The sequence below is a fragment of the Panicum virgatum genome, chromosome 8N (genome assembly GCF_016808335.1).
Source record: "Panicum virgatum strain AP13 chromosome 8N, P.virgatum_v5, whole genome shotgun sequence".
NCBI lineage: Eukaryota > Viridiplantae > Streptophyta > Magnoliopsida > Poales > Poaceae > Panicum > Panicum virgatum.
The window spans coordinates 45,769,398-45,841,486 of NC_053152.1; the positions used below are offsets into that span (position 1 = coordinate 45,769,398).

Here is a 72,089-nt window from a genome sequence, read left to right on the forward strand (position 1 = left end):
TTTTCTGTAATTTAGTCGACCTCCGCATCAACTTCGTTGAGCCAGTCAAAAGGGAGACACCGGCCAACCAGGAAAATAGAGGGAAGACAGGTCATCACAGAAGTGGACGCAGAGGGCTGTCCAAGTGCTCCAGAGGATGCTAGCACAAAATTTGTCAACCAATGTGGGGTTATTGTTCTGGCAAGAATTCCGATCACCACAAGACTATGGAAAACGACCAAACCCGAAGAACAGCAACACACCGTGCTTGCACATCAGAAGGAAATGCTATGGGCAGAACTCAAGGATATGTTCACTCTTTCTGAAGGAGTTGACCAAGAATTTGTGAAGAAATGTGCCTTGAGAAAGATGGCCCTTGCCTTTGCAACTTTCAAGAAGAAGTTGTACACCAATTACATCAAGAAGGACAAGGAGCCGAACTGGGACGATCTTCCTCAGGTTAAACCATACTGGGAGGAGTTCAAACAATACAAACTATCAGAGGAAGCCCAAAAAAAATCCGAACAAGCCAAGATGAATGCAGCAAATAAGAAGTACAGCCACCACCTTGGGGCTGCCGGGTACAAGAAGTCAGTTAAAAAATGGCAGAAGATGGAGCAGGACCTTATGGATAGAGGCATCAGGCCGATAAGTTGGGATTGGCCGGATAGATCCAAGTGGTGGTTATTTGCTAATGGCGTGACACTAAACCAGTTGGATGGAAGTTTGGTCGTACCCGAGCATATGCAAGAAGTGTCCCGCGATCTAGTCGCTGCAATATATGAGACTCAACAAGGAACATTCCATCCTCAAAGGGAGAATGATGAGCTAACAAGGGCACTAAAGAATCCGGAACACCCTGGACGAGCCCGCGACATCAGCGTGGTCCCATGGAAAGTTGCTTGGGCTGGAGATTCCTCTTACAAGACTCACCGAAAGAGCAAAGCCGAACAGGAAGAGAAACTTCGTGCCATAGAAGAAAAGATGAACAAGAAGGTTGCGTCCTTGGAATATCAGATGGACGCCAGGGGTCAATGAGGCGGTGTAGCTAGCTCTGAGCCAAAGGGGGCACTGCTGGGTCGCACCCGGATGTTGTGATAAGCCCGACCTCTCAGCGACGCAGCAGCTGTGCATCCACGGCAGCGTCCGACGTACAAGGGGAACAGCAACCCCAGATTGAGCCTACGGCGGTAGATGACCAGAGGTATCCAGTGGATGATGTCACCATGCCAACAACGTGCGAGCTTCATGTGCGAGCAAGAAATATATCCATTCATGTCGCATACGGGTCAGCCCTACCCCTGAATCCTTCTACTACAATTCATGGAAGGCCGATACCCCCTGGCTACACCTCCGTCATAGTCGAGCAAATAGTTGGAAACAATGATGATCTTGAGCTCGACTTCGTTGGAGGGGATGGAGAGAAGACATTGGGAGACGCACTGCACTGGGTCGTTCTATGGCGCAAGGCCGACATCAAACTTACTGCAAGCACAACGGCTCCCGTGTAGACCAATCGCCCGTCTCCGCAGCCTACCTCACCGCCGTCCCCACTACCACCTCCTTCACCACCGTCTCCGCCGGCGCAAAGGGCCACAAGTACTCCAACTCCTCCTGCACCAAAAAAGGGAAAGAAAAAGACAGCATCCCTCCCAGCGGCTGGACCCTCCAAGAAGAAGCAGAAAACGGTCGAAAGATAATTAACCTACGAGAAAACCGCTAAGGAGTTGGAAGAGGAGACTGCTCGATATATAAAAGAATAATTGAAGCCTAAAGTCCCCCCGCCGAGGGAAAAGGTACCTCTAGAACTAGGGAAAAAGCTTCTCGCAAACCTAGACAACTCACCAAAACCGAAAAGCTTACCCTCGGACTATGATCGTACTCTGACAAAGACACACAAGGTGAGAAATCTGAAGAAAAAATGTGGCAAGACCATTCCTCAGCTTGGCACATAACAAAAAGAACTCGAGCCCCTCCGGGTGCCAGGGTTGCCACTCCTACACCCGACGGGCGTACAACTCCAGGCGGATCTACAGGCCGCAATATTTCTTTCTGAAACTGGATTAACGCTAGAGGAGGCAACGGGGCATGTGGAGGCAGAAATCCCTGTCGCTCCCGTTATTACTCCATTCCAGCATGGAAAACCTTTAAGGAGAAATGTCTAGGCACGCAGATGTTCAATTTGCATAGATGGTACCTGCGAATGGCGAATGACGAAGGGAAAATGTTTGGAATCAAGTATCGTAACCATGATTTCTTCCGCGGGGAGGACGACTTCTGGGTGTACTTCCAAAATTTATATCACATTTACCATCGACAAGCCCTCGACGCCTCTATCATCACCATTTGAGTTTTGTAAGTATCACTTACCTCTACATTAATACTTTTTGTTAATAAAAACATAATTATATGTGTACATTATAAAATTTCTATTGCATCATTTAGACAGGAGACCCAAAGAAGCCGAAAACATGGATGGCACCATTAGATCGGCTTCATGTCTCCTTTGCTAGTCAACCAGAAATTGATCAACGAAAGTTACAAGTAAACGTGCCAAAACATGTACGATTCGTTGACTAGGCAAAATTACAAATTTTATATATTCATACCATACAACTTTGGGTAAGTCTTGGTCGACTCAATCCTTTGTTATATTACTAAATATATACTAAGTTGTCTAATACATTTATGTATAATCCTATCTATATCTACAGTTATCATTGGATTTTACTCATACTTTCTGTAGAGACCGGCAATCGTATAGTCTTTGACTCAATGAGAAATCCAAAGTCCGCAATCCAACATATCATAGACCCCTTGAACAGGTAAGTTCAGTTTGCACATTCAAATTCTTTTTCTGTTAATAACAATTCCTGAATATCAAATTTAACTTCGAGCGCAGGGTTTGGAAAAAAATTTGTGAAAAATAACAAAGGACGTGGTCAATGGAGGCCCGAACTGAACGTTAAAATGGATTATCCGGTATGTTGATTCATAAAGATTTGTCTAGTTAAGTATATAATCCCAAATTGTTCTAAATTGAGTAATTTATTTGTTTCTCCTTAAGTGTGCGAGACAACAACAAGGAACTGATTGGTGCGGGTACTACGTATGCGACTACTTGCACATCATGACTCCATGTGGGAAGGCTACTAATGAAGAAACGAGAGTACGTCCAAACCGTTCACTAGTATATTTTCATAATTGTACTAACGCACATGATGTTAATCCTTTTTTCCTAAATGATAGATGTCTCAAATGGGGGATGAATGTTACTCTACTGATCGGATCAACGCCGTGTGCGAGCAGCTCGCCGGATTCATTTTGAACGAGATCTTGGATCCTAGAGGCGAGTTCTACCACGACGGTCACATCTATAGAGGACTTCCATCAACCTCTTGAGGGGACTAGTAGTTGGACTGCAAATATGACTTGTACATTTGTAAATATTTTTAAACATTATGCCTTGATGTTTGTAAATTTGTAAATATATTAGTTCATCTAATTAGCTTAATTATATGCTCCCATTTCACTTTTAGTTAGTTTCAAATATTCTCTGAAAACGAACACGAACGACCAATGAACGTATAGTACTGTAGAGCTTGAGTGCGTTTAGCAATTATAAAAGAATAAATAGTAATAAATATAAAAAATAAAACTGGATTTGGAAAAAAAGAGAAAAGGTCATTGGTACCGGTTGGAAAGACCAACCGGTACCAAAGGGGCTGCCACCTTACGTCAGCGTGGCAGCCGCTTTGGCACCGATTAGTCTTTCCAACCGGTGCCAATGGATGCCTAAGGCACCGGGTTAAATACCCGGTGTCTTAGGGAGACGCCATTGGTCGCGGTTGCGGGGAACCGGTTGGGAAACCGGTTCCTAAGGGTGTTTCCAACCGGTTTCCATGGCGTGTTTTCTAGTAGTGGCGACATGCATGTGAGATGAAGAATCCTTGGCTATGACTTGCGAATTGTGAGGGATTTCTGCTGTTGTTCCTTCTCGAGGTATTTGTAGCCAAATGTTCTCATGTGCGTCTCTTAAACAACACAAACTTTACTTGAAATAAAGATTGCTCCTTGTTTTGTCCTCTCACCTACTTTCTATTTACTGGAGTGGTCTAAACCGAGAGCTGACGACGTACTCAATGATCATGTGAAACAGCACAGTTGAACTTAAGTGCATGAACATGAATAGTATTTCATAGTGAAATTAAATAGTATATGTACCACATTTTTTCCTTCAATACAACAAGCTACACTATGTCATCGGAGGAAATGCAAATAATTTTTTTTTGACAAAAGGGAGGTCCCCGCTTTATTTCCAGGGAAACAAAGCAAAGTGTTTTTGCAGCCCTCAGCTGTTTTGTAGTTTTTAGATCAGCGTATTAGAAGCATGCCCGCTAAATACGGTTACATTCTCAGTAATGAACAGACTCGGACGAACATACAGCGAAGTGGAAGGAGCAAGAGTAGATGGCCGATCATCAGTTCCCATCAGAATTGCATTTACGGAGAGCAAACCCCCATGTAAACCTCCCAAACCTGACGTGTTCTCCTCCGCCGAAGTCCAACTTAACTGTGTGAGCTAGGAAGGCACACAGGGGCATCTCCATCTTGGTTTGCAGCATAGACAGAGCTTGTAGGTTCCCTCTTTTTGTAATGTAATACGTGACACATGTAGGTTAGATTTTTGGGAAAATTCCCTCCATATATAGCCCTAGAAATAATACCACTCTCTTCTATAGCTCTCAAAAGTTGAATCTTATTTGGCCCCATTTTCAACTAGCTTGTATCACCTCTTTGGCCCTACCGTCAAATCTACCAGTTAACTCGCAAAAACATTAAGTCGTGGTTTCGATTAAAAAAAAAACTTGTGGTTTTTCACCCCTCTTTTCTTGACTAAAACAACCTTCAAATCACCTCCAAAATTTATATAACGTTTACAGGTGTACAACTGATGAAGATGAATCCATTTTGCAATATATATATATATATATATATATATATATATATATATATATATATATATAGCACTTACGATCTTAAAATTAAAATTTATCAAATTAGGCTACTTTTAAGACTATCTTCGTACTAAATTGAAAATTAATGATGCCCTAAATTCAAAGTTTTATTGCAATCGATATAAATGAAGGAACATGCATGTTGCTTCACCAAATCATCTGCGGGCCGGAGTACAACTTTATGAGCGTGGTTGATCCGTCGTGAACAAACACGTGCTCTCGCGCCCCGCATGAATCTAACCGGGCCAAGATAAGGTCGCCCCACCAGAGGCGCCAACAATGCGACGCGACGACGAGGGGATGAAAACCACAGCCCCTCTATGATTGCAAGTCCCCGATCTACCTAGCATAGGTACCTTGCAGGGGATGATCGCGCGTAGACAAGATCTCTCCAGGACGACAACGATGCGCACCGCCATTTCCGAGCTCCTGATCAGTGTCGAAGTGGCGATGGACCACGAGAGCATCCGATCCCAAACACCATTTCATTTCTTGGGCCGTTTCTCCTTGGCAGCTAGTACGAGACAGCATCATAGTGGAGGAACCCTAGTGAGGAGTCTACCTCTATCATGTCGACGTCGAGCAGCACTACCTAGTTGCTGCTATCGTGCTATACTACCTGGTAGCCTATAATTACGAAAATGACGAGAATCCAACCGAATTATTCTTTCTTCTATTGTTTCCATTTTATAAATAAAAATGTAAAATTGAAACGCCAACATCGTTCACGTGCGTGAATTCATGGATCATTCAATCAGCCTTGCTCGTTCTCGCTCTCTCCTGCATATATATAAGTGGAGCCATCTTCGTCTTCCTTGCCAATCAATCAAGGGGAGCAAATGCAAATGTACATGGCCAGCAGCAGCTCCGGCCACCGCTCTCCACGGCGCTCCGCCGCAACGGCGGCGCTGGTGCTCGCGACTGCCGGCCTCCTCCTCCTGCTGCCACCACTGGCACGCGGGTCGACGTCCACCGAGCAGCAGCAGCTGCTGCAGCAGCAGGAGGAGGACCGCATCCTGGGACTGCCGGGGCAGCCCAACGGCGTGGCGTTCGACATGTACGGCGGCTACGTCACCGTCGACGAGCAGGCCGGCCGCGCGCTCTACTACTGGTTCCAGGAGACGGCCGACCCAGGCACGGCGCCGCTCCTCCTGTGGCTAAACGGCGGGCCCGGGTGCTCCTCCATCGGCGGCGGCGCGCTGGAGGAGCTCGGCGCGTTCCGCGTCCACACCGACGGTCAGACGCTCCTACTCAACGAGTTCGCGTGGAACAAAGGTTGTTGGCGTGTGTACAATAATGATGGCTTCGTTAAGACTGAAAACACAAGCAAACTAAACCGACTTCACTATAATTAATCAGCACTAAAAACATTTCACATGTAAATAATGTGTACGTGAATGCAGCGGCGAACGTGCTCTTCTTAGAGTCGCCGGCCGGCGTGGGGTTCTCTGACACCAACACCAGCTCCGACCTCCTCGTCGGCGACGACAGAACGGGTCGGTGACATTGACATAATGTGTCCATTTTGACATGCTGGTTTACTACTAATTCTTCTTGTTTTATTTGCAGCTCAAGACGCGTACACTTTCCTGGTGAAATGGTTCGAGAGATTCCCGCAGTACAAGTACCGCGATTTCTACATTGCGGGAGAGAGCTACGGAGGTCAGTACAGTACTTGTTACTCAAAAATTATATATAAGACCCTGCAAATGATTCAAGATTCAAGATTTCCACAAATCCCCACATAAATCCTACTTCAAAAGGGCATGCAAAATGTTGATCGAATTTCCGCTTATCAGTTGATGTTTGCAGGTTTTCTTTGAAGTGTCTTTTTTTTTGAAGGGTCAAAATGTTTGCAGTTTCATCTAATGTCATAGTAATTTGTGAAGTTTTCTAATTTGCAGGTCACTATGTTCCTCAGCTGTCCCAGCTTGTGTACAGGAACAACATCGGCGTCGAGAATCCTTATATCAACTTCAAAGGATTCATGGTAGATCGTATAAATTTAGATGGGTTTTTATCATGATCAAAATCATAACAATTCAAACAATGGGTTTTTATCAGAATTTGAACCGAATGAAGAACACAATTTACGCGACCAGACGCATAAATAAATAAATAAATAAATAAATGAATAAATAAATAAATTTAGTAAATAAAAATGCACTTCTAGTTTAACTAATTTAATCAATTTAATATAAGGTCGGAAACGGCGTGACCGATGACTTTATCGACACGATCGGCATGTTTGAGTACTGGTGGCACCACGGCCTCATCTCTGACGAGACCCTGGAGAGCGGTCTGAAGGTTTGCCTGGACGGCAGCACCTTGACCAAGCCCTCGCCGGAGTGCCAGAAGATCATGGACAAGGCCACCGAGGAGCAAGGCAACATCGACGTCTACAGCATCTACACGCCGCCGTGTGAGAAGGGGACCCCATACGCGCGCAGGCGCCGCCGCGTAAGTCACTTGCCGTTCATCTCGGGCCATCATCAGTTCTACTCTAGCTCTCTCCATGAAAGTAACGTGACGATGATCTTGATGGATGGGTCGTTCACATCAGACACTGATGCTGCCTCCATACGACCCGTGCACCGCCTTCTACTCGACCAACTACCTGAACATCCCCGAGGTCCAGAGGGCCATGCATGCCAACGTCACCGGCAACAAGGGCCCATGGATTATGTGCAAGTCAGTATTACTCTGTAATCTGTATTTTTGCCACACTTCTGAGTTCTGTTTGACCCATCCGTTCATTTGTATATCATTTCATTTTTTGACTGAATTTTTTTTGTCACTTCTGAGTCTTATTTGACCCATATGAATTATTCTCATGCAGCATGGCCATATATGATAACTGGACGACAGACACACCCATTTCCATGCTGCCCATCTACAAGGAGCTCATTGCAGCTGGCCTCAAGGTCTGGGTCTTCAGGTAACACACACTTACTGTGCCTTTCTTCAGTGGTTTTCCTGTCGATTTCGCTGCAAGAAAATGCATGCTTTTGCGTTGGCAGTGGCGACACGGACACTGCAGTACCGCTGAGCTCGACCAGGCGCTCCCTTGCTGCCCTGGGCCTTCCTGTTAAGACCAGCTGGTACCCCTGGTACATTGTCAAAACTGAGGTCAGTGTTCAGAACAGGAGAACATACCAAAGCTTCAAAATAGTATCTGTATATATATCTCTGAATCCAGCAGAGTTTCTTACAGAGACAGTGTATTTACTCTATGGCAATGCATGCTGTGATGAAATATATTTAGGTTGCTGGCTGGAGCATGGAGTATGAAGGCCTGACCTTTGTCACCGTCCGCGGCGCCGGGCACGAGGTTCCCCTGCACCGTCCGGAGCAGGCGCTCATCCTGTTCCAGCACTTCCTGCAGGGCGAACCCATGCCGGCCGAGGTGAGGTCCACTTTCCGGATCAACTTTGCTCATGGATCAACTAAAATGACTGATCACGCCATCAGCTGCTGCATGTATTGGTCTCTGAAAGATGTTGATCTTAACTTGCAGGCGAAAAATGCCAGCGTCATCCTCCTTCCTAGTGAGAAGGCTACCTCTTACTGAGCATGCAAGCACCTGTCGGCTGTCGTTGTGCTTGATGACGAAGACTCCACTACGAATAAAAGATGCTGTTGATCTGCATCTTGAGAATAAAAGCTGGAGTATCTTGTTTCCTTATAATGAATAATGTATGAACCGTTGGCTTCGCGATGGATCTATTATATTGTTTTTCTTCGGAAAAGCATATATGAATAATGCATGCCGAGTTCAGCCACATGAAAATTTGAAGAATTTTCAGTCGTATTTCAATGACAAGGCCCACAAGAGCCCAGGCATATTTTAGTGTCACCGTACTAGTCATACAAGTTGCGTTCACTACTACAAAATAATGGGTCATCTCAAACGTCTCACTGCCGCCGGTTCAAAAGGAACTGGCTGTGATGGCTAGACATCAGCACTGGATTGTGATTCAACACGGCAGTGATATCAATTTTTTTTCTTCTATCTTTCCTTGTTTCGGTCCCCCTTATCCAATCGCATCCATCTCTCCATATGGTGTGTGATGAAACTCGCAACTCCATATAAAGTAGTTCCCGAGCCTTATGTTGAATCACAGAATCAGGCTAAGAGTCAAAATCAGTCTTCACTCTTTGTCTTTCAAAAAATTTGAGAAATAATCGGCCGATGACACGTGTCCCGAAGCCCCCAAGTTTTGAATCCAAAATCGACAATTTTGGAGAAAAAGAATCCAAAAATCGTGGCACATAGTGTAAAAAAATAGTGTAAGGATTTATTTTGATGGTTTAACCAGATAAATTGATTCTGAAATCTGATAACCTCTTTTTTGGAATGAAATTCCTAAAAAATAGTTAAATGAATAACAGCATCAAAAATCCCAAAAATACCACTCAAAAATAAACCTTATCTCTGCTGAGTAACTCTTGGACTTCCAAGCTATTACAAGAATGCCATCGTGCTGGTTATTTAACCCCGCAGTAACTTAGGGTTTTCACCCCTTCACTTTCACTACCCTTCTCAGCCGCCGCTGCTACAAGAATAGATTCATTCGAGCCTCGCCCTTTCATCCGCATTCAGATCTGTTTGCGCAAATCCCCCATGAGCAGATCCGCGCCTCCTATGCACACATTCACCAGCCCCCGAGCATATGCGAGTGAAGAACTTCGTGACATTCTGGATGGCACCATGGAAGTCGACTAGAAAAGGGAAGGGAAGGAGACCAAGGCCGGCGAGCCAACTAGAGAAGGCTGGAGAGCAAATAAGTGCTCCGAATCTGTCATTCACTCATTGATGAGTACCTCTTGCACACTGACGAGGTTGTGCAGTGGCGTTCTGCTGAGGGTCATGATAGGCCTTATGAAGCGACCAAGGAAATTGTCATGTTTCTTTCTTTTGTCGAGCGTGGCCTTTCTTTTCCCACCTCAGATTTCTTTTGGGGTCTTCTTTTCCACTAGGGAATCCAGCCCTATCATCTAAATCTCAATTCTATTCTTCATATTTCCATCTTTGTCCACCTTGTGAAGCATGTCTAGGCATCGAGCCCTATTTCGACTTGTTCTGTCGTCTTTTACACCTGAAGCCTCAACCCAATGCCAACAATATGTCCGAAGTTGGAGGTACTGGCATCCCGTTGCGCCAAGGGATGGAAAAGAAGTACATCCCGTACAAGCTTCCAGGGAAGGTGATTGACTGTAATTCAAATTGGTTCTATATTGGGAATCATGAGCCGTCCCTGCCTAAGAGAGTTCCTAGGCCTCCCAAGCTTCATTGGGAATGCACATACCTAGGGCACAAAAAGGACCAAGTAGCCGAATTGCTTGGGAGGATTGAACTGCTGAGGAGGAGTGGCATCACTGGAGCGTCAGTGGTGTTTTCTTGGATTGGCTGACGCATCCCGCACCTTGAGAAGCACAGCAGCTTTGGGTTCGAGTACCAGGGCATCAAGGATCCATCACGCTTTACTACGGAGAAGATGTCTGAATCAAAGACCTTGAGTCGAGTAGAAGTTTGCAATAAGCCCTTCTTCCTCCAAAGCTCTTCCATGAGAAGAATCCGCCAGGAAAGGTTGGGGTGAGTAGCTACTCTGCAACTTGAGTACTTCCTCTTCTTTTCGTTAACGACTTGTACTGACATTTTCTCTTCCTGTTGCACAGATTGATGTAAATGTATACCGGAGCATGCCTCCGATGCCTGAGATCCACCGCCCTACTCACCTGACCCCAAGTGCGCATCAGGCACCTTATGCCCACTGGCCAGCACATGATCCAGCGCCAGGCGACGACCTAAGTGATGGAAACTAATGAAACCCTCACCCTTGCAGATATAATCAAGGGGATGTAGGCAAGTTCCGGCCTAGAGGCGCAGCAGCCCTCTTAATGGTGAGCCTGCTGTCAGCACTCGAAAGGGCAGAGAACCGTTGTCCGGAAGCGGAAAGCCTCTACCACACTGGGTGGTGATGGAGAGACACCAAGGTACGTAACCAAATCCTCTTGCGAGTAGTTTTCTTGATTCTACCTCTTCTTCTGGTATCAAGTTAATCCTGTTGTGAGTAGTTTTCTTGATTCTACCTCATCTTCTGTTTTTCATCAAGTTGCTCTATCTGTTCTTCTTTTCAGTCCTTCCCATTCCTAGCAATCGAAATAAAGGGTGGAAGGTCCCATGCTTTAGTTCCGGGTGGTACATAACCGGGACTAAAGGGTCTGTGCTCCTAAAAAAATTATGCGCCCTGCGGGATTTAAACCTGAGACCTCTCGCCCTGTGTATAGCTTCCTTACGACCCCACCTACACAGCACATATGACTGTAGTAGGGATGCTATCCTTTTGACCTAAGTCGTGGAGGATCCTTAGTCCGGGCTGGTTGTTACCAACCGGGACTAATGCTTTGAACTTTTAGTACCGGTTGGAGCCACCAACCGAGACAAATGAGAGACCTTTAGTCCTGGTTGGTGGCTCTAGCAGTGACTAAATGTCCCTGCCCCCACCGGCCACCAAGGTGACCATTGGATCCAAGACTAAAGCTTTCATTAGTTCCGGGTCCAACGTCGGCTGGGACAAATATGCAGGACCAAAGACCCTTTCTGTACTAATGACATGTCTAATAGATTTACTTAGTAGCATCTAGATTATACTATGCCTAGTGGACGTGTTCCCAAAACTTGATGCTTAGAGCAAGCAAGAAGCATGGTACACTAAATCTCGACACTTGAGAGTCAGCAGCAAGACATTTGTATTCCACATGATTAATGGCAAATCAGAAGTTGAATTTAATCTTAAACAGAATCAATGGCAAATCTGAAGTTGAATTTAGTCTTAAACAGATCTGGTGCAAATGATAGAGTTGAAATGTACATTCGTTTCTATTAAATGATCATGATGGCACACGCAAAGCATTCCAGATGTTGTAATCCTTGTAAACATAAAGGATTTGAATCCATCCTGACCTATATTAGCAAATATGAACACGTACATGATCTAACATAATTAAAAGTTAGACAAAACAAAGAAAAACAATATAGGGACACAAGAAACAGGATTTGAATGACATTGGTGAAATTTATTTTATCAAATAATGTTTCACATTGTGTTGGAAAGTAATATATTTTTGTCACAAGCTTGAAAACCAATATGGAACCAATCGTTGCTCTCATGGAAAAGCATAGTTATTGCTATATTTTATAGGAACATGTGTTTAATTCTACATTGACTCTGGCTGGCTCTCCAGATTCAGCTACTGAAGCATTCATCTAAACATGGCACCATGGACAAGCACCAGCGTATGGACACTACTAGAAAACAAGCCTTAGGTCCACCCTAAAAGTACCGGTATAAAGATGGTACCGGTACCATCTTCATACCGGTATGAAGATGAACCAGTACCATCTTCATACCGGTACTTTTGGGGTGGATGGAATCTATGAATGAGCCTTAGGTACCGGTTGGTATTATCAACCGGTACCTAAGGCTCTTCATAGGTACCGGGTGGTAACTTTTACATTAGTACCGGGTGGTACCACCAACCGGTACCAATAGACAAACCTTATGTACCGGTTGATGTTTTTTTTAATAGAAATACTTTAAGGAAAACCCCTAAAGATTAATTAGGTGCGGCACCGCGGGTTTGAACCCTAGGCGGGAGCCTCCCGACCAGTGGCCTTTGCCACTGCACTGTGAGCCCCTTCGTGTACCGGTACCTTAGAAGCCTTAGGTACCGGTTTGTATTACCAACCGGTACCTTAGGCTTATACATGAGTTACTTTAAAAGGAAAATATCTCCTTCTCAATCAGAATTGCTGTGTAGTTGGGATGGTAAAGGAGCAACGCGTGAGGCTAGAGGTCGTGGGTTCAAATCCCAGCTAAAGAATATTTTGCGTGATTTTGGAGGCCTTAGGTACCGGTTATTTTACCCAGTACCAAAGGCTGAGCCTTTGATAACACTTTCGGGGTACCGGTTCAAGAAACATGTATCAAAGGGCATCTCCAACCGGTGCCTATGGCACTTTTTCTAGTAGTGGGACATGATGTACAAGGAAGCTGATGAGGGGGACGATGACGACCGCTAGGAAGACGCCCAGTGTGATCCTTATTAACGCAACCTACAACAAATGATATCATATTAAGATATATAAACACTACTGCATTGCAACACACTGGCCAAGGCACGCCGCCATTGCAACTGTACAGGTCCAAAATTGGAGGGTCTCGGGTGAGGGAATTTAATAAACTTTGGGTTTGGATTTGAAGAACACTCATCCTTCCAGTTTTCAGACAAGCAATATGAACCGTATTACCAGGGGAGGTTTCCATTTTCAAATTTTATAATTAAATATTTTAATAACAGCATATATATGTGGAACTAAATTTAAAGATATATAGTCCCCAACAAAACCCTTGACATGTTTTGTCAACTAGGTCAGCTTCCTTATTGTGTGAGGAAAGTATTATTTCGATGCACTGCCGGCCGATCTATAAGAGAGGGTGCCTTTAATTTGGATATGTCTACAATAACAATTGTCAAAGGTAACACCTTGCTATGTTTTAAATTTATGTGGGACATGCGCTAGAAATTTTGTAGAAACTCCATCAATTGCACTGATTTATTTGAGACCAGAAATCACACACTGAACAAATGCATCATGTTTATGAACGCACAGATCGTTCCTGATGTTCCAGTCCTTGTAAACATAGAGGATGGTTCTGGAATCCATCCTGACCTATATTAGCAAACATGAGCACGTACATGATATAACATAATTAAAAGTTAGACAAAATATAGAAAAACAATATAGGGGCATAAGAAATAGGATTTGAATGAGTTTCACAATGGTGAAATTTATTTTATCAAATAATGATTCACATTGTGTTGGAAAGTAATACATTTTTGTCACAGCTAAAGCTTAATTAAAGACCAATATGGAACCAATTTCGTTGCTCTCATGGAAAAGCATAGTTATTGCTATATTTTTATAGGAACATGTGTTTGATTATTCTGCATTGACTCTGGCTGGCTCTCCAGATCAGCCACTGAAACATTCATCTAAACATGGCACCATGGACAAGCACCAGCGTATGGACATGATGTACAAGGAGGCTGATGAGGGGGACGATGACGACCGCTAGGAAGGGCCGGGACAAAGCAGCCTACAACAAATGATATCAGATTAGGAGGCTAGAGCCGGACAACCAAGATTGCTCCAAATTGGTAATATATATAAACACTACTGAATTGTAACGCATCGGCCAAGGCACGCCGCCGTTGCAACTTTACAGGTCCAAATTGAAGAGTCTCAGGTCAGGGAATTTCTCTAATAAACCTCGGGTTTGGATTTCAAGAACTCATCCTTCCAGTTTTCGAACAAGCAATATGAACCGTATTATCAGGGGAGGTTTTCCATTTTCAAACTTTTAAAATTTAATATTATAATACACTACTGCATAAAAGGTTTGTAGGGGTGGACGCCACACCTGCCCCTGCTTTTTGCAAATAAAAATAGCTATTTGCAGGGGCGGGTATGTTGTCCACCTCTAAAAATATATTTTCACGGGCAGGTCATCCCATCACCCGTCACTAGAAATTGATTTCTAGGGGCGCGTTACCCCATCACCCGCCCCTAGTAATCGATTAAAAAAAGGTCCAGCACGCGACCCGCCGCCCGCCACACGCCGCTGCCCACCGCCGCTCCAGCACGCCGCCGCATGCCGCTCCCGCACCGCCAGGCGAGCAAGGCCCGCGTCCGCGCGCCGCCGCACAAAGCCGCGGTCCCAGCCCCGGCCACGCGCCGGCCGGCCCTGGCCGTCCGAGCCAGCCGCCGCGCCACTGCCGTCGCGCATTTGTGCGCCGCCGCTTGGGATCCGCGCGTCCGTGCGCCGCCGTCGCCGCCGTCGCCGCCGCCGCGCGTCCGTGCGCCGCAGCCGTTGCCCGGGATAGATCCGCGTGTCCGTGCGCTGCCGCCACCACCGTGCATCCGTGCGCCGCGGCAGCCCCGGCCCCGGCCACGCGTGGCCCGAGCTCCACGGTAGGCAGTGCGCGCCGATGTCTCCCGCCGCCGTGTCCGCTCGCGCCGCGCCGACCGACGCCAGTTCGGGGCACTTGCCATGGTTCACGGCCCGGGTCTGCAGGGGATGAGCGCCGGCTGGATCTAGGTTGGGGATGAGCGCCGACCACATCTTGCCCGACGCCGCTGTGGCTGCTGCCGCGTGCCGCCTTGCCCGCGCTGACGCTGCCGCTCGGCCACCGGCCGAATCTGGGCTGGGGATGGCCACCGGCCGGGTCTGGGAGGGGAGGGGAGGGGAGTCGAGTGGAGTGGAGAAGGGGTGCGGTTCGGGAGAGAGGAGAAGGCTAAAGAGATAAGAGAGAGAGAAGATGCCCGTGCCCAGCAAATAGAGGCCTGCGCCGCACTTTTCGATTTCGCCGCCACCGGTTTTCAAATTTTTAGAATCAGATACATTTTTAGGGGCGGATTGTGGTCTCACCCGCCCCTACAAATGATATTTTTAGGGGCGGGTCACACCCTCACCCACCCCTAAAAATAGGGGTGGGTGAGGGGGTGACCAGCCCCTACATTTTTTGGGGCGGGTCTATTGCTACAGTAGTTTCGCGCCATTTGTAGCAACGGGCCAAATTTTAGTTCGGCCCTAAAAAAAATTCGAGGCTTTGCTACAAATTGTTTTTGTAGTAGTGATAACTTCACATATGGAATTAAATTTAAAGATATATAGTGTTGACGCTAGATTGATCAACACACAAGCGCTAGAACATGCAGGATCGCAACAATCATAACCTGACGAAGAACCCTGGCGGCCGGTTAGACCGGTCGGGCCCAGAGAACTTCATGAAGACCTAAAATCACAAGCTCGAGAGGGACCCCATCGGAGCTCGCAAATCTAGGGTTGTCTTGAGATCAGTAGGCCACTCAAGACGCCCTTGAATGTCGTAGAGACGAGCAAAGAATAATACGACATTTGAAAGCTAGGGTTTGAAGAAAATAGGATAATTGTAAGTTGATTGATTCGATTTGGTAGAAGGACCTCAATCGGTCATGGCCTTTATATTTATAGGCCGGGGAGCACATATCCCTTCCAAATTGGGTTATAAATGGACTCCAAATTACAGATCTAACTCGACTCGGACTGTACAGGCCCAGACCGGTCGGCCTCGGTGTTTGCCTATTTTGGTTGCCAAAATATGCCCCTTGCCTTTTTGGTGAGCTTTGCAAGCCAAAATGCAAGTGCCAGAAACTATCCTAGTTACATGAATTTACACAGTATAAGGCTAAAAATAATGCTAAGGGTGATACTCTATACCAGCCGACTTCGTCTTCAAGCGTCTTGCCACATGCTGGGATAATATTTCTTCAAGTATCTTCCATTAACAACCCTTGGAAGACGTTCTCCTTGCATCGTCTCCACCATATAAGAATTGCCAAAGATAACCTTGACGATCTTGTACGGTCCTTCCCAACTTGGCGACCACTTGCCGAACTTATTGCTCTTTGCCCCAAGAGGCAATATTATCTTCCAAACCAGCTCACGAACCTGAAAAGATTTTGCTCTTACCTTCTTATTGTAAGCTCTAGCCACCCGAAGCTTGTCCTTTTCAATTCCTTCAAAGCTTGCAACCGTTTGTCGCTTACTTCATCAATATTATCCATCTTCAAGTCAAAGTAATCAACAGCGATGAGATCATTTTTTTAGGCAATCTACAAGAGTCCAGATTCACCTCAACGGGCAAAACGGCCTCTTGACCATATACAAGTTCAAAAGGAGTAACTTTAGTAGCACCATGTCTATATATACAATGAGCCCACAATGCTTCAGATAATACCTCATGCCACCTTCTGGGATTTTCCTCTATCTTTTTCTTGATAAGCTTTATCAAGATCTTATTACTAGACTCGGTCTGACCATTGGCCTGAGCATAGAATGAGATGAATTGAGTATCTTGATCTTATAAGATTCGGCAAAATCACGTACCTCCATTGAAATAAATGATGAACCTTGATCCATTGTCAAAGTTTGTGGAATACCAAATCTATGAATAATATGCTCTATAATAAACTCAATTACCTCCCGATGTGTCATATTTTTCAAAGGAACTGCTCCGGTCCACTTAGTGATGTAATTCGTTGCAACCAACATGACGCGATGTCCCTTTGAAGAAGGGGGATTAATCTGACCAATGAAATACAACTCCCAACCTCTGAACGGCCATGGCTTGATAATAAGATGTAATAACACAACAGGCACCAATTGAACATTACCAAGCCGCTGACATTCTCCACATCCCTTGTAATATCTGAACAAACCGCCATCATAGTTGGCCAATAAAACCGGCTCTTCTAAGCAACCACTTCATTTTAGGAGCTGATTGATGTGTACCACAGATGCCTTTATGAACCTCTCCCATAGCAACACGAGCCTGATCAGAATCCAAACACTTGAGAAGCTCATCTTCGGTGGTCCGATGATAAAGCTCACCGTCGATCAAAATATATATAAATACCAAATGCCGAATATTCCTCTCTGTACCATGACCAGGGTCCTTAAAATACGTCAAAATAGGCACCCTCCAATCAGCAACCACGGCCTCTCCTTTGGAATTGGAAGCAATGGCTGACTCGCTATTCTCAACAGTCCGACCGGTCTCTGGACCGGTCCAACCGGTCTGGGTGGTCAGACTGGTCGGAGCGTCCGGTCTGACCGGTTCGTCCAGAACTAGTAACTCGGTTGTTGCTCGCATCGGCTTTCTCGTGTTAAAATATTTTTTAGTAACATTGTAGCCAGATGCTTACTGAGCCAGAGCATGCCTTTTTATTATCCTCTCTTGGAATATGTCGAATAACAAATTCATCAAAGCAAGAGATAATATCAAGGCATATATCGAGATATGCATTTAATGATCCATTGTAATATTTGCATACCTTGGATACTTGCTGCACCACCAGAAGTGAATCTCTATAAGCTTCTACATGTTTAACACCCATTGATTCTAAGAATTCCAATCCAAATAGAAGTGCTTCATATTCAACTTGTTATTCGTGCGTTCTTCTTCCAATCGGTTTGAGAATTCAAAAATAGTGCCACTCGGAGAAATTAGAATGGCACCAATCCCTTGACCATCATCACAAACCGATCCATCAAAGAATAATTTCTATGGTGAACAAGTAATATAGTTGACTTCCAAATCATGCTCATCATTAATCCAATGCTCAACAATGAAATCCGCTACAATTTAGCCTCTAACAGCTCTCAAAGATTCATAGGACAAATCATATTCAACAAGTGCATAAGCCCACTTCCCGATTCTACCACTCAAAATCAGCTTTTGTAGCATATGCTTAATAACATCGGCTTGACAAGTAACTATGCAAGTACTAGATAAGAGATAATGCCTCAACTTGGTACAAGCATAATATGATGATAAGCACAATTTCTCAATAAATGTATATCTTGTTTCCGCATCAATAAGTCATCGGCCAATATATGTAATAATATACTCCCTCCCTTCGGTCTCTTGAGTCAAACTAGCACCAATAACTTTATCTTCTGCAGCCACATAAAGCCTAAAAGGAATACCTCTCTTAGGCGCCTTGAGAACAGGTGGTGAAGACAAATATTTCTTGATCTTCTCAAAATCTTCTTGCTAGTCTGCCCCCCAAGTAAATTCAGCTTCATCTTTCAACCGAAGGATAGGAGTAAAAACATCTATCTTTCCGAACAAATTAGATATAAACCTTCTCAAGAAATTCACTTTGCCTAGAAACTTTTGTAAGTCTTTCTTGCAAGCATGAGCCTCTACTTTCTTCATGGCTTCAATTCTTTTTGGATCAATATCTATGCCTTTCTCATGAATAATGAAGCCCAAGAATTTTTCAACCAACACACCAAAAGCACATTTGAGCGGGTTCACCTTCAATCCATACTGACACATCCTCTCAAGAGCAAGTCCCAAATCAGCCAAATGATGACTCAAGCCGACCGATTTAATCACAATATCATCAATATAGACCTCCAATATAATACCAAGTAAATCATAGAAGATCAAATTCATAGCTCTTTGATAAGTAGCACCAGCATTGTTCAAACCAAAAGTCATAATAACCCACTCGAACAAACCAACAAAACCAGAACATCTAAATGCCGTTTTAGACCTATCTTCTTCAGCCATAAATATTTGATTGTAACCTGCATTACCATCAAGAAAACTGATAACACGATGTCTAGAAGTCTCATTGATCAACTTATCGGCTATAGGCATTGGATATTCATCTTTAGGAGTAGCTTTATTAAGATCTCTAAAATCAATACAAACTCTAATCTTGCCCGAATTTTTCTTTTCAACAGGCACAATATTAAAGATCCACTCCACGTAACGACAAGACCGAATAAATCCATCATCTAGCAAACGATTAATTTCTTCTTTTATTCGGCCATACATAACATGATTAAAATGCCTAGCAGGATGTTTATAAGGTCTAAAGCCGGCCTTGATCGGTAGCCGATGCTCAACCAAATCACGACTCAAACCAAGCATCTCAGAGTATTCCCATGCAAAACAATCGACATATTCTTTTAATAACTTTATTAAAGCGGCTTTACAAATCATCCGATAAATTTGCATTTACAAAAGTCAGCCTAGGAATAGAGCCATCACCAATATCTACTTTTTCTAATGGATCAGCTGACGTAAAACCTTGGCCTAACTTATCAAAATCACCGAAGTCCTCAATGGCCTCGCACATATCGTTTGTCCTCGCCTGATAGTGCCCAATGCGCTGTTGCAGCCACTCTGCGTTGGACCGGTCTGACTGATCTGGTGCACCGGTCTGACCGTTCGGCCGGTCTTGCCGGTCAGAGTCAGCGGTGTAACCGGTCGGCTCTGTGTTGCCGCCTCGCTACATCATAGAAGTAAATGTAGCCGATTCTCCATCGACTTTAAGACAGTAGATATAAAACCTTGCTTGGTGCAACTGATCAAGTCGTAATCGGTCAAGTCCAGACCCGATAAGGACTTGATGTTGTCATGTGCATCAATGAACTCGGAATCGACGGTTGCAATGAAAGAAGTGGCATCACCATGCACAACCTCAATTTCATCGCCGATCCACTGAATAAGGAACTGATGCAAGGAATGGTACACATTGATTGGCATGAATCCAATCACGTCCAAGTATAAGACTGAAGTTACCTTGCACCTCGGAGATGAATAACACTTTTGGGATTGTCTTGCTCCCAACAGTCAACTCCATTGAAGTAACCCCCTTGGCACCAATTGGATCACCTCCTCCAACGCCGCTGACCGTCATGTTGGTCTTGATCAACTCTTAGTCCATCCCGCCGAGCTTCTTGTACAATGAATAGGGCATTAAATTCACAATCACCCCACCATCCACAAGCATACGAGAAACTGGCTTCCCATTGATGTGCCCCCTCATGTAGAGAGCCTTCAAGTGATTTTCTGATTCTTTGGGCTTCAGAAATATAGCCTCACATGGCCCAAAGTACAGATGAGCAGCTTCCGCCTCTGTAATCACCAAGTAATCATCAGAGAAGTGCACAACATTGATCTACTGCAGAAGGGGCTGTTGGAACCTCTGTTGTGCTAGGAGCCAAAGTGGGAACACTTTCTTCGGCTTTCTGCTTAAGCTCAGGTTTGATCAATCTGACTGGTTGGTCTAAGCGGTCAAACCGGTCCGGGACACCGGTCAGACCGGTCGGCTGGCACGGTCCGACCGGTCCTGTTAGCTGGTCAACTGTCTTGACCTGCCACACTTTGCCTTGTGGGATCCTTGGTCTGTACTTCTCGAAGTGCTAATCCCTCAACTTTTCCGCCTCTTTTTCCTTCTGTTCCTGGCGGCGAAGACGCTGCAACCTCCTCTTCTGAGTATGTGGCAACCCCGGTGGGCACCACCTAGGTTGAAAGTACTTCTCCTTGTCCTGATTCTTGGAGTTACTGCCACTGGCCTCATGATCATTGGCCAACACAAGTTTTTGAGAAGCATCGACCGATTTCTCAACGATCATCGGTCCCTTTTGTGCATCTTGGATTTTGCCTTTGCCATCCTCAACTTGCACAACATCAGCAACTGGAGCCTTCCCAGAATCCACTTGCATTGGCTCAAGTTCGTCCTTCTTCTCCTTGATGTGATACTCTTGACGCGCAGGATGAACTTGGGCCAGCCTCTGCTAAGACCGGTCTGACCGGTCGGGGGTAGACCGGTCTGATCGGTCCAGGGTTTTGCCCCTGACCAGATTGGTGTTGCCCCAATCGGTTATGAACCGGTTTCTTCAACCTATTAAATACAGGTCCTTTGGAGCTTCCCTCCCCCTGGAAATGTTGTGGATACGGCATCGGGTAGCATTGCATCCAAAATCCCCCATGCTTCCATGCGGGAAACTGAGAATCCGACGCCGGTGGAGCCCATGACATAGTAGCATACATCGGCTACATCTGTTGAGGAGGGAACAAGGTAATCACATCACCCCTGCGCTTGCTTGATTCTCTCCTAGGAGAGAAGGTGTGCCTTGTCACGGAGGTGACCTTGGTCTCTTTTTTAGCGGCCAACCATTTGGAACAGCCTTTGAGTACTTGTTTAGCAACTGACCAAAGGTGGGCTTCTGATTTGCAGCTTTACCCTGCACCTTCGGCTGATTTGTCTTCTATGTACCCACTTCCGGACATTTAGGCTTAAACGTCCGGGGCTGACCGCCAGGGCGGTCTGACAGGCCACCAGGACCGGTCTGACCGGTCTCGGCTGAACAGCATACCGGTTTCCTAAAGAAGAGCCCTCTTTTCCCCCGGGTGCACAAGGCCTAAGTATTATTCTCAGGTTCTTCTTCCCATCATGAGCTTTCTCCTGAACCACCTCCCTGGCCAGAATCTTGTTATCAACAGTAAACGGCCTTTTATCATCAATGATCACATTCTTTCCTTTCGCCCCTTTGGCTTGATCCGACCGAATGAGTACCATGGCGTTGTTGAGATCAATGGTATGCACAAGGAACAGAGCTTTATCTTTCTTCATCTCCGAAAAGGTCAATCGTCCTTCATTTATGGCCGATTGTACCTATCGACGAAACACATTACAATCATTAGTTGCATGAGATGAAGAATTATGAAATTTGCAATAAGCGCGCCGCTTTAGCTCTTCAAGCGGCGGTATAACATGAGTAATCTTTAAATGCCCAAGTCTCAATAATTCATCAAAAATGCGATCACACATGGATAGATCAAAAGTGAATTTCATCTCTTCGTGCCGATTCCTTTGAGTCGGCTTGAGAGATGCACAAGAACATGGTTTGGCTGAAGCTGGCCAAACAAACAAAGTAGCATATACCTCTTTATCCTCATCGTCCGAAGAATTGGAATCATATTCAACAATATGTGTGTTTGAACGATGGGACTTGTAGGTATCTTTTACCTTTCTAAATTTTGCCTCTTGGCCTAAATCTCTTACTAAAGCTGATTTAAAGAATAGTGATCTGAACTATCAAGCTTCTCTCTATAACTAGAACGCAAACCCGCAAGAGCTAAATCGGCCAAATCTTTTTCAGAAAGAGTCAAATTAAACATTGGCTTTTGATATCTTGAAATCTTTTAAAGTATTCATAGATAGATTCATCTCTACCCTATCTAACCGATGTCAAGTTTGTTAACTTAGTCTCATTATCCCCACTATAAAAATGATCATGAAACTTTTGCTCTAATTTGTCCCAAGAATGTATCGAGTTCGGGGCTAACGACGAAAATCAAGAGAAAGCCGTTCCAGTTAAAGACAAAGAGAATAAACGCACGCGCAAAGATTTACTAGAACCAGCCTCCCCAAGTTGTGCGATATATTGGCTGATATGCTCCCAAGTGGATCGATTATCATAACCACTAAATTTAACGAAATCGGGAACACGCCAATCAGCAGGGTAAGGAATCAAACCAAAAGCATCAACATACGACCTTCGGTAAAGCTGACTCCTACCCACGTCTAAACCAAGTTTAGAATTAAACATACTGGCCAGATCTTCTCTCATCCTAGCAAGATCGGCCTCATAGTTACCCATAGATGTTTGGCTTAAACGATGTGTCATAGGATCAGTAGTGGACATCATCTGCGTGGCATATTGAAGATTTGACTTGAGCCAATCATCCCAAACATCTTTGGGCAACGGTGGAGGAAATGGAGGTTCACCGTATGACTTCGTAGTATACGGCGGCACAAAATCCGCCAGTTCTTCATCTAGGCCAGGGGTAGCCGAAGTAGGAAGAGGCGCAAGTTATGGCTGTGATGTAGAGCCGAGCACCATAGCACCAGTCTGACCGGTCTGAGTGACTGGTTGGACCGGTCTAGCCACCGAGGCACCGGTCTGACCTGTCTGTTGGACCGATCTGACCGGTTCGGCCCTGGACGGCCGAACTGTGCCTGGTGGTGGCGTAATTCAGCGGCATACCATACTAATAATTCTCTATTGGCACAGCCGAAAGACTAGCATTAGGGGTTTGTATAGGATAATCATTAGCAACTTTCTTACCCCTATTTTGTAGATTCAAATCAATAAGAAGATCTTGTGTAAGCTTCTGCGATTGTTTGAATTTACCCATAAAGGCTTCCGCAAACTGATTAATAGAATCGAATGAAAACTTACATTGCTTGTAGTGGAAGCGGAAGATGGAACAGCTATAGCCGTAGTAGATGGGTTCGGCGGTGGCGGCGTGAATGTAGGCATGACAAACTTCTCCTTCTCGATAATGCCTTGCCGAGTCTTCCCATAACATGCAAGCAATCTCTTCGTGGCCTCCTCCTGCTCCTTCTTGAGCTGGGCCTCGAATTGCTTGCGACTCTCCTCAGGTATGTCCTCATACTTGACATCAACGGGAGTCGAATCTACCTTGAAGGGGTTAACCTTGTCACCGGTCATTGTAACCGATGGATGCAGATCTTTCCCTAGCGGAGTCGTAAAAAAGTATGTTGACGCTAGATTGATCAACACACAAGCGCTAGAATGCGCGGGATCACAATGATCACAACCTGACAAAGAACCCTAGCGACCGGTCAGACCGATCGCGCCAACCTGTCAGACCGGTCGGGCGCAGAGAGCTTCGCGAAGACCTAAAATCACGAGCTCGGGAGGGATCCCATCGGAGCTCGCAAATCTAGGGTTGTCTTGAGGTCAGCAGGCCACTCAAGATGCCCTTGAATGCCGTAGAGACGAGCAAAGAACAACACGAGATTGGAAAATCTAGGGTTTGAGGGAAATAGGAAAATTGTAAGTTGATTGATTCAATTGGGTAGAAGTACCTCAATCGGCCGTGGCCTTTATATTTATAGGCTGGGGAGGATGTACCCCTTCCAAATCGGGTTACAAACAGACTCCAAATTACAAATCTAACTCGACTCGGACTGTACATGCCCAGACCGGTCTGACCGGTCGGCCCAACTGGTCAGACCGGTCGGCCTCAGTGTTTGTCAATTTTGGCTGCCAACATATAGTCCCCAACAAAACCCTTGCCAATTTCGGCTTGGAGTTCAATGGGACTTCCGATGCAATGCCGGCCGATCTATAAGAGAGGGTGCCTTTAATTAGGATTTGTCTACAACAACAATTCTCAAAGGTAAATCACCTTGCTATGTTTCGAATTTATGTGGGACATGCGCTAGAAACTTTGTAGAAACTCCATCAATTGCACTGATTTGAGACAAGAAATCACACACTGAACAGATGCATCATGTTTATGAAGTCACTTTGATGGTTGATGGGTACCTTGGCGAATGCCACCACCACTAGCAAGACAATGATGCTCGCAGAATACACAAGCTTGCTACAGGAGGCCATGGTTTATTATTTAATTTATAGGGTAGGAGACAATATATAGATAGTGAGCATATAAGGTGATCTCAAGATCAGCGTTTTTGTTACGCACATAATGGCAGGAAGTAATGTTCACCTAGATGGTAAACATCACGGTATTACATGGATTACACTTTTCTACTATATTGATAAGTATTAACATAGTAACATGTATATATGCTTAAAATAACTATAACAATGATAAGTTAAAAATAATTTCAAGTGAAAATAATTATTGGGAAATTTTGCATACACGTTGCGTGAATTAAAATTAAATCCTTAAACAAGACCTACGAAAAATATATTCTATAAAAAAGTTTGGGCTCTGTGTAATTTCTATGCGCACAATTGAAGTGGAGTCTTATGAATATGTAATGCACGCCTATAAATTAGTAATTCAGTCGATCGGCTGATCAATGTGCGAAATGAGTAACTCTTCCCTATGTCGACTATCGGAAATTCAAGACATTAATTGCCATAAATAACTTAATTAGATTTCTTGAAGATTTCTGAGACATGAATTATGACTGTAAGTATGTCTAGAAGCTATAGATCTAGAGACCCAAACTTGCACAAAGATGAAAACTTAGTAGGAGCAAATCACTCACGAGGATCACTCATGTTTGCGCACATCATAAGTTCATCACTTTGATGGGCGATTATTGGTGCCACAGGCAATGCCACCGCCACCACCAGCAAGACGATGAAGCTTGAAGAACGCACAATCTTGCTCCAGCACATGGTGGTAGCCATTCTCTCAAGTTCTGAAAACCAGCCCGTGGGCGCCTCAAATACCTCACACCCTTATAACCCACACAAGTCGTTCCTTCCTAGTGTCTTTCCTTGGTGGAAATGCAACCCCTAGCTACTAGAGAGCTTTGTGGGTGCCAACCAGCAAGAAACCACTCCAAAGTCATAAGTCAAAGTCGTCTCAACTCTTTTTTTCCACTCTTTTTGTGTGGGTTCATATGCACGTTGGCAGTTGCTTCCAAATTTTACAAGCTGCAAGAAACCACGCACCACACAAGTCAATGTCTTGAGTACGTAGTAGTCTCCAGTCTCTGGCACCTCTGTCGTGATCGATTGTGTTCCTTTTGTCATTCAGCATTTATTCAACTAGTGATTTGAACTGTTGACAGCAAAAGACATGACAAAAGCTCTAGCCATTCACACTTCGTGATGTGGTCACTCAAAAGAAGAACACGCCATTCAATAATACTTCTTTGCGCTCAGTATGTTATTTAAGTCGTTCTAAAAGCAATCAGAATGTTGGACCGTGCTGTCAACTCCTCTGCGCTCCCCCACATATTTATTGGCTCTCATTTTTTTGTCTTCAACAAAATCTTGGCTCTCATATTTTGAAAAGAGTATATTGCACTCTAGGTCCCCAAACTTATCCCCAGATTTCACCTAAGTCCATAAACTCGGTCTCTGAACCATGTTAAGTAGTTTATCTGAGACTCTGAATGTGCAACGCGAGCTTCTGACGCCGACGTGGCATGCCACGTGGTGCCACATTGGCAGAAATTTACAAAAGTCTCCCTGTATAGTCTTATCTTCTCCCATTTGCTCCTCTCTCCCTCTCTCTCCCTCCCTCCCTCCCTCCCTTTCCAATCACTCTCTCTCACTATCCCTTTCCACTTCCCCGCTTGCATTCCATCGAATACCTCTGCCTGCCGGCCATGGTGAAGCTAACGCTAGCGCTGATGCTACGACCGGCGCAGCGGCGGTGGCCTTCTTGTCCGTGCCGACTTCGAAGGTCTCTTGAACAGCCTGTTCCCCTTCATGTGGCCAAGGAACCCGCTGCTGAGGAACCGCCACAGGAAGTTGACTTCTGCCATCTTGGCCACATCGACACCTTGATCGACTCACGCTGGTCCGACGACATCCGCAACACCTTCCACGGTCGTTTGCCATGCTCCATGTATGTGGTATGCCGAGATCTTCCGGAACAGGTCCTTATGCTACAGGAACAACATCTTGTCCGCACCCTTACTGCTGGCCTCTACGGAGAAGTCCGACACCCGGGCTTGGACGACCTCCATTTCCTTGCACGGGGTTTACTGCATCAGGTTCAGCTCCTCACACACCACCAACGCCTCACCGAGGGCATCCGAATGGCATAGTCGTCGGTCTCCAGGAGGACCCTGCGGGGGCCGCGACCGTGGTGGCTCAGGTGGCACGGTCCGCCTTGCGCTGAAGGCGACGGCGGCGGCCACCACCTGGGGGCTGACTTTGCTGGAGATTGCCTTGGGGGACTTGAGGTTCTGGCACACCAGGCCCATGATGGCCTTGAGCAACCGCTCCACCTCCTCCAGGCCCAGTGGGACGGCGAAGGTGATGGCAGCGAGGCAGTCGAGCGCAGCAGTCACCGTCACCGCGTCCATGGACGGCGCTTGCTACAATGCCCAGGCAAGCATCGGAAACAACTCGACAGGATCTCCATGGTCGACCTGCCGTTGCAGAGGGTGAGCGCGAGCAGGCCGACAGCAAGCCTCCCAGGCGAAGGCCGGTGCGGCGTTGCCCTTCTTGACGGAGACACCGCAGAAGGCGAAGATGATGGTGGCAGCCTGCACGACCCGCTTGGTAGCGGCCTGCACGTGATGGTGGCTTGTGCGGCCGGCGGTCCAAGAAAGCTAGACGTCCGGAGGAGAGGATAGTGATAGGAGTGGAGCAGAGGAGAGAGGATATTGAGTTAAAGATACTATAAATTAGAGCCATTTCTTTGTAAATTTTTTTGCCAACGTGGCACAATGTGGCATGCCAAGTCGGCATTGGAACCTCGCGTGGCACGTTTGGCACCTCGGATGAACCGCTTAACACGGTTTAGGGACCCAAATGGACGATTTGAGAGTTTAGGGACCTAGATGAAACTTCAGAACAAGTTTAGGGACTTAGAGTGCAATTTACTCTTTTGATACTCTTTTGTAAATATCAAAGATTTTAAATTGTCTTGTCTGGGGAGTACCATATGTGGGGATGATTCAGTACATTTATTTAGTCCAGTTTGAGCTTCTTCCTTATGGTCTGACACAAATTGACCGATTAAACCAAGGTCTGGTCAATGACAGAGAGGTGCTGGTCAGTGAATGCTGGGATGGCGCTGAGCTGAGCATAGAGTTTAGAAGATCTTTTGGAGAGGAGGAGCTGAGTGAGTGGAAGGACCTTAATCAAGAATTAAACAACCATCAGCTAGGAGTGCGGAGGGATAAGGTAAAATGGAAACTTGGGAAGTTGGGCGTTTATCCCACAAATCTATGTATCGGCTTCTATCTTTTGGAGGGCTCAATATATAGTAAAAGGCTGCTGCAGAAATTATGGAAGAAAAAAAATGCCTTTCAAAGTCTGGGGTGGGATAGGGCGCCGGTGTTAGGATGGCTCACTTATTTGGCGGGGGGGGCTTAAGTTGCGGTGCAGGGGTCACGACTGACTAATTGAGGTAGACGCCTAGGCAACCAAATGGGGTGGGTTGGCTATACAAGCATGACATATTCTACCCAAATACAATTGTGATCCGGCTAGATCTTATTTATAGTAACCGACTAGAATACCCGCCACCCTAGGACATCTCAGCCTCGATGGCCTCTCTACATTGGCCTTGACGGCCTCTCATCATCAATCTCAACGGCTTCCAATCCCAAACACAAGACAATACCCAACATGATTTAGGATATTATGTGCATCATGACCGGACCTTGTTGAAATCGTTATTTTGTGTTACCATCAAGTTCTTGGTTATGCGATTTCCCTCATCTTAAATCTACTGCTTGGGCATACCCCTATTGGACTTGCCGGAATACCAATCCAACAATGATCTGAAACTTTTTTTTTATTTTGTTGTTGAGGCATGGGTGTTTTGCACTAACAGAAACAAAATGGACAAGATGGCAATTGAGACGCAATTTCCGTCCTTTGTGATTGACATTCTATACAAATCTGACCTATTTTTGCAGAAGTGGGGGGTGCTGCTGCATGAGCAGGGTCAAAGAAGATGGAAGACACAAGAAGATTATGAGGAGGTGGATCCAAGAGTTTGCTATCGCAAGGAGCCAGCAACCACGCAAAGAATCTTTCATATGATTCATTCATAGTCGTTGCTTGGTGTTTTTCTGGAGTAGCATGTGTAGCTCTCCTGTTCTTTCGGTTTTTAGTTTTTACACTCTTATAAGCTGGAGTCCCCAGCAGATTGTACGAACCCACTTTATCTCTTTATATAAAAGCAACATGGCAAAAGCTTAGAGTATTAAATCAGACCGATGCATACGTGTCCAAAACTTGGAGATGGCAATAAAGTTGAGTTTCCCTGGTTCATGGCAAAGTGAGAAATGCTCCCACCATATACTGACGTCAAGAAAGGTGGAGGAAATTCTTTATTATGCTCAAAATCTCTATCAACACTGGCATAGCTGAGGTCTCACGGCATGATACTGTATGTCACAAATAACTTGCATGTCTCTTAGCTAGACCTCTGTTGATATGGACAATTTCATATTCTGAAAAGGTTTGTGTTGACACAAAATCCGATCACACACTCGAATACGCTAGAACGTGCAACAGATCGTCAACACGATCTTCACAAACAAGCTCCCTGCGCCGACCGGTCAGACCGGTATGGCGGACCGGTCAAACCGGTGCAAGCAGAGATGCCGTGAAAACCTAAAACCTCAAGGTCGAGAGGAACCCCGTCGAAGCTTGAAAATCTAGGGTTGCTCTGAGGTCGGCAAACCAGACAGATTATCCTCGAATGCCATGGAGACGAGCGAAGAATAGCAAATGGGGTTGGAAAAGCTAGGGTTTAGAGATAAAAAGTAAGGTACGAGTTGTTGAATCGATTGTGATTACCCTCAATCGGCCGTGACCCTTAATACATATAGGGTGGGGAGGTCTGTACCCATTAGGAGTCGAAACTCTATCAAACCCCGTGTTAAAATACAACTCCTAACTCAGATTGGGCGTTACGGACCGGTCTGACCGGTCTTCGAACTAGTCTGACCGCCCTGGACCGGTCTGACTGGGATGCATGTCTTCTGGGAGGCATAACTTCCTCATCCGGACTCCAAGTTGGATGTTCAATATATGCATTTCGATCGTCTCGATGAGGTTTACGCAATGGTGCAGTCCAATTGATAATTTGACAAACTTGTCTAGATCGGTCTGACCGGTTTATATGAGAGGTCTGACCGGTCTGCCCAGATTGTCCAGAAAACCTAAATCGCGCCAATTTTGGGTGTCAACATAGATTTGATGCATTGTAGCATGGCTTGCATTTGGTTGATGCTTCTTGCACCTTTTGGTATGTACAATCCAAAATAAATATTTTTTCATCTGCGTATCTGTGAAAGTTATTTAATTTGGACTACATACACCAAAAATGCATGGTCCTTGTTAGTGCTCTCACCTACACACTGTACTGCTTGCAAGAGAAAATTAGAAATGGTAGCTGCGCCTCAGTGATAGTTTGATGCAATTCAGCTTAATAAATGCATGGATCGTAACTTAAATACCTTCCGGAATCTTTATCCAGATTAACACACCTGTATGTCAGGCCCCGTTTAGTTCCCAAAAATTTTCCTACAGTACCCGTCACATCGAATCTTTCGACACATGCATGAAGCATTAAATATAGTTGAAAAAATAACTAATTATACAGTCTGACTGATTTTCACGAGATGAATCTAACGACGTTAATTAATCCATGATTGGACATTAATTAGCAAATAACAACGAAAGTGCTACAATGTCAAATCCCAAACATTTTCGCGAACTAAACGGGGCCTCAGAGTTACTGGTGACAGCCTTTTGCAATGTTTACTGCTTCATTTCGGCCATCTCAGCCTGCTCCATTCACTACGGATGGTATGAAAATGGGTTTTCTGTTTTAACCAAATTGATAAGAACTCTCTAACCTATTCATTAAGATAGAGAATAGAGTTTTAAAGAGACAATCACAAACCAAATACCTTGGCCGTGATCAACCACCAACAGATAAAAAAACTACGAGTGCCCAACACACAATAAAAAATGGTGACTATTTGCAATGTGCTTCTTTTTTAGGGCATGATAGTATCTGTACTTCAGTACTTGCGGTTGTTTGAGCCTTGATTGCATAGATATGCAGTGTATTCTGACACATCAAACGCGTTATATGAATCTTGTACTAATGAATTGTCCAGATCAAAAGCTACTAAGTACTAAGGCAGACAGAAACAGGAACCTAGAAGGCTAGAATATCCGTGTCGAAATTTTCCCGCATTGCATGAATGGAACTTCTAGTCAAAATAAATTTTCTGCTTTAGTTTTTCTCGCTGCAGAAAATGTGTTTCGACCCATGCTACGTGGTCCTGATCCCTTCCATGTCTACAAAATTTATACGGGAATGGAGCCGGTAGTAGCTCATCTAGAATCACTGGCAGTGGCGTTTGCTAGAGGAAACAGTGGTGGCAGCACATCTACATGGACCAGCAACGAGATGGACAACCAGCACATAAGAAATGGCAGGCTGCAAGAAATTTGGTAGACATCTGCCGGACTGAAGTATAATAAAGGATTGACGTCGATTTAATGGATCATAGCATGGCTTGCATTCTCGGTTGATGCTTCTTGCACCATTATATTGTAGTCCAAATTAAATATTTTTCATCTGCAGCTCTAAAATTTATTTAATTTGGAGTACATTGACTAAAATGGTTCTTATTTTGTACTGCTTGCCTGATGAAAATTAGAAATGGCTTGCACGCATGAGGAAGAGGAAACAGGGGCGGGGCAGGGTGGGGTGGGGGTGGAAGAGAGTGTGGAGACAAGGATGAGAGGAAACCACCTTGGACGGCTCCGCCATCGAACCCCAAAAGAGGGGATGCGTCGGGAATGGCAATCCCGGAATGCAGCATGAACGCTGAAGCTGCCGCCACCATGCGCCCACATGGCCGCGCCGCCACTGCGTGGCAATTGCGAGGAGACGCGAGATGAGCAAAATTCTTAGTTGAATGGAGTAAACTAACCGAGGGTTTAGACATCAAATATACAAACAAAACTCCTGCTTAACACATCCTGTTATCTGAACTAGACGTCTAACCACACCAAGTGGTGTTTGGCATGCTTACATACCCATGCTTCACAAGGTCGATGAGAGACGCAAATTGCATACTCTTGGATCTTGTTGACGCAAATCTGGTCAACACACAAGCGCTAGAATGCGCGGATTGTAACAATCAGAACACCAGCGAGAATCTCCGGTGACCGGTCAGACCGGTCCCGCCAACCTGTGAGACCGGTGGGACGCAGAAAATCCTGCGAAACCTAAAACCCCAAGCTCGGGAGGGACCCCGTTGGAGCTTGGAGATCTAGGGTTGTCTTGAGGTCGGCAGGCCACTCAAGACGCCCTTGAACGCCATAGAGACGAGCAAAGAACAGCATGAGGTTTGAAAAGCTAGGGTTGGAGGAAAATAGAAAAATTGTATATTGATTGATTCGATTGGGTAGAAGGACCTTAATCGGCCGTGGCCTTTATATTTATAGACCGGGGAGGACGTACCCCTTCCAAATCGGGTTACAAATGGACTAAAAAATAAAGATTTAACTCGACTCGGATTACATAGGACTAGACCAGTCTGACCGATCGGCCCGACCGGTCAGACCGGTCGGTCCTCGGTATTTGCCAATTTTGGCTGCCAACATATGCCCCCCTGCCTCTTTGGTGAGCTTTGCAAGCCAAAAATCAAGTACCAAAAACTAGCCTAAATACATGATATATACAGAAAACACAAGGTTAAAAATAATGCTAAGGGCGATATTCTATACCGGCCGTCTTCATCTTCAAGCGTCTTGCCACACACTGGGATAATATTTCTTCAAGTATCTTCCACGAAGAGCCCTTGAAAGACATTCTCCTTGCATCATGTCCACCATATAAGAATTAACGAAGATAACCTTGACGATCTTGTGCGGTCCTTCCCAACTTGGCGACCACTTGCCGAACTTGTTACTCTTTGTCCCGAGAGGCAATATTGTCTTCCAAACCAGCTCACCAATCTAAAAAGATTTTGCTCTTACCTTCTTGTTGTAAGCTCTAGCCACCCGAAGATTGTCCTTCTCAATTTCCTTCAAAGCTTGCAACCGCTTGTCACTCACTTCATCAATATTGTCCATCATCAAATCATAGTAATCAACAGCGGTAAGATCATTTTGTTTAGCCAATCTATAAGCGTCCAAATTCACCTCAACGGGCAAAACGGCCTCTTGACCATATACAAGCTGGAAAGGAGTAACTTTAGTAGTATCAAGTCTAGATATACGATGAGCCCACAATGCTTCAGATAATACCTCATGCCACATCCTAGGATTTTCTTCTATCTTCTTCTTGATAACCTTTATCAAGATCTTTTTACTTGACTCGGCCTGACCACTGGCCTGAGCATAATATGGGGATGAATTGAGTATCTTGATCTTATAAGATTCGGCAAAATCACGCACCTCCTTTGAAATAAATGATGAACCTTGATCCGTCGTCAAAGTTTGAGGAATACCGAATCTATGAATAATATGCTCTGTAATAAACTCAATTACCTCCCGGTGTGTCATATTCTTCAAAGAAACTGCTTCGGTCAACTTAGTGAAATAATCCGTAGCAACTAACACGAAGCGATCTCTCTTTGAAGAAGGGGATTAATCTGACCAATGAAATCCAACCCCCAACCTCTGAATGGCCATGGCTTGATAATAGTATGCATCAACGCAGCGGGCACCAACGAATATCACCGAACCGCTGACATTCTTCACACCCCTTACAATATCTGAAATAATCCGCCATCATAGTTGGCCAATAAAAACCAGATCTCCTAAGTAACCACTTCATTTTAGGAGCCGATTGATGCGTACCACAGATGCCTTCATGAACTTCTCCCATATCAACACGGGCTAGATCAGAATTCAAACAATTGAGGAGTACATCTTCGGCGGTCCGATGATAAAGCTCATCATCGATCAAAATATATTTAAATGCCAAACGCCGAATATTTCTATCTGCACCACGACCAGGGTCCTTTAAATATGTCACAATAGGCACCCTCCAATCAGCAACTTCGGCCTTCCCTTTGGAATTAGAAGCAATGGCCGACTCGCTGTTTTCAGTTATTTGACCGGTCAGACCGGTCTCTGGACTGGTCAGACCAGTATGGGCGGTCAGACCGGTTGGAGCATCCGGTCTGACCGGTTCGTCCAGAACCAGTAACTCGGCTGTTGCTCGCATCGGCTTCATCATGTTAAAATATTTTTAGTAACATTGTAGCCAGATGCTTGCTCAGCCAGAGCATTTGCCTTTTTATTATCCTCTCTTGGAATATGTCGAATAACAAATTCATCAAAGCAAGAGATAATTTCAAAGCATCTATCAAGATATGCATTTAATGATCCATTGTAACATTGGTATACCTTGGATACTTGCTGCACCACCAGAAGTGAATCTCCATAAGCTTCCACATGTTTAACACCCATTGATTCCAATAATTCCAAGCCAAATAGAAGTGCTTCATATTCAACTTGATTATTCGTGTGTTCTTCTTCCAATGGGTTTGAGAACTCAAAAATAGTGCCACTCGGAGAAATAAGAACGACACTAATTCTTGACCATCATCACAAGCCGATCCATCAAACAATAATTTCAATGGTGTGCGACTTCCAAATCATGCTCATCATTAATCCGATGGTCAACAATAAAACCCGCTACAATTTGGCCTCTAATAGCTCTCAAAGATTCATAGGCCAAATCATATTCAACAAGTGCATAACCTCACTTTCCGATTCTACCACTCAAAACCGGCTTTTGTAGCATATGCTCAATAACATCGGCTTGACAAGTAACTATGCAAGTACTAGATAAAAAATAATGCCTCAACTTGGTACAAGCATAATATAATGATAAGCACAATTTATCAATAAAAGCATACCTCGTTTCCGCATCAATAAGACGTCGGCCCACATATGTAATAATATACTCCTTTCCTCCGGTCTCTTGAGTCAAAACAGCACCAATAACTCTATCTTCTGCAGCCACATAAAGCCTAAAAGGAATACCTATCTTAGGCGCCTTGAGAACCGGTGGTGAAGATAAATATTTCTTGATCTTCTCAAAAGCTTATTGCGGTTTTGCCCCCAAGTAAATTCAGCTTCATCCTTCAACCGAAGAATAGAAGTAAAAGCATCTATCCTTCCAGACAAATTAGATATAAATCTTCTCAAGAAATTTACTTTGCCCAGAAACTTCTGCAAATCTTTCTTGCAGGTAGGAGCCTCCACTTTCTTTATGGCTTCAATTCGCTTTGGATCAATCTCTATGTCTTTCTCATGAATAATAAAGCCCAAGAACTTTCCAGCCGATACACCAAAAGCACATTTAAGCGGGTTCATCTTCAATCCATACTGATGCATCCTCTCAAGAGAAAGTATTAAATCAGCCAAATGATGACTCAAGCCGTCCGATTTAATCACAACATCATCAATATATACATCCAATATAACACCAAGTAAATTATGAAAGATCAAATTCATAGCTCTTTGATAAGTAGCACCAGCATTCTTCAAACCAAAAGTCATGACAACCCACTCAAACAAACCAACAAAACCAGGACATCTAAAGGCTGTTTTAGAAGTATCCTCTTTGGCAATTAATATTTGATTATAACCTGCATTACCATCAAGAAAACTAATAACACGATGTCCAGAAGCCTCACTGATCAACATATCGGCTATAGGCATAGGATATCCATTTTTAGGAGTAGTGTTATTAAGATCTCTAAAATCAATGCAAACTCTAATCATGCCCAAATCTTTCTTTTCAACAGGCACAATATTAGAGATCCACTCTACATAACGACAAGACCGAATAAATCTAGCATTTAATAAGCGATTAATTTCCTCTTTTATTCGGTCATACATAACCAGAGATTAAAACACCTAGCAGGTTGTTTATAAGGTCTAAAACCAGCTTTGATCGGCAGCTGATGCTCAACCAAATCATGACTCAAACCAGCCATCTCAGAGTATTCCCATGCAAAGCAATCGACATATTCTTTTAATAACCTTATTAAATCGGCTTTACAATCATCCGGTAAGTTTGCATTTACAAAAGTCGGCCTAGGAACAAAACCATCTTCAATGTCTATCTTTTCTAATGGATCAGCCGACGTAAAACCTTGGCCTAACTTATTAAAGTAACTGAAGTCCTCAATGGCCTCGCACATATCGTTCGTCCTTGCCCGATAGTGCCCAAGGCGCTGCTGCAGCCACTCTGCACTGGACCGGTCTGACCGGTCTGGTACACCGATCTGACCGGTCGGCTGGTCTGACTAGTCAGAGGCAGCGGTCTGACCGGTCGGCTCTGTGTTACTGACCTGATTCATCACAAAAGTAAATGTAGCCGATTCTCCATCGGCTTTAGGACAGCAGATACAAAACCCTCCTTGGTGCAACTGATCAAGTCGTAATCGGTCAAGTCCAGGCCCGATAAGCACTTGATGTTGTCATGTGCACCAACGAACTCGGAACTAGCGATTGCAATGAAAGAAGAGGCAACCATGCACAACCTCAATTTCATCGCCGATCCACTAAATAAGGAACTGTTGCAAGGAAGATGACACACATTGTTTGGCATGAATCCAATCACGTCCAAGTATAGGACTAAAGTTACCTTGCACCTCGGAGATGAAGAATGCTGTCGGGATCGTCTTGCTCCCAACGGTCAGCTCCATTGAAACAACCCCCTTGGCTCCAATGGGATCACCTCCTCCAATGCCACTGACCGTCATGTTCATCTTGATCAATTCTTTGTCCATCCCACCGAGCTTCTTGTACAATGAATATGGCATCAAATTCACAATTGCCCCACTATCCACGAGCATACAAGAAATTGGCTTCCCGTTGATGTGCCCCCTCATGTAGAGAGCCTTCAAATGATTATCTGACTCTCTGGGCTTCTAAAATATAGCCTCACGTGGCCCAAAGTCCAGATGATCAGCTTCCTCCTCCGTCATTGCCAAGTAATCATCGGAGAAGCGCACAACATTAATCTCCATGTTGGTATGTTCAAAAGCAGCTTCATAACCCACCAACTCCTTGTCTTCTGTTGCTGAAGGAGCTGCTGGAACCTCTGTTGTGCTAGGAGCCGAAGTGGAAGCACCTTCTTCGGCTTTCTGCTCAATCTCAGGTTCGACTGGTCTGACCAGTTGCTCTGAATGGTCAGACTGGTCTGGGACACCGGTCAGACCGGTCGGCTGGGGCGATCCGACCAGTCCTGATAGCTGGTCAAGTGCCTTGAACTACCACATCTTGCCTTGAGGGATCCTTGGTCTATACTTTTTGAAGTGTTCATCCCTCAACTTCTCCGCCTCCTTTTTCTTTATGTTCCTGGCGACGAAGACACTGCTGTAGCGAAAATGGCCTCTCATGCCATATTTCAATATAATGTTTTGGCGATTGATGACACACACAACACTTGGACTAATGTGATTGTTAAGATGACTATTCTCAGGCTTTTAGGTTCAAGTGATGACAAAGAGAAGAGAGGCGTAGCAAGGCCCGAAGGGCCACCCCTACGGGGGTCCAGAAGCTGGAAACTGAAGATACACTCACCGGATTAACCGACGTTGAAGAAAATGCAAACGTCGGTGCATTGCCAAACGAAGACCGATGAAAATACATACACCGGTTGAACCAACGATACATCGGTCAATTGCATCGGTTCAGTTGTCCAGAGAGGTGGTTTTTGGAGGAACGTGAAGAAGTTACAATCACCGGTTAAACCGACGCTAATTTTACATACACCGGTTGATTGCATCGGTTAAAACGGCGATACACCGGTTAATTGCTAACGGCTAGTTTTTCACATAGCAGTTTACATACACCGGTTAAACCGATGATGGCTTTTGGGGTACGTCGGATTAACCGGCGTTACGCAGTTTTCTGGCAGCTTTTCTCCAACGGCTATATTTGCTTGTGCTGCCTATATATACCCCCAAGGCCGGGTCATTTGAGAGCGCTGGAGTTCAAGGAAGTATACAAGAGCTAAAGATCATCTCCAACCACCATAGAGATTCATTGTACATCATATAGGCTTAAGCACACTTGTGAGAGTGCTTAGTGCTTGTTTAGGCTTAGTTCTTGAGAGAACTAGCTTGAGAGAAAGCCTTGCTGCGGCAAGCACCTTGTGTACTCGTCGTGTGACCCTCCGACTTGGTGTGGAGTGGCAACGACACTTTGTGCGGGGAAGGAGGCCCCTACTTGGTGTTAAAGCTCCAAGATAGTGAAGACGGTGCCGTGGTGATGCTTCGAGATAGACGGTGGCGGTGACCTCGTCTTTGTGACTTGGCGTCACTTAGCCTTTGCTTGTCGGGAGCCTTGGAGGCGTGGCAAGACGGTGATCAAGCGAAGAGACTCGGCATCACACTTGTTCTTTGTGAGCAAGTGGCCGTGGACGTAGGGAGGGACTTTGGTGTCCTAACCGAACCACGTTAAATCGTGTGTCTTGGTGTCTTCACGGGAGTTTGCATATCCTCTCCCTTACCGCTTTACTTACCGCATTACGTTTCCGCATTTACTCTTTCTTGCTTACCTTTACTTTCCTAGTTAGTTTGATTAGGATTGGCTATAGGTGGCAAGTCTTTTGGGGTAAGTAGAGGGTAGCATAGATAAACCTTAGTCATAACTAGCATGTGTAGGACGTGTTAGGTTTATCTTATGCAATTAGATTGAGCCCTAGGATAGAAAAGCGATTAGCGACCCTATTCACCCCTCCCCCTCTAGGGTCGGACACCCCGGTGATCCTTACAACTGCAACCTCCTCTTCTGAGTATGTGTCAACCCCGGCGGGCACCACCTAGGTTGAAAATACTTTTCCTTGTCTTGGTCCTTGGAGTTGCTGCTGCTGGCCTCATGATCATTGGCCAACACAAGTTTTTGAGAAGTATCGACCGATTTCTCAATGATCATCGGTCCTCTCTGTGCATCTTGTGTCTTGCCTTCCCCATCTTCAACTTGCACAACATTGGCAATTGTAGCCTTCTCAGAATCCACTTGCATTGGCTCAGGTTCGTCCTTCTTCTCCTTGATGCAATACTCTTGATGCGTAGGACGAACTTGGGCTGGTCTCTGCTGAGACCAGTCTGACTGGTCCGGGGTTTTGCCCCTGACCAGATTGGTGTTGCCCCAATCGGCCATGAACCGGCTGTCTTAACATGTCGAACACAGGTCCTCTAGAACGTCCCTCCCCCGGGAAATGTGGCGGATACGACATCGGGTAGCATTGCATCCAGAATCCCCCATGCTCCCATGCGGGAAATTGAGAATCTGATGCCGGCGGAGCCCATGGCATGGTAGCGTACATCGGTTGCATCTGTTGAGGAGGGAACAAGGTAACCACATCACCCCTGCGCTTGCTTGATTCTCCCCTAGGAGATGAAGATGCGCCTTATCGTGGAGGTGATCTCGGTCTTTTTTTTAGTGGCCGATCATTTCAAACGGCCTTTGAGTACTTGTTCAGCAATTGACCAAATGTAGGCTTCTAATTTGCGAGCTTGCCCTGCACCTTTGGCTGGTTTGTCTTCCATGTATCCACTTCCGGACATTTAGACTTAAACATCTGGGGTTGGCCACCAGGGCGGTCTGACCGGTCTGACCAATCAGAGCAACCGGTCTAACCGGTCTCGGTTGAGCAGCAGACCGGTCTCCTGAAGAAGAGCCTTCTTGCCCCCCGGGCGCACGAGGCATATGGATTATTCTCATGTTCTTCTTCCCATCAGGAGTTTTCTTCTGAACCATCTCCCTGGCTAGAATCTTGTTATCAATAGTTAACGGCCTCTCATCACCAATGATCACATTCTTGCCCTTTGCCCCTTCGGCTTGATTCGGCCGAATGAGTACCTTAGCGTTGTTGAGATCAATGGTATGCACAGGGAAAGGAGCTTTATCTATCTTCATCGGAATGGTAAATCATCCTTCATTTCTGGCCGATTGTACCTATCGACGAAACACATTGTAATCGTTAGTTGCATGAGATGAAGAATTATGAAATTCACAATAAGCACGCCGCTTTAGCTCCTCAAGCGGTGGTATAACATGAGTAATCATTAAATGCCCAAGTCTTAACAATTCATCAAAAATACGATCACACTTGGACACGTCAAAAGTAAACTTCATCGCTTCTTGCCGATTCCTTTGAGTCGGCTTGAGAGATGCACAAGAATATGGTTTGGCCGAGGCTGATCAAACAAACTCAGTAGCATATACCTCTTTATCCTCATCATCCAAGGAATCGGAATCATATTCAACGATATGTGTATTTGAACGATGGGACTTATAGGTATCCTTTTCTTTTCTGAACCACGCCTCTTGGCCTAAAGCTCTTACATGAAGCTGATTTAATGAATAGTGATATGAACCATCAAGCTTCTCTCTATAATTAGAACGCAAACCCGCAAGAGCTAAATCGGCCAAATCCTTTTCAGAAAGAGTCAAGTTGTAGCATCGGTTTTTAATATCTTTAAATCTCTTAAAGTACTCATGGATAGATTCATCTCTACCCTACCTAACCGATGTCAAGTCTGTCAACTTAGTTTCGTTATCCCCATTATAAAAATGATCGTGAAACCTTTGCTCTAATTCGTCCCAAGAACGAATCGAGTTCGGGCCTAACGTCGAAAACAAAAAAAATGTTCTAGTTAAAGACAGAAAATAAACGAACATGCAAAGATTTGCTAGAACCAGCTTCCCCAAGTTGAGCGATATATTAGCTGATATGCTCCCAAGTCGATCAGTTATCATCATCGCTAAATTTAACAAAATCGGGAACACGCCAACCAGCAAGGTAAGGAATCAAATCGAAAGCATCAATGTACGGCCTTTGGTAAAGCCGACTCCTACCCACATCTAAACCAAGTTTAGACTTAAACATACTGGTCATATCTTCTCTCATCCTAGCAAGATCGGCCTCATAGTTACCCGTAGATGTTTGGCCTAAACGATGTGTCATAGGATCAGTAGTGGACATCGTCTGTGTGGCATAGTGAGGATTTGACTTGAGTAAATCATCCCAAACATCTTTGGGCATTGGTGGAGGGAACGGGGGTTCACCGTAAGACTTCGTAGTATACGGCGGCACAAATTCCGCCAATTCATCCTCTCGGCCAGAGGCAGCCGAAGAAGGAAGAGGCGCAAGTTGTGGCTGTGACACAGAGCCGACCACCATGGCACCGGTCTGACCGGTCGGAGCAACGGGTCAGACCGATCCAGCCATCGAGGCACCGGTCTGACCGGTCGGCTAGACCGGTCTGACTGTTTCAGCCATGGAGGGCCGAACTGTGCCTGGTGGTGGTGATTGCCCCGGGAAATAATTCGGCGGCATGCCATACTAAAAATTTTCTGTTGGCGCAGCTGAAGGACAAGCATTAGGGGTTTGATTAGAATAATCGTTAGCAACTCTCTTACCCATATTTTGCAGATTCAAATCAATAAGTAGATCTTGTGTAAGCTTCTGCGACTGTTCGAATCTACTACAAAAGGCTTCCGCGAACTGCTTAATAGATTCGAATGAAAAACTTACATCTCTTGTAGTGGAAGCAGATGGTGCAGTAGCTGTGGCCGTAGTAGATGGGTTCGGCGGTGGTGGCGTGAATGTAGGCATGATGAACTTCTCCTTCTCGATGACGCCTTGCCGAGTCTTCCCATAACATGAAGCAATCTCTTCGTGACCTCCGACTGCTCCTTCTTGAGGTGGGCCTCGAATTGCTGCGACACTCCTCATGTATGTCCTCATACTTGACATCAATGGAAGTGGAATCTACCTTGGAGGGGATAGGCTTTTCACCGGTCAATGTAACCGATGGATGCAGATCTGTCCCCAGCAGAGTGGCCAAAAAGTATGTTGACGCAAATCTGGTCAACACACAAGCGCTAGAACGTGCGGATCACAACGATTAGAACACCAGCGAGAATCTCCGGCGACCGGTCTGACCGGTCGGACGCAGAAAATCCCGCGAAAACTAAAACCCCAAGCTCGGGAGGGACCCCATCGGAGCATGGAGATCTAGGGTTGTCTTGAGGTCGGCAGGCCACTCAAGACGCCCTTGAATGCCGTACAGATGAGCAAAGAACAGCACGAGGTTGGAAAAGCTAGGGTTTGAGGAAAATAGGAAAATTGTAAATTGATTGATTCGATTGGGTAGAAGGAACTCAAACGGCCGTGACCTTTATATTTATAGACCGGGGAGGACGTACCCCTTCCAAATCGGGTTACAAACAGACTAAAAAATACAGATCTAACTCGACTCGACTTACACTGGACCAGACCGGTCTAACCGATCGGCCCGACCGGTCAGACCGGTCGGTCCTCGGTATTTGCTAATTTTAGTTGCCAACAGATCTCTGCTCTGGAAACAGCAGCAAGTACTTTATTGACCAAGCTGCACGAATCGGCGTCGAAACACCATAATTGCGTCTTAGACTGATTTTAGACACATGCCTCGTTGCTGCATTCAAAGGATGTAGCACCTGGAATGAAAAACACTTGCATTAGTTTCTTCTGGTACTTGTGTCATATCATTAGCAGTTTTGAGCCCAACAGCACTAAGGTATTGCATTGGATCTGGCAATGGTTACTGTACAGCGTAGATACCGCAAACTTCTCAACTGGTGGTCATGATTATCCTGATGGCTCTCATGCCTATGAAGCGACACGTGAGATGAAGAATGCTTGGTTGTGAGAGATTTCTGTTAAATGGATGTCTTGCACCACGAGGTATTTGTAGCCAAATGTTCTCTTATAAGGCTCTGAAACAACGAAACTTAACTTGAAATAAAGATATGTTGCTCCTTCTTTTGTCCTCTCACCTACTTTCTGTTTATTATTGGAGTGAAGTAAAATTGATAGCTGACTCAATGGTCATGTGGTAAAGTTGAACTTAAGTACATGTGTATTCTGTAGTGCAATTAAGTATGTAACCCATGTTCCTTCAATACAACCAACCGGTTGGAGAAGCTACACCAGATCATCGGAGGAAATGCAAATAATTTCAAAATTCAAATGAATGTGTCACGAAATAAGTGCACATAGAGTCACTTTGCAAAAGACATATCTTCTGTACAGCAAACAAAAGAAACAGCTATGGCACTCTACAATAAAATATATATTTATATCAACCTTTATTAGACATGGTACAAGTCTCAGTGATAGTTTGATGCAATTCATCTATCTATCTATACTATAAAAGATGAAAGAATTAAAAACAATTATCACCAACATTAACCTAGCCATCCCTCTCACAAAACAACTATTAAGGCCCACATAGAAGGAATGGGTGCTTGACAGGATTTGGTGGAAGGCAAAAAAACAGCATCAAGGAAAATGTTTCTCCACAAATCCTCTTTTTTTTTCACCACGGTACCCCCTACCCGCCCGCCTCTACCCGCCCCGCGCAGCGCTTGATTTTGGGGCTTCTTTCCATAAAAACAGTCGCGACTCCCCCTCCCATGTCCCATCGTTTCCTTCCAAAAAAAAAACATCGCAACCCTCCGTCTCCGGCCCCCGTCCGGGCCTCCGCTCCATACCGGCGCCACCGCTGCTCCGTCCCCGACCGCCGTGCTGTCCGCGCGCCGCTGTGCCGTCCCTGGCTGCCACGCCGTCCGCAGGCTGCCGCGGCTCCGATCTGTCAAGTGCCCCGCCGGATCGGGTTACAGGACGCCTCCCTCGACCCCGACGCACCACCGCTCGCCGCCGGCCGCCACCGCCGAGGTTAGTCTCCTACTCACCCTCTAGGCCTCATCTCGCCTTGGTGCACCTGCTGCCGCCGTGGATGAGCGCGCCGCAGCTTCGGACGTGCTGCAGCAAATCCCGTCGCTCGCCGCAGATCGAGCGGACACGCACGCCACGGACACCCCCGATGAGTGGGGCTCTCGCTGCCCCACCACCGTGCCACAAACCCAAAGACACGAAGTGGAGATCCGTCCTCCAAGATGCAGGCGCCTCCGGCCTCCCCCGTGCTCCATGGCTCTCCGTGCGAGATCCATGGCCCGCCGCGCCAACGACCAAGAATCGTGCTGTCGATCGACCGTCGATTGTCCGGACCACTAACTTCCACCTCAATCGTTGGCTTCTGGTAAGACATTTGATTTTTGGGTTTTTTTATCCATACCATTACAATTTTCGAAGTTTGGAGAAACACCATTACTATTCGTCTATTTCGAAACATACCATTACAATTTTTCATTTCTCGCAAAAATGACACGGAATACGTATGAAGACAACATGGGCCCAGCTGTAGGTATATATGAATACGTATATTGCATTGAAGACCCTCTCTCCTATCACTGACTCGCGGGCCCCACATGCCATCTTCTTCTTCATCCTTTCCTGCCGCCCTCCTCCTCCCATTTTCTCTCTCCTCCTTCCCTGCCGCCTCTGCATCTCCTCCTCCCTCCTCCGGCCACGTGCCGCCGCCAGCATGCCTCAGGGCTCGGCAGGGAGGACGAGCAGCAGGGCGGCGTGGCGCACAGGCTCCTCGGCACGGTGGAGCTGGCCTCCCTCCCTCCCCTGCTCCCTCCCCGGGCAGGAGCGCGGCGTGGCGAGTGGCCGGCCGGAGACGCGGTGCGGCGTGGCGCACGGCCGCCCCCTCCCCTCCCCTGTCCTCCTCCCCTGCTACCTCCAGAGCGACCCAGGGTGGCGCACGGCCCTCCGTGCCGGGGAGCTCGAGCAGGCCACGCATCGGAGGATGGCGGCGAGCGCGTGGCGGCCGGCTCCCCTGCTCCTCCATCCCTCCCCACTCGCCGGCGCTGCTCCTGCATCCCCCTCGCGGGAGGCCCCTGCTCCCTCTGTTTGCGCGCCGGCCACGACCCTTGCCTTCTCCGCGCTCACCGGCCGCCATCTTCCTCCCCGCTCGCGCGCAGCCTCCCTTCCCGGCACCGGCGCCTCCCTCCCGTGCTCCCTGTGCCCCCATCCCCTGCTCGTGGGCGGCACGGACGGCGCGTGAGGAAAGGACGAGGGCGTGAACGGCGGCGGACCGGTGGCGCGGGCAGTAGCAGCTCCGCCCCGCCGGTCCCGGGAGGGAGGAGCAGGGCGGCGCGCGGCTGGTCTGCCCCTCCACCCCCGTCGTCGTCCCCGGCCTCGCCCTGAGCCCCTATTCCGGCGTCGCGGCGCGTTCGCTCAGATCCGGCGTCGGGTGGAGAGCCGCCTCGAGCTCGACCTCGGCCGCGGGGAGGAGGAGTGCGGCAGGGAAGGAGGAAGGAGGAAGGAGGAAGAAGAAGATGACATGCGGGGCCCGCGAGTCAGTGATAGGAGAGAGGGCGTTCAATGCAATATACGTATTCATATACACCTGCAGCTGGGCCCAGATTGTCTCCATACGTATTCTGTGTCATTTTTGCGAGAAGCGAAAAATTGTAATGGTATGTTTCGAAATAGACGAATAGTAATGGCGTTTCTCCAAACTTTGAAAATTGTAATGGTATGGATAAAAAAACCCTTAATTTTTTCACTTCCTTGATACTTAGGCCCTGTTTAGTTCCCAAAAATTTTTGCACAGTACTCGTCAAATCGAATTTTCGGACACATACATAGAGCATTAAATGCATTTGAAAAAATAACTAATTACACAGTGTAACTGATTAGCACGAGCTGAATCATTTAAGCTTAATTAGTATATAATTGGATATTATTTGTCAAGTAACAACGAAATGTGCTACAGTACCAAAACCCAAACTTTTTCACCAACTAAACACACCCTTAGGTGTGGAGTAACATCATCGCCGCGCACTAACGACTTGACAGGCAGATCCTCGTAGACATCTAGAAGCAGATCCTACAGCTACACTGCATTACTCAACGTTGAAGGAACTGAGCATCGACAGCCTTAAGTTCATGGCATTTGTCCTCGGCTGTCACATTGCCCACCCACACGCTTAGGATTTCTGCTCCGCTTCAAGGTTGCCGCTTCTTACTCCTGATCTCCTGCTATTCGTGTCATTGTGATTATTTGTTAGAGTGCTTCCCTATGGCCTATACAGTTTGGTTTTTGTTTAGCGTTGGACATGGGATTGAGGCAAAGATGTTATTAGGATTTTATTTAGATATAAGTATAGTCTGAAAGCTCAAGAGAAAATTGCAACTCTATTCCATTCAGTAAATCCTACTAATTCAGTAGTCCTAATGGCAGTTTTTATATCATGTAGGTGTCCCTTTCTGTCTAAACCATAAGAAATATCAATGCAATGCCATGATATGCAGACAGCATGTGCATGCTATGAAATATCAATTCACTGTGAAGGGGAGGAGCGCATGTGCATGGTCAGCCTGTGTGCAGTTGGTCAATATAGCATGACTAAAATGTGGTTCTGAAAAAACTTGTCATTAATCTCCAAAATGCCCCTCCTATGGCGGTTCTGAAAATGTGGCAACTTGTCATTCTGAATTTCATCAGAAAATTCAGATGCCTCAAGTTGGTTCTGGAAGCAATAGACTGAAAGGATCCAATCAATTGGTTCTTGACCAATAGCACTACTGTGACACACATACTTTAATTTACCACGAGCATGCAATCTAATAGTGCAGATCCTGTTTTATAAACAATAATTTCTTCTATAGTTAACTGAATAAATGATTCTGAACAAATGCTTGCTTCAGTATCCAAGCAAGATATATTAGTCAAACCTAAAGTGGTTTCTGATCCATTTCTGGTGATCCAGTTGATGGTTGTCAAAACTGTTATGCCTCTGAAAGTCTGAAGCTTTTAAGGCCTCTGGATTTTATTGTGTTATGTTCATAACTATAATAATTGTTAGGGCTCTTAGCATTAAAATGGACATCACTATCCACTATCCAGTGAAATGTGTGATTGATTCATGGAAGTGTGAATCTTTCTGATGTCGTGTCTGTTGTGCATCTCCACTAATTTATCATGAAACTCGCTTTTTTGCCGAGTGTATTTTTTTGACACTCGGCAAACAAGCCCTTTGCCGAGTGTCTTTTGAGAAGCAGTCGGCAAATAAGATTTTTGCCGAGTGCCCGAAAGAAAACACTCGGCAAAAGAGTTTAGCACTCGGCAAAGAGCCGGTTTCTGTAGCGAGAGGTTGGTGTGGGAGCAGGATCTCACACAATAACCATGCACCCAAAAGGCTGCAACGGTAGTCATTCAGTTGGCAAAAAAAAAAAAAAAATCGTGCGAGGCCAACTTAATTAAACAGCAGTACACCGACACAGTCATTCACCGTTCATGTGTGAAGTTTGAGGAAAGATGATTATTAATATCACCATTTTATTTTATCATTTTTTCTTTCTCTTACTTTTCGTTTTTCTATTTTCATTTCTTCCCTATCTGTTCCCTGTTCTCACGAGCCCCAGAATGCTCGGCTCGGCAGCGCCTAGAGTTTCTTTCACCGGCGGCGATCCCGGCAGTCGCGCCAGCGAGGCGGCGCCTCCGCGCCCGACGCGCAACGCCTTGGCAGAATGACGGCCGTATGGGCAGCGGATGCCTCCGTGGTGATAGCCTGGCCCCGCCCGTCGCTCGCCCTACGACCGTCCACTGGGATGAGGTATGAATGGCGGTTGTCCCCTACAGCTCCTGCTCGTCGGTGGGTACTCATCCGTCCGCCGGATCGAGACCCCGCCCCTGACCGTGAAACAATTGGAGAGCATCCCTTCGGACCAGCAGAATCTAATTTTTGCCGGCAAGCAGTTGGAATGGAGGATGGCCGCACCCTTGCCGACTACAAGTTTACAACATCCAAAAGGTGTCCACCTCATCTGGTGCTCCAGCTCCGTGGTGGTCAGTAAGCCATCAGTCGTTGAAGCTGCTGATGTGCCTGAATCGTCTGGTCTCTGCATGGAGGGCATTGTCTTCGAAGCATATGTGTCATTTGTGTGATTGTGTCAAGATTGTATCTATGGTTTCATGAATTGTTTTGTGTCTGTGTTTACCCGAAACAGTTGTTGCTGTTCAGCAGTTTGACATAAGCATGATTAAGTGATTTTTCTACATGAACCTCTGCTTGGTTTGGTATACATTTCTTCTGTTTTTCAGTTACGCTTGTTCAAGCTTATGCTGCCTGAGATCGAATCTGTTAGCTATTGAGTTCGTTTTGGCTTGTGGTTGCACCTCCAGGTTCTGGCCGACTCCTATTTTCTGCCAAGCTCAAACTTCTGTCTGAATGTTTGCAAAGGGTGTTGGATTCGGAGGGTCACATTCACAACATTATGGTGTAGCTTAGTAGATTCAGAGTTTCAGACTAGTAGTTGTGTAGTCCAGGAGATCAAGTAGGTCTGTGCTGTGCAATGCAGAACCTTATTTCGATTTAAGCATTCTCAGATACTAGCAGCTATTGGAGATCATATATACTCTGTTATCTAGAGACAAAGTGACTTGCTTTTCTGTTTGAATAAAGTTTTGTGCTTGACCATTGCAACAACTGGAGTAGAGAAGTTTTTGGCTCACTAAAAAAAGAAAAAATAATTTTGGAATTTGTGACATTGATACACCATTATAAGAATTCCATCGTCTTATCAGATTGCATAGAGCAGATACAAATTGACATACACGCCGATCTTAGAAAAAAGGTTTGCTTTGAGAAAACTAAACTCATGATTAGCTCACATTGCGTGGAATTCCCAGCAAAGTATATGATCTTCTCCATTTGTAAAGATACATATTATTTACAACTGTGCAAGTCAAAGCTTGTCCATTGCAGATGTTGCTGCACCTGAGAAAGATCCAGGTATGTGCCCTCCCCTTGGGAAAAAAAATACTTGTACTGAACTGGACTCAACTAACCAAAATACTTTGACAATACCATCTGATCATACAACACCCCTACACCAAAGAGAAAGCTCCTAAAGCAACCGCAGAAAGGCGATCCTTCTCTCCGTTTGTTCTCTGGAGAGAGTGGTGACATGATGTGCTTCTTCTGAGCTGCAAGGCCGATCAACAAACGACGCACACAAATTTGAGTTCCCTCCAAAGCTTGAACTTGTAAATGTACTGAACTGGACTACAGCTGCAATCGGCCCTTATAAGTCGTTATTAGAAACATTGAGTGCCTTATCGAAAAAAGAAACATTAAGTGCAGAGGAAGTGCAGGTTGTTCAGCTCAATTGGGATTCCACCTGTGAGATGGTTGTTAGAAAGATCTAGCACTTGAAGGTTCGTCAGCCTGTGGAGCTGCAGTGGAATCTCTCCTGATAGCATGTTCGAGCTGAAATTGAATATAGCGAGCGATTTCCAGACATTTGGTTGGTACAGAACTACAGATGAAGATATGAAGCACCTCTAGTCTCATGAGCTCACGGCCTATTGAGTCTGGGATCTTCCATTTAGCCGATTGCCTCCAAGATGAAGATAAATCTGAGGAATTTGCAGTGTCAAGGGATTACTAACCTGATGAAATGCAAGACACAACAAGGACGATCGTGCTCACGGCACCAACGAGTTGCAACAGTACCATTGGTCGGGATGACGTTGCTGCCTCCAACACACACAAAACTGACAGAAGGACCATCGGACGGGGGTGGGACGTCGCACGACGGACCGCAGCGCCGTGGCGTGAATGAATGAGGATAGTCGGGGTGTTCTGGCTGGTGGTAACGCCGACGGTGGCCGGCTAGCGGCGGGCATGCAGATGCGCCACGAGGACCACGCTCCACACACGATGGAAGCAGCCAGGCAAGACGCGACACTGCCGTTGCGTGGCCAAAGGGTCGACCGGCTAGGGCCGACAGTGAACGCAGCAAGGCCTTTGTAACAACCGCCAAGCGGACGGTCCGCATTGGGCCGGCGGACGGTCTGCCCGAGGTGATGCCCAGATATTTACCCTCTTGTGGGACCCGCCTGTCATATCTCCCTCCTCCCTCTACTCACACCGTCCCGAAACCAGTGGAGCTCGACCGCTCGCCTCGACGTCGCCCCCTCCCGTCGATCTCCCTCCTCCGGCCATCCTAACTCGATTCCTTGCGTGAGTACCTTCCCTAGCCCCTCCTTCACCTTCTGCGACCCCTAGCCCCACTCCTCCCCGGCCGGAATCGTCTCCACCACCACCGGTCACCATGGAAGGCGCTTGAAGCTTGCTCCACCGTCAATCCTTCTCTCCAGTCGTCCTCCGCTCGAACCGACCGCAGGAATGGATTCGTGGTGAGTTCCCCGTGCTCTCCGGTCTTTTTCCCCCTTCCATGGTGTGTCGCCGGCGCCGGTGAATGGTCGCCGCCGCACTTGCTGCCGCCAGTGGCGAGGGTCAGAAAATTAGGTATCGCGGACAGTCCGCCTAGGAGGCGTGGACGGTCCGCAGGTCAGTTTAGGTTTCGTCCAGAGACGATGTTGTCTCTGGTAGTTTTGGCAAAATTAACTGCAGACAGTCCGCTATAGGGGAGCGGACGGTCCGCCGTTGAAACTGGAAGTTTGTCCAGAGACGATGTCTCTGGTGGGGGTCTGCAGGATTGAACTGCGGACGGTCCGCCACTTGGGTGCGGACAGTCCGCAATAGAGTCTATGAAATTGTCCAGAGGCGTTGCCGTCTCTGGTGGATTGAATACTTGAACTGCGGACGGTCCGCCAGGGGTGGCCGGACAGTCCGCATGTAGGATTAGAAATTGTTCCAGAGACGATGTTGTCTCTGGTGGGACGGTGGATTAGTACGGCGGACGGTCCGCAGCTTGGGTGCGGACAGTCCGCAGGGCATTCCATTTGAAGTAAAATAGTCGCATCATTGACCAGCACTCATTTATTTCATATGCATACGTGTAGCATCCGCAGCTGAGGGCGCCATATTTGAGGTGATCGCGGCACCGCCGGAGCAGCTGACGCAAGCCCAAGAGGAGAGGTGTGAGCACCCGGCCCAAGGCCCGTCTGACCCCAGTTCCGTGCAGCAGCCCGAAGGCAAGCCCCGGTGCATGTCCCACTACTTTTAAATTTATGACACCTACTTATGTTTCTAATACTTGTGCAATAGGTTTAGGAATTGGTTGGAACCCTAGTTGCATGATCCTTAGGTTCCCCTAAGTTATACTAGTATGTATAGGACGATAACAGTGCTATGCTTAATGGTTTCCCGATAGAAGACGAGTGATCCCTTGTCACTCGTGAGACATAGGATGTTAGAAGTCGAGTAATTTCCGGTTACTTGCGAGATATAAGATATATATATATATATTCATATTCCAGTACATGAGTTATTGAATTTTTTTATATGGAAATTGAGACCGGACGGGGAATGATGAGAATGTTTAGGGATGGCAGCAGGACAGGGTTTCTGGGTGCCTTAGCCCTGTCTGTGTCGTTTAAGGACCGGTCGTTGTGGCAGTGCTGATCGGGGATTGAATTGTACTAACCGCATGCCGGGAGTAGAAGGTAGTCGAAACCGGTAAGCCTAGTACTGCCTTGCTTCGAAAGTACAGGACTCCATCCCACCTCCTGGGATAGTCGAGTAGTCGCAGAGAAATATGGAATGCATGTATTATTTTTGGTGGTCTCATGTTGAGCTCGGCTGACCATATGATGGTGGGGCGGTCCTGTAGTTCGAGGCGGGGAGGGGAAGGGTTGGTGCGTGTGGTCCGACGGGGCTTATACGTGCCGTGTTGGTTAGGTCCACCTTGCAAGGTTAAATCGGATCGATTCGCCGTGTCTCGCGGATATGAGGGCCTTGATCTCTTTGTCACCTCGTAGCAAATGAGTTAGGATGGTAGAGATATGAAAAAAATGGATACTATTCTGAATCTTAAATTGGGTGCTTCAACATGTGTGTGTAGATAGGCAAACATTAGTGAGAGTCTATCTATATAGAAAATGCAGCTAAAACATTGAAAGTAAGGATACACCTCCTGTTGCTATTTGTGCAAAATAACCACCAGCCAAAAGCCTTGCATGTCTAGTTATGTGGGCTAAGTTATACCCACTGGTCGGGTAAGTCTTGCTGAGTATTAGTATACTCAGGGTTTGTTGCCAACATTGTTTCCGGACACACAGACGTAGACTTCTGTCCCTGCTGCGCCAAGTTCATCCGCCGTGATGCCGAGGGATGGGAGGTCGTGGAGCCAGACGTTTAGCAGGATCTCCCTAGGGCTCATTTTTGGTAGTTGTAGGCCCTTCCCTTTAGTTGAACCCGGATTTCAGTAATACAAAGTTTGTAAATTATGTATTTATTCAAACTTGGTTTGTAAAACTTAAGGTAAAGTCTTATGTATATTTGTTGTATTTTCAAATATGTGTCGTGCTTGTACCATCTGTGTCCACCTTCGTGTGGGACTATCGGTGATGTTTCGATCGGGACGTGGGTTGCGAAAGGATCGCCAAATTAAGCCATTAAGCTAATGAGCCCGATGTGTTCAAATGATGGCCATTACGCTTAATTAGAGTTTTAATTTGGCGGTTCCATCACAGCCTTGCACTGCAGGCAGCGGCGACGGCGGCTGCAGTGGCGCACGTGCAGCAAGGGGCCACCGGTGCCTGTCCAGGGGTAGAGACCCGATTTTCCGGCCGCCAACGATGATGAAGCCCTGGTCATGGGGTGGAGGCGGAGGCCGGTCAGGGGCGCTACCACGAATGGCGCCCGATGAGGGCCGGCGGGTTGGAAGGGAGGAGGGGGGCCCTGTGGCTGTGAGATGCATGAGCACGTGCAGTGGCCTGGAGGAGGCTACCGACCGGCACCCGTGAGGTGCACGACGGGAGGGGCGGATGGACGGGCGTCGGCTGGAAGAATGAGGAGAGGAATTGATGGGGCTGAGTTGCAAAAAAAAAATCTCCTCAATTTATATAATCTACTAATAATGACAACCATACCCTTTCTAATGGACGGTTGGATCTTTTCTATACTACATACTACCAAATGGTAGTATTGTTGCACTGTAAAAGAGCTCAAAACAATATAGGGACACAAGAAGTAGGATTTGAATGAGTTTCACAATGGTGAAATTATTTACTTTACCAAATAATGATTCCCATTGTGTTGGAAAGTAATATAGTTTTGTCACAGCTAAAGCTTAATTAAAGACCAATATCAAACCAATCGTTGTTCTCAAGGAAAAGCATAGTTATTGCTATATTTTATAGGAACATGTGTTTGATTCTGCATTGACTCTGGCTGGCTCTCCACATTCAGCCACTGCACTAAATATTCATCTAAACATGGCACCATGGACAAGCACCAGCGTATGGACATGATGTACAAGGAGGCTGATGAGGGGGACGATGACGTTCGATAGGAAGGTATTTCATAACGCAACCTACAACAAATGATATCATATTAATTAGGAGGCTAGAGCCGGACAATATTGCTCCCTTGGTAATACGGTTGATATTGCTTGTCCGAAAACTGAAAGGATGAGTGTTCTTCAAATCCAAACCCAAAGTTTATTAAATTTCCTCACCGGGACCCTCCAATTCTGGACCTGTACAGTTGCAATGGCGGCATCGGCCAAGGCAGGCCGCCGTTGCAACTGTACAGGTCCAGAATTGGAGGGTCCCGGGTGAGGGAATTTCTTTAATAAACTTCGGGTTTGGATTTGAAGAGAACTCATCCTTCCAGTTTTCGGACAAGCAATATCAACCGTATTACCAAGGGAGTTTTCCATTTTCTAATTTAATATTTTAATAACAGCATATATATGTGGAACTAAATTTAAAGAGATATATATAGTCCCCAACAAAACCCTTACATGTTTTGTCAACTAGGTCAGCTTCCTTATTGTGTGAGGAAAGTATTATTTTGGTTTGGAGTCGTTGAATGGGACTTCCCATGCACTGCCGGCCGAACTATAAGAGAGGGTGCCTTTAATTTGGATATAACAATTCTCAAAGGTAAATCACGTTGCTATGTTATGAATTTATGCGCTAGAAACTTTGTAGAAACTCCATCAATTATATTGCAGTGATTTGAGACCAAGAAATCACTCATTGAACAGATGCATCATGTTTATGAAGTCACATTGATGGTTGATGGGTGCCTCTTGGCGAATGCCATCACCACTAGCAAGACAATGATGCTCGCAGAATGCACAAGCTTGCTACAGGAGGCCACGGTTTATTCTTTGTAGGAATGTGACAATATATAGTGAGGCATATAAGTTGATCTCAAGATCAGTGTTTTTATTACGCACATAATGGCAGGAAGTAATGTTCACCTAGATGGTAAACATCATGGTATTACGTAGATTACATATTTTTACTATATTGATAAATATGAATAATGTAACATGTACATATGCTTAATTAAAAAACTTATAATAAGATAAGTTAAAAATAATTTCAAGTGAAATAATTATTGGGAAATTTTGCATACAGAGGTTGCGTAAATTAAAAATAAATCCTTAAACAAGACCTTGAATGATAGGTAAGTATGTGGATGCATCCACAGGTAAGTTTACACATGCATCATGTGATGAGTGTCTATGTTCAAGAAAAATATAGACTAGAGAAAAAAATTGGGCTCTGTGTGATTTGTATTTGCACAAGTGAAGTTGATTCTTTCGTATAGATATGAATATGTAATGCACGTCTATAAATTAGTAATAATTCAGTCGGCTGATCAATGTGCAAATGAGTAACTCTTCCCTATGTTGTCATAAATAACTTAATTAGATTTCTAGAAGATTTCTGAGCCATGAATTACGAACTGTAGTATGTCTAGAAGTTAGACACCCAAACTTGCACATAGACGAAAACTTATTAATAGGAACTCAATCAACCTACTATTACATGTGGTGGTTCGAGACAAAGAATCACTCACGAGACACATTTGCGCACGTCATGAATTCATCACTTTGATGGGCGATTATTGGTGCCACAGGCAATGCCACCGCCACCAGCAGCAAGACGATGATGCTTGAAGAACGCGCAATCTTGCTCCAGCACACGGCGATAGCTAGCCATTCTCTCAAGTTCTGAAAACCAGCCCGTGGGCGCCTCAAATATATATCTCACACCCTTTGTAACCCGCACAAGTCGTTCCTTCCTAGTGTCTTTCCTTGGTGGAAATGCAAATAATTCCACACCTAGCTACTATATAGCTTTGTGGGTGCCAACCAGCAAGAAACCACTCCAAAGTCACAAGTCAAAAAGTTGTCTCAAGTCTTTGTCCCACTCTTTTTTGTGTGAGTTCACGCAAAATTACTGTTACAAGACACCGACCGGTACTAAATGTCACCCTTTAGTACCGATCGGTGTCACTTACCGGGCCATAACACAACCCAATACTAATTATGGCCTCCGAGGACCGGAAATTTCTACCCGGTACTAATTTCGCACGTTAGTACCGGACGCATTGAATGCTCATTTTTCCTGTACTGCCCTTTGCAAGTTCGGTGGTATAAATGTACCCATTCACATCAGTGAGATAATCCATTCCACTCAATTCTTTTTCCCTCTTTCAATTTGACTCTCAACAATTACAAGTCGCAAGAAATTAAACCACACACTGAACAAGTCAAAGTCTTGAGAGTACGTAGTCTCCAGTCTCTGCGCACCTCTGCCGTGAGCGACGGTGTTCCTTGTGTCATTCAGCAGTTATCCGCCTGGTGATTTGAACTGTTGACAGCAAAAGGCTTGACAAAAGCACTAGCCATTCAAACTTAGTGATATGGTCAGTCAAAACAAGCACACGTACGCCATTCAATAATACTCTGCGCTGAGTATGCTATTTACAAGTCGTTCTAAAAGCACTCAGAATGCTGGACCGTGCTGTCAACTCCTCTGGGCTCCCCTACATATATTGGCTCTCGTTTTTTATCGTCAAAAAATCTTGGCTCTCATATTTTGTAAATGTCAAAGATTTTAAATTATCTTGTACGGCGAGTTTCATGTACGAGGATGATTCAGTACATTTATTTAGTCCAGCTTTGAGCTTCTTCCCTATGGTCTGACACAACACTACTACAAAAACAATTTTTAGGACGGGAGGAAATATATTTTTAGAGGTGGATGCGATACCCCTAGTTAATTCTCGCAGCTAAAAATTGATTTATAGGGGCGGATAACGTAGTCGTCCCTACAAATGCATTCATAGGGGCGAATCATGGGCTCAACCACCCCTGCAAATCATTTTTCAGAAAATTAAAAATCAGAAAAAAAACTCAAAAACAGAAAAAGAAGAAAGAAAAAATATCCCAGCTAACCGGCCGCCACCACAAGCCCATCTACTGTCAAGATATAACTTTTTAGATTTGACAAAAGGCTCTATGGGATTCGAATCGCTTATCTCATGCCTCGCGCGTACCTTTCTTTCCATCACACTACATAGTTTCTTGTGACTCTAAGGAATATGTTATTCTTTTACATTAACTCTGAAATCGATTTCTAGGTGCGAGTGAGGCCATGACCCGCCCTTACAAATCCATTTCCAGGGGCAGGTGACACCATCACCCGCCCCAAAAAATATTTTTCCATTTTATTCCAAAAATTCATTTAAAATTAAATATAGCATAACAAATAAAAAAGTAAAATTTCAACACTATGGTTATTGCAAACTATAGATACAACAACAATGTACTAAAATATATTTCAGTGTACATAAAGGTTAAGAGTATGGAAACTTGAAAATATGACTTGAGTTTTATGAGATACTGTATAGTCATAGCCATATGTAGGGTACAACTAGTAAATAATAATGTGATACTAAACATTCTTAAATGAATAATGCATAAACAATAAAATTTTAGATTTACCACTAAATCTTTGATATGAAACAACTCTCCATTCAACATCCTAGGTTGTCCGAAAACCAAAACCAATCAAAACTTGTAGATTTTTAAACTAGAGAACTTATAATAATTTTTTGGACTATTAAATGACCTTAATTGGAAAAAATATCAACTACAAAGTTGTAAATCTCGTCAAGCTCTGCAACTTTGTTATAGAATTTGACTTCATCCGAGATCATATTAAAAAATTGTGAATTTTTTAGTTGAGAACATTTGTAGCACTACTATAAAAACGATTTGTAGCAACACCTCAATTTTTTCTAGAGACGGACCAAACTTTCACCTGTTCCTACAAATATTGCACGGTTACTGTAGCAAATAGGTTCGTCCTAAAAATATATTCTTAGGGACGGATGACGCCATCAGCCGCCCCTAAAAATATCATTTTCAGGGGCGGGTGAGGCCATCACCCGCCCTTGAAAAATGGACGCCCATTTCAGGGGCAGGTGACAACCTCACGCCCCTACAAAAATTGAAAAACAGTGGCGCTAAAGTTGTATCCCTCTCTCTCTCCTTGTCTGCACCAGCACCCATCTTTAATATCTCCAACCAACAGACCCCCTCCACCGCACAAGACCCAACGCACAGACCCATCCTTATCGTCTCCACCGCCCAGCACTCCCCATCTCTCCTCTCTCCAACGCCACCCTCCCCATCTCTCCTCTCTCCTACGCCATGGAGGTCGAGCTGGTGGCCGGCCATGAGGCCATGGAGGAGCTCCGCGGCTACGCTCGGCGGGCGGCCATGGAGGAGCTCCGCGGCGGCCGGAGGGAGCGGCCAAGGAAGAGCTCGCGCGGCGGCCATGGAGGAGCTCCGCAGGGGCGCTCAACAGCGGCCAAGGAAGATCTCGTGCGGCGGCCAAGGAGGAGCCCGGCGCGGCGGCCCTGGAGCCCACGGCCAGAGCGGGTGTGGCGGCAGCGGCGCGCGTGACGGACGCGGCGGACGCGGCGGACTGCAGCGCGCACGGCGTAGAGGCGAACGCGGCGCGCGCAGTCTAGCGGCGGGCGCGGCGGAGGCTGCTGTGCGTGTGGCCTGTGCTTTACATCGTGACGAGGAGGCAGAGGCTGCCGGTTCCCCATGGGCCTCCTACGGCCGGCGGGTGTGGCGTGCGGCCTGCGCGGCCACCTACGGGAGCGGCTGGCGCGGTGGCCGGAGGGAGCGGGCAGCCGGTGGGGACGACCTACAGCCTGCGCGATGGCTGTTTTTTTTTTAAATTTTTTAATCAATTTGCAGGGGCGGGTAGTCCCGTGGTCCGCCCCTGGAGATATATCTTTAGCTGTGGGTGGTCTCATTGTCCGCCCCTACAAATTGGTTTTCAGGGACGGGCGAGGGGATGACCCGCCCCTGGAAATGCATTTATAGGGGCGGGTCTTTTACCCGCTCTTGAAAAGTCGATTTGTAGCTTTGGGAGACTGGGGGGGTATCGCGCCCATCCCTACAAATATTGTTTTACCCGCCTCTAAAAACGATTTCTGTAGTAGTGTAGGGACGGGTCATGCCATGCATTTTTACACCCGCCCCAAGAAATAAACACTATTTCGTGCCCGTAAACTTTGCCCTAGAAATACATTTCTAGGGTGGGTGACACCATCACTTGCTCCTAAAAATGAGGCTTATTTTCAAGACGGGGGCAGTTGCTATAGTAACCCCACTCTATTTATAGCAACAATTTACATATTGAATCTCCCCAAAAAAAATAGGGTGTTGCTACAAATCACTTTTGTAGTAGTGCAAATTGGCCGATTAAACCAAGGTCTGGTCAGTTACAGAGAGGTGATGGTCAGTGAATGCTGGAATGGCGCTGAGCTGAGCATAGAGTTTACAAGATCTTTTGGAGAGGAGGAGCTCTGTGAGTGGAAGGACCTGCGTCAAGAATTAAACGACCATCAGCTAGGAGTGGGGAGGGATAAGACAAAATGGAAACTTGGGAAGTTGGGCGTTTATACCACAAATCTAGGAGTGGGGAGGGCTCAATATATAGTAAGAGGCTTCTGCAGAAATTATGGAAAACAAAATGCCTTTGAAAATCAAGGTTTTCTTGTGGCTGGCTTTCCAAAATAAGTTTCAAATAGGAGAAACACTGAAAAAGAAAACGTGAAAGGGTGATGTGTGGAGTAACTGAAAATGTTAATCACATTTTCTTTGTCTGCGTCATCTCCTCATGTGTTTGAAGTTCCGGGGTGGGATAGGGCGCCGGTTAGGATCGGATGGATCACAGGGGGAGGGGGGCGCTTACTTTGGGGTGCAGGGATGACGACTGACTAATAGAGGTAGACGCCCGGGGACTCCAATAGGGGACCCGGCCAGCAATCAGATGGGCCAGGCTAGCTATACAAGCATGTCATGCTGTACCCAAATACGATTGTGATCCGGCTGGATCTTATATATAGTAACCAACTGGAACACTTGCCATGTAAACCTTATCCCCTAGACTATATGAGGAGGGGTAGGAGGGTTACCCCTAGGGCATCTCAGCCTCGATGGCCTCTTGACACTGGCCTCGACGGCCTCTCATCATCAGCCTCGACGGCTTCCAATCCCAAACACAAGGCAATACAGATCCACCCCCAACAGGATATAGGATGTTACGTGTATCTTGGCTCGAACTTATCTAAATTATTGTCTTGTGTTACCATCAAGTTCTTGGTTCCGTGATCTCCCACACCTCAAATCTACTACTTGGGCAAACCCATAGTGGACTTGGCAGAATACCAATCCGACAATGACAAAACTTTTTTTATTTCTCTATTGTGGCTTGGGCACTTTGGACTAAAAGAAACAAGATGGACAAGGTGGCGATTGAGAAGAAATTTTGTAATTGACATTCTATACAAACTTGACCTATTTTTGCAGAAGTGGGGGGGGGGGGGGGGGGCTGCTGCGTGAGCAGGATCGAAGAAGATGGAAGACATAAGGAAGATTGTGAGGAGGTGGACCCAGGAGTTTGCGATCGAAAGGAGCCAGCAACCACGTGAAGAAGCTTTCATCTGATTCATTCATAGTCGTTGCTTGGTGTTTTTCTGGAGTAGGATGTGTATCTCTCCTGTTCTTTTGGTTTTTACACTCTTGTAAACTGGAGTCCCCAGCAAATTGTATGAACCCACTTTATTATCGCTTTATATAAAAGTACCATGGCAAAAGATTAGAGTATTAATTAAATCAGACCGATGTATACGTGAGAAGCTTCTCCAAAACTGAGATGGCAACAAAGTTGAGTTAGTTTCATCTGCATTTCCGAAAATTATTTAATTTGGACTACATATACCAAAATGGTCACACTACTGCTTGCCAAGGAAAATTAGAAATGGTACCAGCCTCAGTGATAGTTTGATGCAATTCATCCTAATAAATGTATGAATTGTAACTTAAATAACTACCGGAATCTTTATCCAGATCAACACACTTGTATGTCAGAATTACTGGTGACAGCCTTTTGCAATGTTTACTACTTCATTTCGGCCATCTCAGCCTGGTCCATTCACTACGGATGACAAAAAAAATGGGTTTTCACTACTACAGAATACATCATCGCAAACGCATCATCACCGCCGGTTTGTTTCGAACCGGCGGTGATAGTCTATCACCGCCGGTTCCAAATGAACCCGGCGGTGATGCTAACGTATCACCGCCGGTTCGTAATACGACCCGGCGGTGATGCTCTCGAGAGTATCACCGCCGGGTCGTATTACGAACCGGCGGTGATACGTTAGCATCACCGCCGGGTTGTAATATGACCCGGCGGTGATGTGTTATCCACCTATTTTAATTTCTCTAAACCTCTCTTTCACTCATCTCCCCCGAGGCTCCCTCTATTCTTCTCTCGCCATCCAGCCCGCCCCTCCGCTCCCTCCTGCCGCTCCTTTGCCCGCTCTGCTCGCCTGCCTGCCCTTCTGCTCCGCTCGCCTGCCTGCCCTTCTGCTCCGCCTCCTCCCGTGACCCGCTATGGTCAGCGACAGGATGCGCCCAGGCCATGCTCCGGCGCACGGCCCCAACCTCGGCGCGCTCCAGCGAGGGCGAGCTTCACCACCGGCGCGAGCCATCTCGGGCGCGGGCCGCTGTCCTGAGGACCCAGCCCCGTCGCAGCTGGGCGAGCTTCGGTGTGGGTGTGGGCCGCCGCTGCGAGGACCCTGCCTTGCTTCGCCGATCGCATCACCCTAGCCCTCGTCGGCGGCTGCGCGCCCGGAGGGCCGCGCCTACCTGGCCGGATTTGGCCACCCGCCACTAGATCTGGCCGTGGTCACCCGGCCGCCGCTCCCACCTGGCCGGATTTGGCCGCCCGCCGCCGGATCGTCGTTGCATCCATTCTTCGCTCCGTCCGTTCCCCATTCATCTCCCCCGTCACACAGAGCGCCTCCGCCGACCCTTCCCCTTCCCTAACCTCGCCTCCCCTCTCTTCCCCTGCAGGTAGGGAAGCGGCGAGCACGCAGCGGCGGCACGGAGCAGGGTCCGGGGGCGGCACGGAGCGGGCCCAGGGCGGCGGCGGCGAGGAGAGTCCACTGCAGGAGGGCTCGTGGGGCGGCGACGGGCTGGGAGTAGCAGGAGGGTCGGCGCCTCCTCTCTGCGGTGGCGGGCAGCGAGCAGCAGGAGGGCCGCCGCCTCCTCTCTACGGCGGCGGGCGGCGAGCAGCAGGGGACCGCCACCTCCTCTCTGCATCGGCGGGCAGCGAGCAGCAGGAGGGTTTTTTTTTGTTTTGGGACAGGTTCAACACCGCCGGTTGTGGAACCGGCGGTGATGGCCCTCCTTATCACTGTCGAGTTAAATCCAACGCCCCTCAAAACCGGCGGTGATGGCCATTTTGAACCGGCGGTGATGAGGGGCGCTGGAGTAGTGTTTCTTTTTGAACCAAATTGACAAGAACTCTCTAACCTTCACTAAGATAGGGAATAGAGTTTTAGAGCCGCAATCACAAACCATATACCTTGGCCGTGATCAACCCCCAACAGAAAATAAAACTAAGTGTGCCCAACACACATAAATGTGCTTCTTTTTAGGGCACGATAGTATGTATACTTCCAGGCCTGGTTTTGGCCCAGCGCAAGTGGCTCGACCGCACCGGGCCCCCAAAATTTTGGGGCCCCATCTATAGTTTCCCTTGGGGGGTTTAGGCCCAACAACTGAAGCCCATCGGCCATCGCTGCACTCCAACCTGCTTGGCTGCCTTCGATCCCGTCCGTGATTCCGTATCGCCTGTCGAGAGTTCGAGACTCCGCCTCCGCGATCGCCTGTCGGCCCTCGCCCCAACTCCCAAGACCGCGAGTCCGCGACCGCGAGAAGCCGAGAAGCCATCCAGCCGAAACAATGAGGCCGCGAGACGCTTGGTTTCCTATCGCGAATCGCGATCACCCCATCTCGTATCTCCGATTCTCTTCTCTTTCTTGGCAATGTTCACCCTTTTCTTTAACGTTAATAATTATATTACATGCTTATATGCAAAACAAATATAATTATACTATGAATCCAAATGCATTTTGATTATTTAGCTTTTGTTAAACCTAGGCATGTGGCCCAATTTTTTGTTATGCACCAGGGCCCCCAAAACATTGGAACGGCCCTGTATACTTCAGTACTTGTGGTTGTTTGAGCCTCGATTTCATAGATATGCAGTGTATTCTCAAACATCAAACTTGTTATATGTATCTTGTACTAATGAATTGTCCAGATCCAAAGCTATTAAGTACTAAGGCAGACAGAAACAGGAACCTAGAACATCCGTGTCGAAATTTTCCCGCATTGCATGAATGGAACCTCTAATCAAAATAAATTTTCTGCTTCAGCTTTTCATGCTGCAGAAAATGAGTTTCGACCCATGCTACGTGTTCCTGATCCCTTCCATGTCTACAAAAATTTATATGGGAGTGGAGCCGGTAGTAGCTCATCTATAATCACTGGCAGTGGCGTTTGCTAGAGGAAATAGTGGTGGCAGCACATCTACAAGGACCAGCAACGAGATGCCCTGGAGGTGGAGAACCAGCACATAAGAAATGGCAGGCTGCAAGAAGTTTGGCGGACATCTGCAGGACTGAAGTATAATACAGGATTCACGTAGATTTGATGGATCGTAGCAAGGCTTGCATTCTCGGTTGATGCTTCTTGCACCTTTATATGTAGTCCAAATTAAATATTTTTCATCTGCAGCTCTGAAAGTTATTTATTTTGGAGTACATTTACTAAAATGGTCCTTATTCTGTTAATGCTCTCACCTACACATTGTACTGCTTGCCTAACGAAAATTAGAAATGGCTTGCACGCGTGAGGAAGAGAAAGCAGGAGCAAGGTGGGGTGGGGTGTAAGAAGAGTGTGGAGACAAGGATGAGTGGAAACCACCTTGGACGGCCCGCCGTTGAACCACGAAAGAGGGGATGCATTGGGAATGGCGAACCCCGAATGCAGCATGAACGCTGAACCTTGGCGCGGCCATCTGCCCACTTGGCCGCGCTGCCACTGCAAGGCAATTGCGGAGGAGACGCGAGATGAGAAAATTTCTTAGTTTAATGGATTAAATTAATTGAGGGCCTTCGACATCAAATATACAAACAAAACTCCGGCTTATTGTACACATTCTGTTATCCGGACTGGATGTCTAAGCACACCCGGTGGTGTTGACGACGACATGCTTACATCATAGATCATACACATGCTCTGAAAACAGCAGCGAGTACTTCACTGAACAGGCTGCACGAATCTGCGCCGAAAAACTGTAATTGCCTCTTATACTGATCTAGCCACATGCCTCGTTGCTGCATAAAAGGATTTAGCACCTGGAAAGAAAAACACTTGCATTATTTTTCTTCTTGTACTTGTGACCTCTATCATTAACAGTTTTTAGCTCAACTGCAGGAAGCAATTGGATCAGGCAATTGTTACTCTACAGCACAGACGATACTGCAAACTTCATACCATATGCTCTGGTCTGGTGGGTCATGATTATCCTGACGTCTCTCATGCCTATGAAGGAACGTGTGAGATGAAGAATGCTTGGTTGTGAGAGGTTTCTGTAAAATGGATGTCTTGTGCCGCGAGGTATTTGTAGCCAAATGTTGCTCTCTTATCAGGCTCTTAAACAACGAAACTTTACTTGAAATAAAGGCCTTTTGTCCTCTCGCAATTAAGTATGTACCACAGGGTACTCCAATACAACCAGTTGGAGAAGCTACACCTGGTCATCAGAGGAAATGCAAATAAATTCGCAACTCAAGTGAATGTGTCTCAAAATAAGTGCACATAGAGTCACTGTGTAAAAGACATGTTTCTCGTAGATCAAACAAAAGGAAAGAGTGATGTTCTTTACTACAGTACTCTAAAATAAAATATATATTTGTATCAACTTTTGTTAGAAATGGTACCTGCTTCGGTGATAGTTTGATGGAATTCATCTTAATAAATGCATGAAGTGTAACTTAAACACCTACCGGAATCTTTATCCAGATTAACACACTTGTACTATGTCAGAGTTACTGCTGGTCATAGCCTTTTGCAATGTTTACTGCTTAATTTCGGCCATCTCAGCCTGGTCCCTTCACTGCAGATGATGGGAAAAAATGGGTTTACTTTTTGAACCTAATTGACATCATTAAGATTGGGGGTTCTACAATTTTAGAGCCACAATAACAATCCAAAGATCTTAGCGTGATGAACGCCCCCCCCCCCCAACGGAAAAAGTAGGAGTGCCAAACACCCACAATAAAGAAATGGTGACTATTTGTGTCGGTACCTCAGGACTGGGGTACCCCCTCTTGCCATGTCAAGACTCGTGTGGTTATCAGTAACTACGCCCTAAGGAGCTGAGCAGCCGGACCCCTGGGGTCCGGCTCCATCCCACCAAGACCAACGGCACCGAACCCGCTTCCCGCTCGGGGCAGGTCCGGTGTCGCCACGTGTCCCGGAGAAGAAAGCACTCAGGGCCAAACGGCTGGGGGCCCCGGACCCCCCACGGGGTCCTGGACACCCACATACTATGCGGAACCCTCAGCAGGGAGAAAACAGACACCCCACCCGGGGGGTTCGGAGCCGCCACGTGTCCGCAGGTGGCGGCACGCGCGCGCGGCCGCGACGCTTCCCCGGGAAGGCTCGCCCACCTACCGCATTCAATGCGGTAGGCGAAGGTGCGCTCTGCTGTAGAGCCTGAGGTGACTTTTGCCAGACTGTACTGTTGACCGCACGTTACCAAGGCGCACAGTGCAGCCGCTGGTGCCACCCACGCCACGCTCGTCAGTCTGCTATGCCAGCCAGACACAACAGCTCGGCGACGGAGTATCATAACTCCTACGCGGTAGACCCACAGTCTACGCCGCAACCTACACTGCCTCAACGGGCGCCTCTCCGATGGGACAAAACCCCCTCGGTCAAAGAGTCTATAGGACGATGAATCATATCTGGCAAGAGATCCTCCATCACTGTAACACCATTAGTGTCTATTTAGTATAGTATACATCCTTGTTGGGCCCACCTATCGGGGTCCAACGCCTATGTACGCGTCCTCCTTGCTCTATAAAAGGGAGACACCCGTTAGAGGACGACTCAAGTCGAGGGGGAGACTTGGGGGCAGAGGATAGACTCATCCTTAAACCCAAGAGCAATACAACACGCAGTGGACATAGGGTATTACGCTCCGGCGGCCCGAACCACTCTAACTCCTGGTGTGTTCTTGTGTTCTTGCTCCATGGGTAGATCTGAAGAACAGCTTGCGCCTCCCCGGGTAACCAACCTCTGAGGTTAGGCGGGTGCGTTCCGCCACCCGGCCGTGGCCCCCTTCCAGAGCCACGACATCTGGCGCCGTCCGTGGGGATCGCGCAAGCGTTGGCCAGATCTTCGCTCACCTTCTAGCTTCTGAGGTTGAGCTCATCCTCTGCAACGACGACGAGAAGATGGAGGGTGGCACGGTGTTGCCTGCGCCGCATGCCCTGATGCCGAGACAGCAGCGTCCTCGATGCGGTGGCGCACGGCAGTGGCGCCTGCTGTGCGTCGCCACTGCGACACCTCAGGGCCGGCACGGTGGTGCGCAGGGGCGGCGCCTGCTGCGCGTCGCCCTGCGGTATCCCGGTGTCGGCTCAAGGTTTTCTCTCAAGCAACCGCCGGGGGCCCCCTGTAGCGGCATGGCATCGGCTCAAGGTTTCCTCTCAAAATGGAGCTGGAGCCGACGGTTGTGGCTCGGGAAGGATGTCCATCGCCTTCCCCCTCGCCTGGCTCGGGCCTCCCTTGGAGCTGCTGCAGACAGGCGGCAGCCCCCACCGCATGGCGCGAGGGCCCTGGACCAGCACCAAGGAGGAGCCGGAGAACGACCGCCCTTCTCCACGCTCCGTGCTCGTCCAAACGAGCACCCGTCCATCCTCTGCGCCGTGGTGTCAGGCTGGCCCCGGTCGACAGCCGGCAACAGCAGGGCCACTCCCATTCAAAGCCAAAGAATTTGTTCTCATGCAAACTATGCATGAAACAGTTCTTGTGCAAAGGAGGGCCCGAGGTGATGCTGGATGATGCTGTAAAAGCACGTCCAGACCGCCTTCGCCCCCAACAATTGAGGAATCTCCAAGGTGGTAGTTCCACTCCGACCAGGGGCTTGCATGCCTCATAGGGCGACGGCTGAAGGTTAACATTAGATTTGATTGAATGTATTTCTCCTTTGAAAAAATGTGGTGCCTACGTGTGGTCCAGAGTGGTAAAGGTCCGCCCTTGTAAACCCGACCTCTGGCTTCATCGCATGAATAGGCGACACCAGCAAGTGGTCCAGAGCGGTAGAGGTCCGCCCTCGTAATCCCGATCTCTGATGTACACCACAAATCAAGAAATAAAGGAGATTTGCTTCCTCAGTCTTATCTTTACATTAACTTAGCAGCACTCGCCTGATCAGCTTGCATTATTCGCTAACGATCCAAATTGAGTTGGTGGCTAGTGGTCAGGTTGGCATGCCCCTTCTAGCTGGAAGGCAGTTCGGGCCCCTAGGGACCTGCTCAGGAGAAGTGGTGCCCGTATCCTGGGGAAGAGAAGCTCCGCGTAACTTAGCCTGGTAATGTACCCTAAGCCTACGTACTTCACTGCCCTGTTACGAGTTCCCTAGTATCTGAGGCTGCTGTTCCTAGGGGTCCCGGGCTCCTTTCTAGTATAAGGTTTGGTTTCCTATGCCATACCACTAGGTCCGGAAACGTATCTCGATGGATCGATAGCGACAGTCCAAGTCCACTCCGGTGGCCCGCTCCGGCGGAGACTGCTCGCCATGGTCGCTCCAAGTCCACTCCGGTGGCCCGCTCCGGCGGAGACCGCTCGCCACGGTCGCTCCAAGTTCACTCCGGTGGCCCGCTCCGGCGGAGACCGCTCGCCACGGTCGCTCCAAGTCCACTCCGGTGGCCCGCTCCGGTGGAGACCGCTCGCCACGGTCGCTTGAGGCCGGGTCCGGGAGGTGGTGCTTGCTCCTTGGGCAGCTCGAGGTCTGCTTAGCTCAGTTCCGTACCCTAAGCCTGAACCCTCGCCGCCCTATGGAAAGCACTCTAGTACCTGAACATGGCGATAAGTGCTACGGCCTTGAAGGGGTCCGGAGCACCCGCTCTCGACATGGGCACGCCAACGCAATCAGCATTGCGTCACGATAATGGCCCCACCTACGGGTTCGTACCTCTCCCAAGGTGGGCCCGGGGGCCACTGTCGGTACCTCAGGACTGGGGTACCCCATCTTGCCATGTCAAGACTCGTGTGGTTATCAGTAACTACGTCCTAAGGAGTTGAGCAGCCGGACCCATGGGGTCCGGTTCCATCCCACCAAGACCAACATCACCGAACCCGCTTCCCGCTCGGTGCAGGTCCGGTGTCGCCACGTGTCCCGAAGAAGAAAGCACTCAGGGCCAAACGGCTGGGGGCCCCGGACCCCCCACGGGGTCCCGGACCCCCACATACTATGCGGACCCCTCAGCAGGGAGAAAATAGACACCCCACCCGGGGGGTCCGGAGCCACCACGTGTCCGCAGGTGGCGGCACGTACGCGCGGCCACGACGCTTCCCCGGGAAGGATCGCCCACCTACCGCATTCAATGCGGTAGGCGAAGGTGCGCTCTGCTGTAGAGCCCGAGGTGACTTTTGCCAGGCTGTACTGTTGACCACGCTTTACCAAGGCGCACAGTGCAGCCGCTGGTGCCACCCACGCCACGCTCGTCAGTCTGCTATGCCAGCCAGACACAACAGCTCGGCGACGGAGTATCATAACTCCTACGCGGTAGACCCACAGTCTACGCCGCAACCTACACTGCCTCAACGGGCGCCTCGCCGATGGGACAAGACCCCCTCGGTCAAAGAGTCTACAGAACGATGAATCATATCCGGCAAGAGATCCTCCATCTCTGTAACACCATTAGTGTCTATTTAGTATAGTATACATCCTTGTTGGGCCTACCTGTCGGGGTCCAACGTCTGTGTACGCGTCCTCCTTGCTCTATAAAAGGGAGACGCCCGTTAGAGGACGACTCAAGTCGAGGGGGAGACTTGGGGGCAGAGGATAGACTCATCCTTAAACCCAAGAGCAATAGGGTATTACGCTCCGGCGGCCCGAACCACTCTAACTCCTGGTGTGTTCTTGTGTTCTTGCTCCATGGGTAGATCTGAAGAACAGCTTGCACCTCCCCGGGTAACCACCATCTGAGGTTAGGCGGGTGCGTTCCGCCACCCGGCCGTGGCCCCCTTCCAGAGCCACGACAATTTGCAATGTGATTCTTTTTTCACGGCATGATAGTATGTACTCGCGCTTGTTTGAGACTACATATCGATGCAGTTTATACTCACACATTCAAACGGGTTATGCGAACTAATGAATTATCCAGAACCAAACCTACTAAGTATACTAACCCATAAGAAACAGAACCCAGAACATCCATGTCGAAATTTCCCCCCAATTGCCTGAACGGAACCTCAAATCAAAATTAATTTTCTGCTTCAGTTTCTTTGGCTCCAAAAAAAAGAGTTTTGAGCCATGGAGGTGCGGCAGCGACGGGTGCGAGCGGCGGGGCCATGGAGCGACGGAGGCGTGTAGGCAGGGGCGCGAGCGGTGCCCTGCGGGGAACAATTAAGGATGAGAGAGGGGAAAGAAAAATAAGTAGGAAAACCAGAAAGAAAACAGAAAAAAGAAAAAAAATTAATCTGATTGTAATATAGTTATGTATACTCAAAAAATGTAAGAATTATTGACTTCGGCTCATATCAGTTAAAAATGAGATGTCATCATCCTTATGGGCACTTCAGATATTTTACCATTCAACTCTGAGATCGACTTAAAATATTAAGTATTGCAAAACATCCAGGTTATCTAAACAGCTGATTGTCAAGAAAGCTGCAGAACCATAGTTCTTAGAAAAACGAGATCCAAAAAAACAGAAACAAAAAAGGCCTACGTCCATCCCATCATTCTCAAAACCTCACAAGCTAAAGTGTATTGACGAACCAATACCTGCGAGACTATGTGTTATAGCGAAAAGATCCAAAACATTTGTTCTCCGTGCACAAAACTAGTTGAAGACTCATGAGTGGAACGAGCCGAGTCATTTGGTGCGTCCTATACTTCTGTTGAAAGCAAAGTGCAAACACGAGAAGTCAAAGGCTACACTGATGAGTTGTAACACTCACATTCTTATATACTGCTAATTAGCTTGTTCTGCCATGATGCTAGAGGGTGGTGTTGGAGTAACCATGCACACAAAAGGCTGCAACTGTAGTAATTCAGAGCATACAATTTGCTCATTTCATATGCACAGTTGGCGGGAAAAAAAAGTACGCTAGCACACAGTCATTCACTATTCACGTGTGAAGTTTGATGTGCATTGGCTACTTCAACAACATTGGCACAATGAGTCTGCCAGCACCATTGAATGACAGAGTTAAATATATACAGAGTTCATTGCGTGCGTGAACATTATTTGTTGCACCTTGCATGACGGTCAGTCGTAGGGTGAATTGCAATCAGCTGTAACTACCAACCATCCTGGTCACGCAACAAAGGATCTGCAAATCGACTCCAGAAAAATCCTAGATCTCCAAGCTCGGACGGAATCCCTCCCGAGCCTGGGGTTTTAGGTTTCGTGGTGTCCCTGCTTCCAACCGGTCTGACCAGTGGTAGGACCGGTCAACCGGTTTGCGTGGAGGCATCGCTGTTGATTGATCGCTGCGATCCGCATGTTCTAATGCTTGTATGTTAACAAGAACTGCGTCAACAGGAACTAGATCAGGCAATGGTTACTATACAGCATAACCACTTCAAAGTTCATACCCTATGCTCTGATCTGGTGGTCATGACTATCCTGACGGCTCTCATGCCAATGAAGCGACACGTGAGATGAATAATGCTTGGATGTCTTGCACCACGAGGTATTTGTAGGCAAATGTTCTCTTATCAGGCTCTTAAACAGCGAAACTTTACTTGAAGTAAGGATATGTTGCTCCTTCTTTTGTCCTCTCACCTACTTTCTGTTTATTACTGGAGTGAAGTAAAATTGATAGCTGACTCAGGGGGTGTTTGGGAGCACTCTGCTCCACCCAATCTAGCTCCACTCCAGGAAAAAAAAAACCCAAACATCCTAGTTAGCTCCACTGTACTCCACCAAAAGTTCGCTCCACTCCACTTTTTTTGTAGCTCCTCAAGATGTGCTCCACCAAATCTTGAAGCTGGTGGAGTTGGGCAGAATTACCCACCACGCCACTGGATATGTGATTCCCGTACCCCTTTGGAGGAAAAAAAGAGAAAGTCAAATGCTGCCACAGCCGCCCGCTGCTGCTTCAGCCCACCAGGGCGCAATGCCGCGCCGGCCATGGCGTCGCCACCTCATCCCATGGGGGTACGCTGCCACCTGCCACTGCCTTAGCCTGCCGGGACGCGCCAGCCATGGCGCCGCCCCTCGTGGGCCATGGCCCACTGCTCCTGGCTGTCGGGGACCCCGCTGTAACACCCCGCCCCAACGCCGCATAGCTTAGCCCTTTCGAGGGGCGAACTCGCTTACACATAGCACCTTACTTACGCTTTTGTCCTCGTTTCACGTAAAAAGGTTGACCCGAGGGTGCTATGGTTGGAAGCCAAAGGCTTATAAGTTAGCTCCACCCTTGCTCAACTAGCAATGTGGTACTAATCATATGCACACAGCACTCATGAGCTATTACTGGGCCATATCCAAATTGGGCCGGATGTCACACACACCCCTCATAGAACGCGACGTCCTCGTCAGTCAAACTCACCTACACCGAGCAAATGTTTAGAAACATTCTTCTTGGTGCACGCCCGTATGTCCAGTGCCGACACCATATGCTATGTTGTGTCTCCCTAACCAGGCACACACGCGCAATGCGCCATGTGCCCGCACACTGACCCATACGCGCAACCGCGAGGCTCGGCTCTGATACCATTTGTAACACCCCTCCCTAACGCCGAATAGCACAACCCTTCCGAGGGGCGAGCCCGCTTACACATAGCATCTTACTTACGCTTTTGTCCTTGCTTCGCGTAAAAGGGTTAACCTGAATGTGCTATGGTTGAAAGTCAAAGGCTTATAAGTTGGCTCTACCCTTAGTCAATTAGCAATGTGGTACTAAACATGAGCACACAGCACTCATGGGTCACTATTGGGCCACATCCAAATTGGACCGAATGTCACACACGCCGCCCCTGTCACTCTCCAAGTCCCGCACCCCTACCACTCCAAGATCCGTCGTTATCTGCATCCTAGATGAGATAGAGTGAGGTAGAAGGCAACTTGATAAGCAGGATCCGCGTGGAAGTTATTGATGCCTTTTATGGGCCAACACATGATCTCTCTACGTTGTGCGGCGCGAGGAGGAGCTCCTTGCAGCACCTCCTGTGTGGAGCGGTTAGACCGGTCATAGGGACCGGTCAGACCGGTCGTCGTGCAGAATGACAACAATTCGACGAACGCTCGCCCGGGGGGGGGGGGACCCCGTCGGGGCAACCGCGCGTAGGGTTGCCCTAGGCTCGGCAGGCCAGCTAGGGCGTTCTCAAACGCCATGGAGACAAGAGAAGAACAGCATGTCGAGGTTGGAAAAGTTAGGGTAAAGAGAAAAGGTAAAGACGATAAAAGATAAATGTATTTGATTGGTTCGATTGGGTTCTATCCTCAATCGGTCGTAACCCTTTATATTTATAGGGTGGGGTAGACTTACCCCGCAAGAAATCCTATTTACAGATCTAAATCTATTAAGAACTCTAATTACAGTTGGATTCCTCCTAGATCGGTCAGACCGGTCGGACCCACCGGTCAGACCGGTCGGTCCCCTGCCGGACTGGCCATAGTGCCTCGACCGGTCAGACTGCTCGGTCAGACCACTCGGTCAGACCGGTCAGACCGGTTGGTGCCAATTTTGGCTGTCAACATATGCCCCCCTATTTTTTAGTAAAGCTTGCTTCCCAAAAAACATTCGTTTGAGCCAAAATTGTCTAAGGGCGACGATTAACAACACATCGGCCATATATTATCTCCAAACATGCTAATATAGCCAAAATAAGAGAACTAGCAAATGTAACAATTTCTGGCTTAGGATCATCAAACTATT

The 72,089-nt window shown here is 46.9% G+C and overlaps 1 protein-coding gene and 2 long non-coding RNA genes across 4 annotated transcripts; 2 read left to right on the top strand and 1 right to left on the bottom strand.

The window, feature by feature from the left end:
* Positions 1–5,781: 5,781 nt before the first annotated feature.
* On the top strand, positions 5,782–8,814 carry LOC120686284 (P-(S)-hydroxymandelonitrile lyase-like). Its single transcript, XM_039968483.1, has 10 exons — positions 5,782–6,272; positions 6,401–6,493; positions 6,567–6,659; positions 6,902–6,987; positions 7,200–7,457; positions 7,561–7,688; positions 7,837–7,935; positions 8,018–8,126; positions 8,263–8,403; positions 8,515–8,814. The coding sequence occupies exons 1-10, from the start codon at positions 5,837–5,839 to the stop codon at positions 8,566–8,568; spliced, it is 1,497 nt and encodes a 498-aa protein (XP_039824417.1). The 5' UTR covers positions 5,782–5,836; the 3' UTR covers positions 8,569–8,814.
* A 5,007-nt stretch (positions 8,815–13,821) lies between these two features.
* Positions 13,822–25,698, bottom strand: LOC120684545. Its single transcript, XR_005679342.1, has 2 exons — positions 25,468–25,698; positions 13,822–14,161 (listed from the first exon to the last, which is right to left on the bottom strand). It is a non-coding gene; the product is annotated as an uncharacterized LOC120684545 (long non-coding RNA).
* A 17,737-nt stretch (positions 25,699–43,435) lies between these two features.
* On the top strand, positions 43,436–47,699 carry LOC120684533. 2 transcript variants are annotated; one of them, XR_005679340.1, is made up of 3 exons: positions 43,441–43,995; positions 45,663–45,817; positions 46,064–47,699. It is a non-coding gene; the product is annotated as an uncharacterized LOC120684533 (long non-coding RNA). The 2 variants fall into 2 exon arrangements; XR_005679339.1 differs by having other exon boundaries at positions 43,436–43,995; positions 45,663–47,699.
* Positions 47,700–72,089: the final 24,390 nt, after the last annotated feature.

Excerpts from the sequence above, each read along its gene's own strand:
- LOC120686284 (XM_039968483.1), top strand. The coding sequence starts at position 5,837 with ATGCAAATGTACATGGCCAGCAGCAGCTCCGGCCACCGCTCTCCACGG. Across the intron at positions 6,988-7,199 it reads TCAACTTCAAAGGATTCATG|GTCGGAAACGGCGTGACCGA; the intron begins GTAGATCGTATA and ends ATTTAATATAAG. Across the intron at positions 8,127-8,262 it reads GGTACATTGTCAAAACTGAG|GTTGCTGGCTGGAGCATGGA; the intron begins GTCAGTGTTCAG and ends AAATATATTTAG.